Source organism: Eutrigla gurnardus (genome assembly GCF_963514095.1).
Source record: "Eutrigla gurnardus genome assembly, chromosome: 20".
Lineage (NCBI taxonomy): Eukaryota > Metazoa > Chordata > Actinopteri > Perciformes > Triglidae > Eutrigla > Eutrigla gurnardus.
In genome coordinates this window covers 10,373,742-10,445,334 of record NC_139931.1, presented here as the reverse complement: position 1 = coordinate 10,445,334, position 71,593 = coordinate 10,373,742, and the positions used below count along the sequence as shown (strand labels likewise).

The 71,593-nt window shown below is 44.3% G+C and overlaps 3 protein-coding genes and 1 long non-coding RNA gene across 9 annotated transcripts in view; 2 read left to right on the top strand and 2 right to left on the bottom strand.

Annotated features, from left to right (window-relative positions):
• arhgap44a (Rho GTPase activating protein 44a) overlaps positions 1-19,695 on the bottom strand; it is a 21,203-nt gene extending 1,508 nt beyond the window's left edge. Inside the window, exons 1-21 of one of the 6 annotated variants that reach the window (XM_084037621.1) lie at positions 19,426-19,695; positions 10,628-10,667; positions 9,995-10,114; positions 9,784-9,860; positions 9,435-9,546; positions 9,271-9,347; positions 9,039-9,153; positions 8,811-8,879; positions 8,558-8,639; positions 7,977-8,104; positions 7,378-7,489; positions 6,819-6,900; positions 6,552-6,632; positions 5,907-6,020; positions 5,724-5,815; positions 5,141-5,336; positions 4,292-4,309; positions 3,999-4,187; positions 2,325-2,837; positions 1,098-1,243; positions 604-1,005 (exon numbers count right to left, since the gene is read on the bottom strand). In XM_084037621.1, coding sequence (XP_083893747.1) covers positions 604-1,005; positions 1,098-1,243; positions 2,325-2,837; positions 3,999-4,187; positions 4,292-4,309; positions 5,141-5,336; positions 5,724-5,815; positions 5,907-6,020; positions 6,552-6,632; positions 6,819-6,900; positions 7,378-7,489; positions 7,977-8,104; positions 8,558-8,639; positions 8,811-8,879; positions 9,039-9,153; positions 9,271-9,347; positions 9,435-9,546; positions 9,784-9,860; positions 9,995-10,114; positions 10,628-10,667; positions 19,426-19,478 — 2,818 coding nt within the window. In that variant the 5' untranslated portion in view covers positions 19,479-19,695. The remainder of the gene's footprint in view (positions 1-603; positions 1,006-1,097; positions 1,244-2,324; positions 2,838-3,998; positions 4,188-4,291; positions 4,310-5,140; positions 5,337-5,723; positions 5,816-5,906; positions 6,021-6,551; positions 6,633-6,818; positions 6,901-7,377; positions 7,490-7,976; positions 8,105-8,557; positions 8,640-8,810; positions 8,880-9,038; positions 9,154-9,270; positions 9,348-9,434; positions 9,547-9,783; positions 9,861-9,994; positions 10,115-10,627; positions 10,668-19,425) is intronic. The other 5 variants (XM_084037622.1, XM_084037623.1, XM_084037624.1 and 2 more) reach the window with 5 other exon arrangements.
• Positions 19,696-30,779: 11,084 nt separating this feature from the next.
• Positions 30,780-41,701, top strand: hs3st3b1a (heparan sulfate (glucosamine) 3-O-sulfotransferase 3B1a). Its single transcript, XM_084037333.1, has 2 exons — positions 30,780-31,577; positions 39,903-41,701. Exons 1-2 carry the CDS (start codon positions 31,084-31,086, stop codon positions 40,519-40,521), a joined length of 1,113 nt encoding a protein of 370 aa, XP_083893459.1. The 5' UTR covers positions 30,780-31,083; the 3' UTR covers positions 40,522-41,701.
• Positions 41,702-59,708: 18,007 nt separating this feature from the next.
• Positions 59,709-61,149, top strand: LOC311031046. The gene is made up of 2 exons (XR_014599033.1): positions 59,709-60,764; positions 60,795-61,149. It is a non-coding gene; the product is annotated as an uncharacterized lncRNA (long non-coding RNA).
• pmp22a (peripheral myelin protein 22a) lies at positions 60,172-63,023 on the bottom strand. The gene is made up of 5 exons (XM_084037150.1): positions 62,909-63,023; positions 61,984-62,084; positions 61,688-61,781; positions 61,438-61,578; positions 60,172-61,318 (listed from the first exon to the last, which is right to left on the bottom strand). The coding sequence occupies exons 2-5, from the start codon at positions 62,059-62,061 to the stop codon at positions 61,161-61,163; spliced, it is 471 nt and encodes a 156-aa protein (XP_083893276.1). The 5' UTR covers positions 62,062-62,084; positions 62,909-63,023; the 3' UTR covers positions 60,172-61,160.
• Between the last annotated feature and the right edge of the window lie 8,570 nt (positions 63,024-71,593).

The window sequence follows — 71,593 nt, the reverse complement described above, 5'->3', positions numbered from 1 at the left end:
GACAAGAGAATGATAAATATAGCAAAGTGACAGAATGACTGGTATAAAATGACAGAACACCTCATCATCAGAACATCATACTGCAGATATAATGTGGGGTTTGTCCGGCTAGGTTTTCCACGCCTGCTACGCGGTTAGAGAGGCTGGACTGGTGTGTAAGCCTCTGACCTACCTCTGCCGAGTGAGGGCCTGGGCAACACAGATAAACAGAGAGCACATGATGAATCTAATGGCAACTTCCATACAAGCAGGACGAGCTATGCTTCTCTGATGTTTCCGCACATTAACCGAGAAACATCATCACATAACACAAGCGATGGGTACATTAGGTCAAGGGAGATTTTGCTCACTACGGTCGCACAAAAATGCTAATATTTACATTATTTTCAGGCATCTGTGTCTAAAAGGCAACTTTTATTTGTTCAGACATTCGTTTTGGGGACAGTTTTTTTTTTTTTTTTAGATCTACACTGACGAGTCCTACTGAGTCCTAAACTCGTCCAGCGTCTCCGTTGGACAGAGCCACAGCGAGTCTGAGAGAGGGACGCTGCAGCCCCACCTGTGGTGGTGGAGGGGGTGTTGCTGCCAAAGGTTGAGTTTTACCTGTAGACATGCTCTCCCCGGGAGACAGTCCATCCAGGAGGCCCTGCTCCAGGGGCTGAGGAACTGGGGCCATGACCGGGCCAGTGTACCCCAGGGGGGCTGTGGGCGGCTGAGGAGGGGGCAGACTGGGTCTCTGCCTGGGCTTAGGGGCGGGCCGCGACTTGGTGAGCGTTCCGGTCAGGGACGGCGGGGACGAAAGGGAGTGGGGCGCCCCAAATGGGGTCTGACCAGGGGAGGATGGGGGCGCTTGCCCTGGAGGGCAGGCCAGTCCATAAGGGGAGGGGGTGCTAGGGGGTGTAGGGGACAGGCTGACCGGTGACGGCTGACCTGTGGACTGGTCGGACATCCCGCAAGACTGGCTGTAAGGGACCTTGGGAGGCACAGGGGCCAGCTTCTTGGAACCTGGAAACACACAACACAGCCACATTAGTCTCCTGTTAAAACTGAAAATACATCCTTAAACTGAAGAAAGCCGGCTCAGATTGCCTACTGACCTTTGCGCAGGGTGTGTGGACTGTGCTCTGTGGAGTGGGGGGACTGGCTACTGCCTTGAGGACTACAGCTGGGGGGGACAGTCGGACCTGCCACTTGGATGCCTTTGTGTCCAATTACAGGGGAGAGCTCTTTACTCTTCAATGAACTGAAAGAGACAGGAAGACATTAGCGTGCGAACAGTACCGGACACAGTATGTGAGCAGTGTTTTGAAGGTCAGTATACCTCGAGTCTGTGCCACAACAGCTTTTATTACCACCACCACCACCAGCACCACCACCCTCATCATCATCATCATCATCATCATCATCATCATCATCACCAATTAAAACCAATTTTTTTTCCCAAGACCAATTCCTTTTAGCTTAAAAAGCCCAGCCAGGAAGTCAACTGGACTCACATGATTTCACACTTGATTCCTGACCGAATCAAAAATGAAAAGTAGAAACAAAAAAACATTATTATTATTAATTTAATTTAATGGTCATAATAGTGAGAATGCACAAAATGAAGTAAAATTGCAAATTTATCGATTAATCAACACCCACAAAGAGCACAGATACATTCACATGTCGGATTATATGACAACCATTTAATTTAAGCTGTCTTTCCCAAAAAATAGTCCCTCTGAATAGGGAGTCATGGAGCTACCAAATCACAAGGGGGGGCGTTATCGAGCGAGCTTGTTCTTATTCCTGACAAAGATTTGCTGTAGTGTAGTCACTGTCCTGTGTGGTTTAATACCACAGACATATGAGTCAGGAATCGGCCAGAGTCAAACTCAGCATTTACTCCATGAGGATATTCTATACTGTAGCTTACCAGGACTTAAATGGAAACATGGTACTAAATGACTAACCTTTAAATATGTTTTCTCCCTGTTTTCCTTCTGCTGGTTAGTAAAAAAAAATGCTGCAAACTGTAGAATAAATACACTCACATGCTTTTTGATAGCCATACGCAGCATTGTCCATGTATTTATCGTCTACTCAATACCAGCATGAGACCGAGCGCTATATAAGCCAGTAACATCCCCTTGTTGCTAGGCGACCCCCATGAGAGGCATCCCTGGACAACCTGGATGTTACAGAATCTGAGGTATATGATTTGAAGGGGGAGGGGGGGAAAAAAGCAAAAACAAATATGAGCCAGCGAGCTGGAGGGAGAGGAGAGATACAGATGCCACTCTGTGATGCCTCCATAGTGGCCATGGGTGTGTTGTATTTACCTAGTCAGCCTGGGGGGTCCTCTCTCTCGGACACATGGACAGGCAGCCCACGGCGGGGGTGGGGGCGCGGACGAAGGGAGGCTAGGGGGGTTGCCAAAGGACTGGTCATGGCGGGATAGTACCAAGGAAGTTTTGATGTAGAGTGGTGAAGCGTTAGCGTCTGGTGGGGGAGCATGCGACAAGTCACCAGGCGGACTGTGCTTGGGGAAATGCAGACAGCTGGGTTTGGGGTTCGAATTGATGTCGAGGGACGAGGAGGAGGAGGAAGAGGAGGAGGAAGGGGGCGGGGCGGGGGGAGTGAAGCCAGACCAGCGCAGTGGGGGCGGGGGAGAGGCAGGGGGCTGGGACTCTGGACCCGGTGCCACGGGGCGAGCGCAGGGCGGGGGTTTGGGATAGAAGAGGTGGGGGGCAGTGTGGCATGAGGAGATGGGGTAAGGGGGGGGTGGACGGTCCTCCCCCGGGGGTGGGTGGGCATGAGAGGTGTCCGGCCGATTGGGCGACACGTTGTCTGAGCTGTAGATATTAAGAGAATAGACAGCACAAAAGAAACAGCTCTAGTGATTGAACAGGGAGACGCATTGGAGCGATATAGGATAAAGCTGTTTTGATGAGCAGGGTGTTAGTGTGTGTTAGTCTGTCCGTATCCAAAAACATAAGAATAAAAAAAAGAAAAAAAATGCATTTTAGGGTGGGCGGTGGGCAACCAAGATTCGCACACAGTCAGCTTAGTGCAAATTACAAAGACAAGCACAAAGAAAACAGCAAAGGAAAAGAACGTTGTATTGCCAAAGGAAAAGAAGACATCGTGTAAGACTCCTTCTGTGATCACCTTGTGTCTGCACACTGCATGGAGCTGTCAGGATCTGTCTCTGGAGCCAAAGTGCCAGTCTGCAGCCCACAATATTATCACGCTGAGCCGACGACTGAATATCTCCTCTCTGCTGCATATGGAAACTCTATCTGCCCTCATCCTCCAGTATATGACTTGTTTGCATTGCAGGTCCTGCAGTCAGCCCAGGGCAGTGTGAAACAGACACAAAACCCTTTCATTGGCTGAAAGAGCCACAGGAGAGGAGGGCAATGCCAGCAAAGCCATATTATCTATTGTCTGCCACAAAGGCGGCGACCACGAGGTCATTATTGGTGTGTTTAGCTATGGTAATCATACCAACGAAAAAGGGTGAAATCATTCTGAGTGTCAACAGAAAAGGAAATCATTTGCGACCAAAGCTGAGAAAGCCAAGCCACAACAATGGGATACTGGAAATATAAGCATGCTTGCAAAGACTTGCAGATTGAAGCTTAGTGCCATGTGCAGGAACAAATGTTCCATACAGTTTTTTGACCAAAACCCTCAACAAAAAAAAAAATGTTATTATCATTTTTGTAAATTTTACCCACAATGACATGAACCCGACAAACCACGTTGAGAACTGAAGACATGTGGAGTTTGAGAAATCATAATAGACTGAGGCATGGAAGCGTTGACAGAGATGCACTAAAAAAAAAGAGCAAATGAGATGCAAATGAATGGGAGTAGGATTAAGAATAGTCAAGTCCTGGTCACACAGAGAAAGTTGAAGATGAGGATGGTGATGATGGTGACGACAACAGAAGTGAACAGGAGTGGGTTGCGTGAGGAAGATAGGCACAAGTGTCTCCACTATGACTTACCAAACCCTTTCTCCAGGTGGCGGTGTTGCGCACGGGGAGGTGGCGAGCTCTCCGGGCTGCTCGGGGATGAGAGTGTCCGCGGGAGAGCCCGGGCCTTGCATCCCTGGGGGGGTAGAAGAGGCCTTTCGCACCAGCGTTGATGAACCCTTACGGGACACCCAGGAGGTATCCATAACCCGGACGCCCATACTGGAAACACAAACACACACCCGGAGTGAATATATATGTTGACGAAGAAAGAGGTGAGCGGGGATGGTAAGGAATGAAGTGGGGGAAAAGGCATGATACGGTACCTTTGTATCTTCCTAATGCTGCGTTAGTAGGGGGAAGAGAGGCAAAAGGGATATGAGGTCAGAAGTGATGCAGACTTAACCACATAATACATGATATATGATGCGGGGGGGGGGGGGGGGATCCACATTGGCAGGGAGGAGCAAGTGACATTCCAGAGGTGAGAGGATGTCAGGCCTCAGTATCAGTGAACAGTATAACCTGTTTGGTCGTAGAGACGCACAAACAGACGGAGCAGCATTACTCAGAATAGATAAAAAAGCTATTTTCTATCCTCGCACGTTGATAGTCGTCGGTTATGGAACGCACAAGATTCAGATCAGTGCTTCTTAAAATCACGGCCATCTTCCTTTTATTTTGATGGAGGCACGGGTTCAAAATTCTGCCAGTGATTTTCCACCAGCTGGATGAATGACTCAGGCCAGGTGACGTGCTAGACAGACTGTGAAGGAGGAGTGTGGGAGGATGGGAAGATAATAGTGGAGAAATATTTCCTGAGAAAAAAAAAAAAAAAAAAAGAGGTAACCAACAGCTCTTCATCAGAGACCTGTTGCCATAGAGACAATGCCACTCAAGGCAATTCAGCCCTATGTATTCAAATGAGACTAGGGCTTCTCCTCGTTTGATGAATCATGATTATAGGGGTTGTATGTGCTGGAAATATTGACAGGTGACATATATGGAACAATCCTTACTATCGGGGGTTTTAAAGTGAAAACTTTACGTGAGAGGATTTGTAAACAGATTTTTCAAGATGCATGTACTGCCTCAGACATGAGAATTAAAGATGGGATGAGAGGAGGCACGGGTGGAACAAGAGTGCGAGATGTGGGGGCGGCAGAAGGCAGCACCTGGCATCATACCCATCCTTCTTGTAGAACTCCAGCATCATGTTGTCGGTGGCGACGCTCAGTGGGCGTCGGCTCTGGTCGTGCTGCTGCTTGCGCTCAGATTGGTCCATGTCTGGCGAAGGCATCGAGCTGTAGTTGGAGTTGTGGTTGGTGTGGATGGGGCTGCCGTAGCTGCCTGTCAGGTTGAATTCAATCTCTGAGGGGAGGAGCAGACACACCATCAGCATACGGTATACTCACAATCGAGTAGTAAGAATAGCATTTTGGTTTAAAATGGTTTCCTCCATTACATATCTATTATTATATTGATCTATAATTGGATATTTATTTCAGAGAGAGTAACATTGCACTTTATTGCTGTTTACTCCACGGGGTGGCAAAATATATGAACAATTGCTGGTATACTGTCTGTAAATGAGACTTGAGCAAACTGGAAATGAGCCACAATAGCATGAACGGCTACCCTAATTATTTATAAATACTTTATCCACATCATCTAATTGCAATGCTTGAAGATCAATAGATCGATAGATTTGGTCCCCAGCCTGACTGCAATATTACATACATAGAATGTGATTCCCACCTCCAGGGAAGAACCAGTCAGCATGCTGGATGATGGGCTCAATGATGCCGACGATCTGAAGGGACAGGGTGGTCATCATCTCTGTCATGTTCCTGGAAAAGATGAGGTGGAGTTGAACTTCTATGATTCTTATGTCGTACGTTGAGGCAAGCTCTTCGTGTTAAAGAACTAATAAATACATACGGTTCAGTGTGTGTCCAAAGCAAGTTAGGGCCGAGAACAATCGCCATGTTCCCAGGAGTCATCTTGTTTGCGTCTTCGTAGTCGCTTAGCTTGGCTAAGAATTTGGTTAGATACCTGTGGGATATAAAGGAAGATTTCATACCTTATTTACTCCTTATTGTCAGAGATGTTCGATTGAATGATTGTCATGCTTAATTAATAATAATAATTATTATAATTATTATTATTACTAGGAATTCTTGTCACTTGCATTCAATGATAACTGCAGCTATAAAAGTAATTGCCTGCAGGTGTCACCATTGTCTAAGCAATTTGCTTGTAGGTGCTGCCACCTGAATGTCTGCATTGCTGCTGTGGTTACGTTTATTGCCTGTAGGTGTTGCCGGTTGGAATGAACCTGCAGGGTGCATCATTTTAGAGGTTGCGCTTTTTGGTTTAGATTAGTCTGTTTGCAAGGATTATGATAAAAACAAAATACTGGGCTGATTCTCATGAACCTAAGTGGAAAGATGTAGCATGGGCCAAGGAAGAGCCCGTTAAATGTTGGAACAGATACGTGTTATTTTTCACTCATGGAAAAGGCCTTAGCAGCTGGTCTGCACTCTCCTCACACAATAAGACAGAAAATGGGGGAAAGAGACTTACCTGAAATTGTTCAAGTTGTCCGTCGGGAGTTTTTCACACACTGCCATTAACGCTTGTAGCCTCTTGTCCATATCTTGAACGCTGCAGAAATAAAAAAATAAAAAAATCGCTATGGTTTCCTGTTGCTCCATTTCTTCATAAATGTCACCATTTTTCATGTTGGCAGTTAAGGGCCCCATTTATTAAGGCTGGACTATTTTCAGTGTTTCATCCAGGCCAATGGCATAATTGAAGAAAAATGCATTTAATAAGAAAACAGCAACTCACTTGGAGGCCTGAATCCATTCATCATAAAGTTCAGTGGTCATCAGTGGCTCAGGGAGCTCACGGAGATACGATTTCAGAGCCCCTTTGGGTGAGAAAAAATAGGGAGAGAGTAAAAACTGGTTCGCTCTTTTTAGAAGGGTGGGGGTGGGGGTGGGGGGGGATTCTCCCTTCAGAGTACTGGCGAGGTCATGGCCCATATTTCCACTCCCTCCAGCAGGCCCTTGCAGCTAGCTGCAGCTGCCAGATTCAGATCGCTCAACACAGATTTTCATGCTAATGTGTGAAATGCACAGCAATATCGGAACAGAAGCCTTCAGGAAAAAGAGCACAGAGCTGATGAAGACTGCACTATGCTCGCCCTATGAAGAAAAACATGCTCTGCCAACTAGGTCCAAAATCAATCTGGTAAACTTTTGTACAGTGGAGATAACCTTTTCCACATTATAAAAAAAACGTCTTTTCTGTAGATGTTTTACAGTTTCTTCCTGACTTACAACGAGTAGGGGTTGTTGTTAAGGATATGGGCTTTGAACAAGGCATTCGTGTGGGCGTAGTTCACCTGCGATGGCGTGCGGGTCGGAGGAGTACTCCTGCACATCCAACACTCCACAGTCCAGGGACGCTTTCAGCTTCTTCAGCTTGGAGGCTGACGGAGCCACTCTGAAGAGGCCCTGCAGCCACACACACAGTCAACACACATCATCATGTGTAATTATCACATCTGACGCGATGCAGGGGGAAAAGTAATAGCCTCTACTGTGTGCACTTGACATTGGTGGAAAAAAAAAAAAACTGTTGGCTTAACATTTTCCATAGCATGCTGTGAGATTTGAATTTCCCATAACCACAAACGATAAAGGTGATAACCCGAAAATAGTCATGTTTCCTGTTGCAAGGTAGCTGCTCCTTACTGTCAATGTCAAGAAGATAAGAGGCAAAAACAGCAGAGTCTGACAAGGTAAGGAAATATGGGAAGGGGGAGGTTTCTACTGAAATGAAATTGAAACATTTGCAATGTTGCAAAGGATTGATCAAGCGCCAGGTGTGTCTTTCATGGCATCCCTTCAAGTGTATCAAGATGCCCATAATATGCATATTAGCTCACACCCCAAATACCTAAGTGATGTCTCTTTGTGTGTGTGTGTGTGTGTCCTCTACCTCCTCTTGCATGCCACACTCCAGCAGCATTGTGACACAAGCTTCGATGGGGAAGGCAATCTCTCTCCCACTAATATTCAGGTGTTCCTCCAGAGACTTGCCAAACGACGGCTTCTCCACCCACGCCTCTGCAACACCAAACAGCAGCTTGAATCACACAAACAAACCTCCGCTGCACCCCCCCAATGACTTCAGACCAGTGAAAGAATAAAAACGTTTGCAGGCGTTCATTAAATAAATCCGATGTGACGTCCAAGATTAGACAACATTTGAATAGTTCACTCCATTTATTGTTTTTTACATGAAAACGTGATGTTTGGTTTAGCAACTGTAAACGAGCCGGTGGCATAAGTGTGAAGCAGGATAATTATAGCCTAATGAGATTGTAATGTGACATGTCAGGGCTATTAACTCTGTTCCCCATCTTGATATTGCTTCAGGTGCAGAATTGGAGCACACACACCGACACACACACCGACACACACACACACACACGCACACACACACACACACACACACACACACACACACACACACACACACACACACACACACACACACACACACGGTACAAGACTCACCTTGGTGAGCTTTAATCTGGGGCAGGATACTTTGGAGGATCTCCAGTGACTTCCTGTGATATTCTGCCTGTGTTTCTATCAGCTATAAAAGGAAAAGAGATTACAAACAATCCCTTTAAAGTGTAAATCATATAATGCAGCTATTAGTTAGAAGATTATCTACAATGTGTATGGTAACCTGTGCAAATGTGGGAAAAGCTCTTTATTTGCAGAAAAGAAAGAACGTGACATGATGACATGAGAATATACTTACTGTCTGGAAGTAATTTGCATAGTCTATTTCTTTGGCCACAAAACTGTACATATCTGCTGACAATTGATCCTGAAACAGAAAGTAGATCAACCATCCCATAAGAAATTATCTGACTAAAGTCCTTCATACAACTGTAATATCATCCTGGCATTGCGATCACTTTGTGTCTTAAAATCAAGGAGCTGGAGGAGGGAAGAACATCTGAGGGGGTTCTCATTGGTGGCTCACCCTACAAATCTCCATCCGATTGGCTGCCTCCTCCATCTCCTCTCTGAGGGACTCGGACTTGGCGCCGGGCTGCAGCGTGCTCGGGTGACTGGATGACTTGGACGACTGCTGGTATCTGTGGGCATGAGGTAAAAGAAACGGCCATTGGATATGTCCTGCTTCCTTCACGGACCATATCATTGTTTTTTTAAAGGAACATGAGCAGCCTGGCTGGCGTGGATGTGGACGTCACCTTGTTCGAGCGGAGTCCATGTCCAAGACAAGTTTAGCTAAGTGCTTCCTCTGTTTCTGGATGTTGGGAATGTCCACCTACAAAAGAAAAATTCTAAATGAACATCACATCCATAAGGAACTTCTTAATTGTCTAAAGTCGTAACTGTCTAAATTGGTGCTGACCTCAGCGAGCACGTAGAGAGGCTCCACCACATCTCTCTCTATCTGGAACTCAAACTGGATGAGCTCCTGGGCCAACTTCTCCTCCGTCTCTCCACACAGCTTCAGCATCTTCCTGTTTAGTGGCAGCCAGACACAAAGTCAGGGGCAAGCAAACGCTATTCAAATGCAGACAAGGGTAATGAGGGCCGAGAAGAATACAATAGGCAAATTAATTATTTAAGATGACCCTGTGTGTGTGTGTGTGTGTGTGTGTGTGTGTGTGTGTGTGTGTGTGTGTGTGTGTGTGTGTGTGTGTGTGTGTGTGTGTGTGTGTGTGTGTGTGCGAGGCCCGTTAACTACAGTGACTCACCCCAGGAGAGAGTCATCCCCCAACACTGCTGCCCCCTCTACCATACACTGTGCCAGCATCGTGAGCGGTAGCTTTTTCTGATAGCAGAGATGAAATAATAAATCATATTAGTGTATATAACTAGAGCTTACCGTGAGAATAATGTAGCCTCATCACACAGGCGTTCATCGGCATTCAAGTGGGGAAGGGAGTGATGGATGCAGATACTTACAGACGGAGACTTGACGGATCTCTTCTCCATATCAGTCCCCTGCTGACCCTGCAGGCAGGCAGTCAGCTTCTTGTGAGTGCTGTGTGTCACCTGTTTGACCAGATCCAGACGCTTCTCCACCTGGAAGAAACACATGCGCCCGTGTAATACACACTCTCACAATACATATTTCATCTCTGATGCAGCACCATCAATCTGGTACATGGCCGAGGTTATTACTCTCTAGAGCAGGTCTGTCAGGTCCTTGCATAGAACTTTAATTTAAAAACAGGCTTTTCATTTTTTATTTAAATGTATAACTCAAAGTTGAAATGGGTATTTAATATGTCAGACAAACTAACTTAATTGAATCATCAAACATACTGTTATGAAAATCATCTTTAGTCGCAGGCAAAGACTTCATGCAACCATGAGATATTGTGATGTAATCATATGAAAACCTTTCTCTGATACAAAACCTGTTCATAACAAAACCATCATAATCACATTATTCACACCTGATTACTTAACACAGCATGACGATGGCAGCACTAACTGCTATGGGGCCGTCATTTCATTATCACCTGTTTGCATGTGTTGTACCGCCCCTTCCTGCCACACACACACACACACACACACACACACACCACTCACCTGTAGAAGGTCATCGCTTAACACCTCCGTTTTCTCTGCCCTGTAACGATAAAAATGTAAAACAGTCAGGTTATCTAGTGAAGGACAAAAGGCTTTTTTATGACACATACACACACGGGAGGAAACTGAAATACTCTAATTGGAGAATATGCAAAGATGTGGCATGTCACATAATAAAACTCATAATTTGAGGCTGCATCCAAAATGTTTTCCTGTTAATAAAGTCCAAGCAGCACTGGAAGTTGAATTTTTGCACACCCTCAATGTGACAGTGCTCCAAAAGGGGGGTGGGCCACATCGATGCACCTGTCACTTTGGAGCACCCGTGGGAGCATCACCTCCCGATGTGAATCCAGCAGCATGGGGACTCAGCCAAAGAATGAAGGAAAGAGCAGAGCTGCACCGCCGCTGAAGCAGATAAAACTACTCATCCGGAGTACTGAATGAGCCATACGCTCAGAAAAGAGCAAACCACTGGATATCATAAATATATGGTGTCAGCTCAGTTCAGACAGCTTATATTTTAAGACGTTGGTACTTTTTGTGCGAGCAGATTTCCCAACAGAGCTCAATATGCCTTTTTATAATTCTTCAAGAAAAGATGAAATAGGCAAATCGGCTAATAGGATCACCTGTATATTATACATCCATTTGGGTTACCCAGAATTCCTTTAAACACATTTGGACACAACACATAACAATGCACACATCCAAAGCAACAATCCAGGACCTATCAGGACTACCTTATCGGAGCGGCGGATTACATGAACTTCCTGCTCAAAAGGGCTGTAGGCTCACAAGGGAGTGGACCTCCTCGAATGAGACAAAACCAGACCAGCAGACCCCCAGCAGCCACCCAGTGGTGCACACTTTCTCTCAGCGCTTCCCCTTCCTGCCTGCCCGACCTCTTCCTGCTATTGTGCCCGGACCATGCCCGTGCCCATTGCAAATAATAGCTTTTTTTTGGGTCCAAAACTAAATCTAAATGCATCTCCCTGTTGACCAAGAGAATGGGAAAGAGCTTGTATTGTGCCCCATTAAGTGCACAACTGAAAAAAAAAAGAAGTAAATCACTGTCTAAAAACGGCAGAAAAGAATCGGAGTGAAGAGGGTCTGTTTCATGTTGATATTTAGCTGTGTATACATATTCCATACGTCGCTGCCAACCACGGAAAGCTGAGTTTAACGATGTCAGTTAGTAGCATCACCGCGCTCAGTGCCAAGACGTGAGCATGGAACCATGGGAACTGGGTCAAATCATGTACCGATGGATGTAATCAGTCAGCCTGTTGGAAAAAACCGGCTCTGCCTCGCTGAGGTAGGAGGAAAAATACAGGAAGTGTGCGTGTGCAATGCCGAAGAATGAATAAAGGGAGAACGACAGCGGAGCGAGAAAGTTCCTGGCATGATTTGTAAGGATAAAGTGTGATCGCAGATTGGTGATTACATGACAAGGGGGGATAAAAATAACCCAAGCGCTCCGCTAAAAGTTTGGCTCAGTTTTGCTGCGACACTCCAACAGCCTTCTAAAAATCTCACGTTCCATTAAAAGACCGCGCAGGGAAGAAATGTCACACGTATACCACACTGAGTAGCACGGATGTCTGCAATGCAGCTGCCTATGTGGCCTCACGCTGGCTGGTCGGGGTGTCCCTTGGGAGACTCGGAGGGGACCTTAATCGTGGGCTCAGGAGCTCCGATGGGTCAGGAGCTCCGGCGGTGATGGGGGATGTGGAGAAGCGACTCTGACAGCGATGTTTGGCAGCGATACGTGGACAAACTGTGAAACCTGGCTGTCTGGAGCTCTCCTGATAAGCTAAAGCATCACATCCTCAACAATGCTATGCTAGAAAGTATTAATAGGGGGGTGGGGCGTCCTATTCCTATCCTACTATTCCTATATGACAGAGGGAATGCGTATACAGTGTACTGAAGGGGTAAAAACCCAAATTTGTTTGCTGTTTAGAACATTCCAAGTTTAAATGCAGGCATTATGTTCTCGCTGACCACAACTGATGTGGCCGTTATGACCCAGACTTCAACCGCATTCGAGCCTCTCATCAAAGACAGCTGACTGTCTTGTTCTTTGAGCCGGTTTGTTTTTCAGACAGTGGTATTTCCTCTTAGGGAAGCAGTATTCTACATTAATGGCCCGTATATGGCAGTGTTGCATAGGCTGCAATACTGTACACAGGGAGTATTGGAGTTGCTGTACAAACTCGATGTAAAGCTAACTTGGGAGGAGATCTTTGGAGGCGAGGAGTGAAATTCCTCTCAGCAAATAGTGTGCAGAACGAGCACCGGGAGGAAAGTAAACACGTGGGAGAGTTGGCAGCCGTGTGGGCGGCGCGCTCGTGGAGGGAGAGGAAGACTTTGCCAGGGTTATGCCAACCATCTGCCACTTAGCAGGCATGCCTTCACCTGGAGCTACTGATGACTCAATACAGAGACACACACACACACACACACACACACACACACACACACACACACACACACACACACAAACCCAAGCACACTGAATTATCTCAAGTCAAATTCTGAAATGTAGAAACTTTCAGATTAACAGATTTTTTAATTAAAAAAAAGTAAATATGAGACAATATTCACATAGACTGTGTAATAGGCAGCATTTGAAGTTTGCTATTGTTAGTAACAGTAATAAAGTGCTGATAAGAGGAAGGAGGCTCTGAATCTGTTGAGCACATCTGGGCTTTCTGTATTCTCAGCAGGCCAAAGAGAAATGTAATTGTATTGTGCTGTGCATATTTACCCAGGGACCTTAGACATTCCTATGTAATTCCATTAAATTGGAAGTAAAAATGTGTGCACCAGCTGGTCATTCAGACATCGTATATGATAAATATTTCTATCTAGAGATATGGTAATGTTGGAAACCCTCCCTGCCCCCCTCCCAGCGGCGTCGTGCATGGTTTATGAAAGCATGAATAATCCATGTCCACATAATCAAAATGTGAATAAAATAACATCTGTAGTCTTGAACATACTGCCTTGGCAGCTAGCCACGTGCCGGCTGGAAGGATTTCCGTCCACAGGTCCAGAAAGTGGCCATGCTCTGGTGTGCTCACACTGCTAGCCTGGCTAACTAAAGCGCTGTCTCCGGGGCCTTGAAGAGCTGAGCTCGATGCTGGGTCCTTTGCTGCGAGGGTAAGGGTAGTGGAGCAGAACGGTGGCCCTGGGCCTCAGCAGGGCACCACGCCGCCTGGAGCACTGGCATGAGATCCACAGTCGGGCACACGCAGAAAACACACAGCCGTGTTTATGCTATGTGCTCTCTGAATATCTCTCCATTTTACTGCCTTCTCCAGACTTTTTCCCCCCCCTGTGCTAAAACGCATCTAGGGGCCCCGCTCGGTTTCCTCCCAAATGACAAGGCGGAGGGGCTGATGGGACACGAGGTTACTAAAACAGAAAAACCCACTTACTGTAGTTGTCCAGCAAACTAGGTCACAGTTCTGTTAAGTATGCAAGAATAACTGTGAGAGGGCTGTGCACACGAGCGTGCACGCGCACACACAACGCAAGCACATGTCCAGAGAGGGAGTGAACGGGCGAGAGACAGGCAGACAGAGAGAGAGAGAGAGAGGGACAGAGAGAGAGAGCCTGCAGCATTCAGCAACGTTTCACTGGAAACAAGCAGTGAGTTATCTCTTATAACTTCATTCATGGTGAATAATCTCCATAAGAGGCATTCTGTGACTTCACTGTGTTTTTACACTTGGCATCTGCCCAACATCACACATACGCACTGCACCTAAATGATGTCAAATGTCCGGTAGAGAGCATCAAACAGAATGAGGCAAATGAATGTGACAGAACAGCTACATATTCTACATCTCTGACATAGAAAATGAAGATGGAGGATCGTCTTCTATAATTAAAGAGCAAGATTTTGAATGAATTATAATAAACTGCCAATGAGAGGTAAACAAAGCAGGAAATTGTTATTAGTGGATTAGTGCTTCCTGTTTTTTTGACGTCTATTGGCATTCTTGAATGGAAGGAAGTGGGCATGTAGATCGGGAGTCGCCCATCTCCTTTCCAGAACTTGGTTATTTCACACAACAGCACCACTCTATTATAGCTACTCTCACTAACAGCTGTGTATTACTCATAATAATTAGGTTTAATAAGGCAGCACTAGAAATAAAACACTGCTTTTAAATAAAGTAAAAATATTGTATGTTGTATTACTTCCTTAATTATTTATTGCAAAGACAATTTAATTTAAATAAGCATAAATGTATTATGAGACATTGAAATGCTCCTTTTAACTTAATGAAATTGTGATATTACTTAATGTTACTTTAGCAAAAACATTTGTTGCATTTCAGTCAGGCCGTGAGGTCACTTCCTGTTGGACGTGAGATCATCAGACTGGGTCAACCCCGAACCCCACTTTTAATACGCAGCAGGTCGATAGGGTCAAGAAGAAAAATCAAAGCGCGGATCAGAGTCGTTTTTTTGGTTTTGTGTTTTGAAGTTTGTTGTGCTAAAACAACAATAGGGCTGAGTTTGTTTTTTGGTGAACCACCGGTACAGGGGCCCATTAAGTGGTTTGACTGAATCAGCGATATAGAAAGGGAGAAACAGTGCTTCTGTCCCATATTACATCATCTCTCTTTTGAAGGCCAAAATGGCCCCCTGACAAAGGCTCTTTATCACTAACTCTATCGTGTAGTATGCCGTCTCTGAGAGGCACTGATGGGGGTTATGGGAGGCTGATCAACACGGACCCCTGATGCTACAACTGAATGATACAGGTCCAATTACAGCAATGCTGCTTGTATATAGAAAGACACATGATCCTTAACACAAGTAATGACTAATTTCTTATTACTGGGCTTCAAATGAAAGGGCCTCGTCTTGAATAAAAGTCCAGATTCAATAACGTGATCAGAAATCTACACAAAAGTGAGCCCAGACGAGCGGTGAATCACCTGCGCCAGTGAAGGCCACACGAGTGAATCAAGGTGACGAGGTGGAGGAGGAAGACACAGAAGAGAGGAGGAGGCGCCGCATTGGTATTCAACAGGGTTGCCTCTTACATTTCATGTTATCTGTCAGCTGCATATGCTCGTTTAGAGTCCCACACACATTCTTGCCAAGAGGTGCAGATGTGCAAACCTCTACTCTGAATGTAAAAACAGCCGAAGGCGGTAATTTATTTATTTTACGCTGACAGAAATATGTTTACAAGATTAATATGTTATGGGATAAATTAATGACTCATGCACAACCTTCTCCTTTCAGTCGTTAAAGCCCTATTGTCTGCATTAATGCAGGGGAGTACTACAAGTACTCACATTAACATCCAAAAGTACACACACACACACGCACGGACACAAAACAGTCTTTGAGAGCGTCACATCGCCAGATGGAAGAGGAAGAGAGTAAAGAGTGAGACAATGCAGGAGGGAGAGAACGCATCTTCATCTGCCAGCCCACAGATGGCTGCCATTTTCTGATAATTGCATCACAGAGTGGTGAGCTGAAGCCTAAAGGCATGAGTAGGAAGGATGATATTACCACAACTAGTGGTGTTGGTGATCATCACACAGGTGAGTGATGCAGAGCGTGTAGATCGAGTTGGGAGGCAGTTTGTCAGCAGAGCTAGAGACAGTGGTGCCTTGTTCAAGTGTAAAAATGGGGGGCAATTTAAATTGGTTTTCCCTTTCTTTAAAGGGTGAAATTGACAGAAAGACATACATGCTATAACCAGGCTGTCCTCGACCTAGATAGGGCAGTGAGTTGGGAATAGAGAAATGGGTCAAGATCGATGGAGAGTGGGAGCTGCCTGCAACAAAGTTATCTTTCCCTGGCTTGTTCGACGTTTACGAAGGCATTGGAAAAAAGAAAATGCATCTTCAAAGCACCCCAAATATCTGTAATGTGGATTTCTATGTCATGGCGAACACTTAAGGCCTCTATTAGAGCTTATTAGGGCTAAACTAACAAAAGCATTTCAAACAGCCAACACGCTCTTTACAGAGATGTGACACCCTGCTCTCCCTCCCACTCTGCCACAACACATTTCTTTTAGCTGTACAGAGTATGCATGGCTGCACATCCTCCTGTACAAAGTCTTGCTCCAACAGATGCGATTGGTCCAGCTGGCGATCACATGACATGGATCTCACCCTGGCAAGCGGCAGCAGCAGCAGCAGCAGCAGCAGCTGCAGCAGCTTCGGAGAGCCAGAGAGATGCTGACACAGCACACCTGATCGCCAACCCCCACTGAAAAAGACCTTCAATCACCATCACATGTAAGACACACACTTAAAAAAAGACTCCCGGCTATACTGTCAATGCAGAAAGTCTTGCCATGACTTTACTTATAACACATGCCGAATTGAAAGGCCGCCATTATAGCAGCTTACTCATTGTCTCTCAATGAAGACACAGTCCTGCTAACACACTCACACAGATTCTTGTTATCCAAGTCATACCATGTTCTTCTTCTTCTGGTGGATTTGTTGAGTTGTTTTGAAAGGACTGTGGTCTGGTCAGCGGTATTAAACAGCTCCACTGAGACTAGGAAGGTCAAAAGCTTGAACCAACAGAGAAACCCCCCCATTCCACGCTGAAGATGGGTGAAGCCTGAGTCGGCAGAACAGCATTACCCATGAAGCTTCAGTGAGTACAAGACGGAGCGTAACTATGATCGGTGAAATTGCTATCGAACAGGGTAACATTTATGCCGGAGCCTTGGGAATTCAGTTCAAATGAAAGCAGTGGAGAGAAAATGAAAAGACAAGCTCGGGTTTTAAAACCCAAAGCATCTCCATTTCAGTCGGCAGAGCACATCATGATAAAGATTCTCCTCCTCGCAGAAAGGGAGCGCGAGACAGGAAGCCAAGTACAACATGACAGGAATGTTGGGTGAATGTTTACACGAAGACGCCTCATTAATCTGCACATACACATATTTGTCTGACCCCCCCCACCCCCCCACACCCCAAGGACAGAAGGATCCTAACACACTGTCACTACATAATATATGCACACACACGCTCACACATTTCACCTTAGCATATAGGTGGTACCATCAGGGGACATTATCACCCTTCATTGTTCAGGGTGCAAATATAAGGAAGATCAAACTCAGCAAAAAAAAAACTCTTTAGCTCTTTCAAATGATCAGTAGAGAAGAAGGAGACGAAGTCTTGAAATAGGTGAAAAATAAGATTGTAATAATAAACAAGAACAACATGCAGACCTTCAGGGAGCCTCCACATTGGTGTTGTCCTCATAAAAACACTTCCAAGCTTTTGATGGTCTTGCTTTATTCACAAACGTGCTGGCCCAGGTTTCTATATGGCTTTCTTTCCATCTACTTTCATGGCACGACCAATGGTTGACACCTCTCAAGGTCACCAGGGGGTCAAACCTGGTACTCCCTGCCCGGATTCAGAGCTCAGCGGAGGGTTTAAGAGTGGCCGGTCATGGCTTTGAACAGGTACAGTAAGGTACCATTTGCATGGCGAACGCTGTTGCTCATTAAAGCTTTGCTGTAGAGGAAGACCGCCTCAGCAGGTAGCTGTTGCTGACAGACGCTCCAGGAAACAGCAGAGGGAATATTACACTGATAACAGCACCGACAATGCACGACACATGGGGAGTGCATTCAAATTGGGCTGTGTAAGTGCACACACACACACACACACGCACACACACACACAGGAAAGGAATCAGGAGGCCCACAACCTGCATGCCCACACACATATCCAGAATCAAACCCACACACGAATGAGTCACACAGAAACGATTATAAAAAAGGACCGGAGCTGGAAAGCGCAGCCTGAATCAACTGACAATGAAGGCACCAACAGAGCATGCAAGGTGTGCCCCCCCCACCCCCCCATACCACTCACACAGCCTTGTAAATAATAAAGACCCACACCTCCTGGTCCTAATCCTCTAAACACCCTCTGGCCCAGTGCTGGGGGGGGGGGAAGTGATGAACCCATGAGACCTGTGTAAAAGGTCACAATGTATATCTGAAGGTGGGGATCAGGGGTTTTCAGAACCACCTGGATGTAAATCCTCCCACATTAACCTCTCAGTTGGATCTGAACTACAGTAACATGATAAGGCGTACTCTTTAAAGGGGTATTACCACGATCACATCAGTCCAACAAAAACAACAACAACAAAACATCTGTTAAATGCCAGATGCGGAATGCGACCTTCAGAAATTGGCGAACCTGATAACCCACGCCTAAGAGGTGCCCCCCCCCCCTCCCCCCCACTCACAGCTGACATTACTGCGTAATGAAAACATTGCGCCTTTTCCCTTTCTCCCCTCACGTCGCAGCCCACACCGCATCCGTCTGCATCACGTTCACCTATTGACAGCTTCTGTCACAGTGAGCTACATCTAATCACACCGTAACTTCACACATTGTTCTGCTTTTTGGGGGGGTGACACCTTTATTCTCTCAGAAAGAGGGGGGGTTGCTCCTGCGTGATGGGTCTGTGATGATGCTGCGATCGTCTATATTTCATGTATTTCCGTGGGCAGGTTGCACTGGGGCAATGCGCCTACACCAATGCGGTAGCCTCTTCCAATGGACACCGACATGAACACGGGGTGTTCTTTTGTTCCCCGGGATTGCACTGACCACATGTGTATTCCATATAGCCTGATAACATGTAATAACAATCATATTCTCATAATGTGATGCGTATGTTATCCGGAGCCATGCAGGGGGGGGGTTCTCTTCCCTTTCACTTGGCCCGGCGAGAAAAAGCGCACGGAGAAATTGTTCGCTTACCTTCCCACCGTTTGGTTGGCGAGCTGTCGCATCCGATTGAATTGCTTCTTCATCTTGTATTTTTTTCTGCGTTAACACCTACGGGGGGAAATATTCCGCATTATTTCTCTCAACAGAATGCTCCGTGCTCCACGGAGGCGCGACGCGAAATCCAACCTGCCGCGTTCCCCTTCCCTCATCGCACACCGCCAACGCCGACAACTTGCTCCGCGGTTACATATTTCTCAGGTTATTTATTCTTTAACGTCTACGTTCGCCGCGCTGCCTGCGTAGGGGATGCTGGACCACTTCACCGCGGGCACTCGCGCAGGCGGAGAGCGACGGCAGTGACAAGTAGCGGCTGCGCGGCAATGCAGTGTGGGAAATGTAGTAAATCAAAGCTGACGCTCGAGAAAGGAATCAAATCTAGCCGGTTCCCAGGGGGCTATGAGGCGTGATCAAATAGGCGTTTATCCTAATACGTGTTTAAATCCAATTTATTAGTCTTGATTACATCAGTTGATTACAGCAATGTAATTAGCTCCAGTATAATGCTGCTCAAATCCTGAAACAGTGGCTACAAGGAAATTCAAATTCAAGATTGTTTGCAATATGATATAATATAATATAATATAATGTAATATAATATAATATAATATAATATAACATAACATAACATAATATATGATATGATATAATAACATAATATAAATAATAATCAGGAACTAAATAGTCCTCCAATAATTCACAGGAATGATGTCTAATATTTATAAATCAAAATAGTGGAGACCTTATACAAATGGTGTCCACCTGGCTAATATCTCCATCTAGTGGCTTGTATGTGGTAATGCAGCTAAAAGGTAAAAAGTAGTACTAGCTCATTCTAAATTTCATCACAAAAAAAAGACATAAAGATAAAGATAAACGATTCTTCTATACTTGGGTTATAGTCATTATGCTCACAATGGGAAAGTTAATCATAGTAATAATAACGTATTAAATATGTTTCTGAAATGCATTTTTCATTCATATAACACTTTTACTTTATACAAAATATACATTTTTCTTTCTGAAATGTAAAAGTGATGATCAGTTCTGACTTTGTTGTGATTAATTTTTGGGACTCTGCACTGCTATCAACCGTCCAGAAGGGAGCAGTCTTGTGTTATAAAAACCTCAACATCTTCAGCACTACAATGTGAAGTACCATCAGCACCATGGGGCTGTTGACTCTGCACAGCTGTCACCATGTAAGTTATAACATAGGTGTATTCAGATGTCCTGTCTGAATATAGATTCATTAGTACTGGTGAGGTGTTCTTCTAATACTGGTAAAGGAACATGTGAATGCCGTCATCTTGTCAAGAGTAAAAAACTGACTCAAGACCAGCATTAGGATGCTGTTGGAGGCTTTTGGGGAGACTTCACAAGTTGCTCCTGTCTGTGCTGTGAACGAGACAGAGCAGTAACATCCCCTCATCAGGGCTGATGCCCACCGGCTCAGCGTAATAAGGCCCTAATAGGCCAACAGGTGGGCTGCACACCACGAAGCCTTAGGGAGTAAATGATACAGAGCAATGGCTGTCCTCTGCCCTCATTAATCTCCCACGTTGGAAAATTGAGAGGGGCGGAGGATCCCTCAGCCTTGATCTCAACCTTTTGACCTTGTCGGATCATTTGTTTTCATTAGTCCCCACTCAGACAAACGGGCCAGTCCCAGTCCAGACACCAACCCTGCCCCCCTAAAAACAGCGAGCATTTCTCAAAGCATCTCCTGGGGTCCTCTCGACTCTAACCCCAACCCAACCCCCCCCAAAAAAAAAAAAACCCTACTGCTCTAGAGTGTCTCTGGACACTTCTAAATCAGCACGAATGATTCTTCACATCCGCTAGCCTGTTTCCGAAACTCTCTCACCGGTGATTCCTCCACAATGAACACAGAACGAGCAAAGGGAAGAACATAAAGTCAAACTACAGGGGGGGAGAGTCAGAGGTGAATTTCACCCCCCCCAAAAATCATTAAAGAATTCCCAGGTTTCTAGCGTGCATCTCATGAGAGCACAACCAGAAAAACAATTTGAACGACAAGCCCGTCTCCTGCTGTTCCTCTCGGTGAGCGGGGATGACTGAGTGTTCTTTCCCTCGCTCTAATGCTCCTCTGCCGGGCAGCTGGGGACTAATTGAGTCCTAGTTCACCAAACGAGGCCTCCTCTCAGGTCATGACCTCTCCACCTGATGACCCGTTACTGCTACCGATATGTGGGCCGCGCTTTGACAGTGACCTGGTCGGACGACTTCCTGCATTTAGGCGTGGTATAAGAGAAACACTTACAAGACCTTTCCATGCACTCTAGCGGGGTTAGGGTCTGGCTGGAAACAAAATGTTGAGGCTCCAAGTGTCCGCTTTGCTCCAAACAAACAAAGGGCCGAGCATTAGGACGGACGCTAATGGCACGTTATGATCTCAGGTTAAAAGCTGCACGGTCGACGGAGGGGATGCAGGTCATGCTTTGTCTTCAGACACGTAGCGTTGTATTACCCAGATCAGTCGGTCTGGGGCGTGAGGGGTGGGTCGCGACAAGTCTTTGGTCTGTCATTAAAGAAAAGTGTGACATATTCATCATGGATGAGTGTGCTGGGCAGCAGGCTGGCACCGTAATATTCACTCCTATGTTAATTCCACGACTAACACATTCATCAATCACTGATATAACAATTTGAGACAGAAGAGGAAAAAAAGCAGAGAGGCGTGCTTCTCTTTGTAGTTGATGCAGTTTGTCTCCAGCAGACCTGGTGTGGAGAGACGGAGCTCACCATGGGCATTAACGCCGGCCCGTTCAGGTAGGCCTGAGCACTGAGGCCAGACTTCGTGGTGCGTCTTTGAAGGGATATAGGGACCATAATGAGCCCCGACAAGCCCAGTGCCAGGCCCTAATGAAAACGCTGTGACATCTGAGGGGAGAAGATATTACAGGTCCAAACTACGAGGGCTGTTTAAACATGCGTCGAATGACAGAAAATGATGGTGATCACAAACACCTTTCAGACACTAAATGCACGTTTGCTGGGGAGTCGGCCTGGAGATGAGAGACATGAGCTGAGCACTAAGCACCGATGGCACGGCGAACAGATAGATAGATATATAATAAAAGGAATGGAAAAATAAAAAGGTAAAGATGCTCATGGCTTCACCACTTTAACAAGATAACTCACAGGTTCTATTTAAAAGGTGTGGACGTGTAGTTGAGAAGATTTCGCACGAGCTACCGAGGTGTTACCAGTCACAGCACGCATCGCATCACATATGAGCTCGGATGCAAACATAGAATAACTGGATAACTGTTGCCTGGGTGTGGTGGGCTCCCAGCTGCAGTGTATTGTGAACGCATTGTGCTCAGAGGCAGCGTGTGCATACATGCAAGCACTTTCTCGTGATAAATGGTAGGCTTTGGTTGAAAGATAGCGTGAATAGAGGACCTTGCTTGTGAGAGAAGATGGCCTTTTCTGTTCCGGGGATTAATATGTGGCACTTCTTATCCACAGAGCTTAAAATGGATCATTTCAAACTCAGGCTGATACAGTCGTAAGTCTTGTAGTCATGAATTATCGATGAATGGCCATTTTTATTGTATCACTGTTTGTGTTTGGTGTAGAAGCAGAACTTTGCCTCTACAATGCATTCGTTGCAGTGCTCTTTATACAGAATGGAGTAGTTCAGAATAATGTCAAGTATTGAATTATAATCATTGATGTGTCACTTAAATACTGAAACTGGAAAAGGTGTAATATTAATCTTCTGATTAATATTACATTGTCATTTATGATGTGGTGGAGTAAAAGGAACATTTTCCTCTGGAGTAGTGGGGTATAAGTATAAAAAGAGCATTTCAAATACTTACGTAAGGTACAAGTACCTCAAAAGTACTTGAGCAAATGCATTTTTTACTTTCCACCACTGCAGACTGTAGCTGTTAACATCTTGATATTGTTGCAGGTGTAGACAGCACATACACACACACGCCACACACTTGATATGAAACCAACACTTAGTGGAAACCAAGGCCTTGAGGTAGCCTTGGCATTTCATGGATCTGAAAGACAGATTGAGCTCCGATGGTCCAGGATTTACAATGTGAGGCGAGCAAACCTGAGGGACGAGCCAACTCCTCTCTGGGCTGGCAGCCACTGGTGATGGAGAGATTTACAGGCAGGATATTACAGCTGATTGCTCATAGACCATGGGAAAAGTAAAATGTACGCCGAGCGCACAAATCTGAATTAGAGCGCTGGATCCCACAGCACTTATCTAAACCTGGAGCTGCAGGACGGGTAGAGAGCGGCTGCCAAATAGAACGCTGAAGGATCCATAAATCAAAACGGTCGGAGAGGTCTGCGTCCCGCGGTTAAGACCTGAGTGGTGTACATTTGGCGAACGCATCTTGATCATAACCTCTTGATTTATGTGGTTTACGGTATTTGCCCACCCTAGTGCTGCAGTGGGTGCTGTAAATCTGCAAGAAGTTTGACTTTTCATTGGACTGTCACACCCCTTATGAAATATGCATACACTAAACATGTTTTGAGCGGACCCGTGTGTTTATCCAATGCTAATGAGCCCGGCTAGTGCTACGGGAGACTTCATAATCATCAATGCGCTGTTTGGCTTGGCTTCCATACGGCTTTATTAATGTGGGAAATGATCATGAATGTTATTGTGGATGTACAGTAAGAACCCTCTCGGGATTTAAAAGGTCAAACTGAATGTTACCTCTTTTCCCGTTGACTTTGGCGTTGAGGAATGCGAGGAAGCCTCATGTCGGTGTAGGAGCTTCGATGACTGACTGGCCTCACTTCCCTCAACCCCGCGCTGAACTCCATTAAGGGTTGCCTGCAGTCTGTAATTTCACCAACAGCCTCTTATCATGTTTGTCTTGTCTCGTCCTCAGGGGCTTGACTGCTCGCACACAGACCAGCTTTACTTCATGTCAGCCGGTGATTGAAAATACAAGTGGAAGACCCCAAAAAAGTTGAGTGTAGTTCAGAGACAAACAGCATGTTTGAGCTATTTCTGATTTATCTAAAGTGGTCCGCCCGGAAATGTCTTGAGTTCGTTGCTCTTCAATCAGTGCGGTGCTCATATTCTCACTAAACTTTTGCAAGACCGAGGGCTCCACGGATCGTTTACTGTTCACAGAGTATAACAAACCGTACCCACTGCATGCATGTCTGCAGTTCAGCACATAGCTTACAGTTATGTTTGTTATTTATGGTGTCATGCAGAGAGGAAGAACCCAGCCCACATGGACTTTTTTACGAGACCAACAAATACTGTTGCAGTGGTGAAGCCTTTGTCAGACATAAACATAACATTACTGGAATAACTTTCGACAAATAAAATGTGCCCATATAAAACGATTCCCATCCAGAAAAACACGGCTCAATCCAGAAGAACTCATCGGAAATGACTTTTTACAAGCCCTTAAATCATCCTACAAGGGACAATAAAACATGAAATGGACTGCATCTTCAATTGTAACCTAAATCATGGAATGGGGGACCAGTCTGTTTCTATAGCTGATGATACCTGTCCTGGATCCTCGTCATTTAGGACCACTTTTCCTTAAATATGAAGATCAATTAGTGCCTCAGCTTGGGGCCCTTGCACCCACTCATACAGGTAGATTAGGGATCATGTGTGTGTGTTCCCTCTGCTCTCCCCTGAGTGGCCTGTCATATTCCGCCTGTGGCGACAGAGGCGGCCTGGAGGGCGCTGGCACCACACAGCCTTGTCATCTCGGCCCCGGATCAAAGGGGGGACCCTGCTCTGGTCTGACAGCAGCCGTGGCCCCGGATGAAGGCTGCAGCGAGGATGGAGCTACGCGGCTTGATCAGCACCATGGGTGGCAAAGTATATGTGTAGGTTAAACAGAGCAGGGGACGCTTTAGAGGTTTCTTCTAACTCCTCACTTCAAGATATCCGAGGAGGGAAGCGGGACTTGTGAATACTTGGTGAAATGAAAGGGAAGCGAGAGAAGATGGCATGTCAGGAATGTTGAAACAAAAGCACGAGGGAAAAGGAGAGGTGGTGGAAACGTGGAGCGTAACATGTCTTTAGAGGACCTCCACCCAGACAGAGCTTCAGCGAGAGATTGTTCTTGGCCACAGATCTGCTTTCTTGTGACCTCAGAGTATTTGCTGACATGCATGGGCTCTCTGCTGAACAATAAATACTGACTCAGAGTGAAGATCAAATAATTAAGTCAAAAACCAAGTAAATGGTTTACGATCCGCGCTGCAGCGTGCTCAGCTCTCTTTGTTTTGGGCTTCTAAGGAAAGTAACAAAAAAGAATGAGAAAGATTTAGGGCGCTAGAGAACTCCATTAGTATTTCAAATGTTATTTGTTTTTGTGATTAGCATTAGATGTAAAAATATGAAATAATTGCACCACATTTAAAGTGTCATCCAATGATACAAGATCATTAGGATAATGAAGGTGATCCATCATATGTGGCAGATTCCAAATAACTCCGAGACCAACTCATGATTTTCATGCGTGTGTCCAATTAACTTGCTGTATGCTGGTTGAGCAAACTCTCTTCCATTCCTGCTTAATGTCAAAGAAGTTTTCCTCATTTTCCATCTTTATCCCATAAATGGCTTCACTGGTTTGACTCACAGCCTCGGCATCTGATCCGCTTTGCTTTTCAAAAGGCCACATCGTAAATTCCTGGACCTTGATATTTTCCCCTCATTTCCCACAGGACCGTAATGATGCAGCGTTCTTTGTTGAAAGCACCTGTTCTCAGCTCCAATAATGGGCTACATTTTCATCTAGGATATACCCCCTAAGGGACACTCAGGCTGAGCCTTCAACTCCAGGGTCTCTAGTTGCCGCCGTTGCCAGTGAATGTTTTCGCTGCAACCTTTTGAACACAGTCTACATGTGGCCTTGGACTTGTGGGATCTGTTTTTAGAAACGGCCAAATGGCAAAGCTGCGTTTGTGCTTTGAAGTTATTATCTGTATGATAATGAAGTGGTGGAAGGTAGAAAAAAACACACTGACTGTGTGTGAATGATTGTGTTTCTGAATAAGCTTAAGAGAGGATAAATAAAAGCATTATATTTCTCTACATAATACAAATGTAATATCTAAACCAATGTTTTTCCACTGATAATTACACATTATCAGCTTCTCTGACGTGTGATCATGGCATCCTTCAGGAGAAGTAACACCAAAAGAAGCTGTAAAATCACCTGCATTTACATTAAATTAATTGACTTAAATAAGACAATATATAACTGCTGCTGCATATGTGCTCTTTTTTGAAAGCGGAAGAACAGAAACTAGATTGAAATAGACCTGAAAATTAAGTGTTGTGTCATACCTGATGCCGCAACTGTGGCGATAGAGTTGTGAACCATCTGGATGTTGTGAAAAAGATGCAGACAACTCATGTGATGAGAGGAATGCACAAGCTGGTAAAGACGAACTTTTGAGACAACTTCAACACTATAGTGTGTAACAAAAAAAACAACCTTATATCCTTATAGGGTAAAAGAAGGACATGAGGTAATTTTCTTAATCCAATACAATTACATGCATTTGAAAAAATACTCAGTGCATCTTTAGTTCTGTAAATGTAATGGAGCGACTGTGGGCTAACAGCATTACAGGATTTGTTTTTTTAGTTTGTGCAAGCCGTAGTGAGCCCTCCAACCTGCAGGGCTGCTTCCAGGTCCAGGAGGGATAAGTCCCCTTTTCTACAGGATCAAGTGAGGGAATCCGCTCAGGCATACGGCTATTCCTTAACCTAAGATAAGATGGTCTCTAGCACGGCTCCAGAGAATTTATAGACATTTTAAATGGCCTTAGCCGGAGTCGAAGACCTTGCAGGAGGACTTAAGGAGCCAGAGAAGTGTCTTGATCTCCCTCTTGGCTCACCTAATAACCCTGTCATTAGATTTCAAGCTTTGAGTGTAAGAGCTCGTCGGCCCTTCTGCCGTTTGCATTTGTTTGTTCTTTCTGGGTTCGAGCGGCGGATGAGATCATCCATCAGTCCACTTTACCCTCTAATGGGCTCAGATCTCTGACATCTGGAGGTTTGCTCCAACGATGACGTCAGTGCAACGTGATGTCTGCTCGTGTTTATGTGTTTAGACTATGTGCACATTGAACTACATTGTGATTATTTATCCAGCACGTGTGTATGGGCTCACATAGTGACCTGAATCCCACATTATGAACACAACTTTTGACTTTTGACTCTTTCTTCTCCGAGCAATGAGGCTACATCTTTCTTGAGAATACGAAAAAGGTCTCCATAATGGCAGACACAAAGGTTAGATCAGGTTGCATTTATTTATACGAAAGTACGATATATGATACTGTATCAGTGTCCTGATGCAGGACTCTTTTTTTTTTGATTGTCTGGTTTTCATGTATGAGCTGCGGTCATCTGTTTAGGCTGCACAAGAGGACTGTGTTAACATGGTTCAGTTAGTGTAATCGTATTGAGGATGTGTAGACCAAGTCAAGCATTCCCTTTAGTGTGTCCGGTTTACTTCTCCTGAGTCCTTGCAAGATGACACAGAGTGTGCGGTTTGTGTGTGTGTGTGTGTGTGTGTGTGTGTGTGTGTGTGTGTGTGTGTGTGTGTGTGTGTGTGTGTGTGTGAGGTGTTGTCACCACGCATCATGAAGCACAACAGATGGAACAAATCAGCTCAAACACTTTCATGGAACTCTGGAAAAACGGTGTCTGCTTGTGTGAGCAAGCAAGCTGCTGTTTTTACAGCACCTTCAAGAAATGATGAAGTGATAATAAAATATTAATATAATTAGGAACATAGCAAAATGTGAATAAATATAAATAAAAATACCTGGCCTGTTGGAACCACCAAACAAAAATCTACCTAGTACAAAAGTACACATATATATGCAGTATATTCACTTGATTATATAAGGAAATACATACCAAGATACTGTATCTCAATACAAATATTTAAATACATAAATTCCTTGTGTTAGGGAAATAGAGAGAGAGAGAGAGAGAGAGAGAGAGAGAGAGAGAGAGAGAGAGAGAGAGAGAGAGGTAACTATAATATAAATTTTAATGATATTGGACTAAATCAAGCTGTTTTCAGTAAAGAAGTTCTGATTATTGCAGCAGGTGAAGACAGTTCACTAAATAGTCAGGTGAATCACGACTGATAGGATGATAATTAATACGTACGTATTGTTACGCTGCAGGCGAGCATCTACTAAAGAGACATACCGTCACTCTGTTCGGGCTGTGCTGCGTAGAGCCTCCAGTGTGCTCACACTTGGCAAGAGCCGTTTGAATTTGTCATTGAAAAAAAAGGCAAGTTAGACAAACATATTTCAAAACAGGCGTATAGCGATTAGCATCCCTTGCGATAGGAATCAAGTCTTATGGAGGAGACATGAGGAGAAATTACCTCAATGTGTAGACAAGGGAACCAAAATGACGTCTTGCATTTTGCTAAATACAGGAGAGATTGTTTGGGACTTCAGTCACCATAAAGTTAATACTCTCACAACACTTGGACCATTCAACGCCCACCTGCAGGGAGTTACAAGTACACAGTGCAAAGACAAACACGGTGTGTACACAGAGCAGAAAAGGCGAAGCATGACGGCGTGGCTCCAATCAAACCCCTCGACGTACACTTTTTCCCAGGCAGGTTATCTTGCGCTCATGCCACGGTGGAAATGCAACTATAAGGATTAGAAGTCACACACACACACACCCCACATATATCATATATAGCAGTGTCTGGGAGATGAGATAAGGGGCTTAGATGAAGGGGGCAGGGTTGTCTCTGGTGAAACTCTGACTGACATGGCAGCTCTGGGGTAATCCTGCTAATCCTCTGCTAGCTCAGGGGTGCGGAGGGACTGAAGGCCTTTGACCCTGCATCAAGAGGAGGTGCCAACACACACACACACACACACACACACCCACACACACCGTACGTTTGGTGACATTTCAAAAGTCTTGGTCACACATCTTCAACACCACCACCACACCCCGAAAGAGAAGCGTATTAACTTTGATCGATCCCCCCGAAAATACACGGATAACATCTGTTTACTTAGAATGCCGTGTTGACATTGTTTGAAAAATGATAACAGGGCAATTAGGAAGGATTATGAGGCCAATTAACTGTGACTCACTGGACCGTTTCCTCCCACATTGCAAGGAAAAGTGTGAAGTTTGTGCGCCGGTATCTTAAGCTGACGTTTGGATGAAGTTCACGAGATAAGTGCACGTGAACAGGTGTTAAGATGCAAGTAAACTTGTGGTCATGGGATACTTTTGATTTCTATTCTCAACACAGAGGTTGGGTTTTTTTGTGTTTAATATTTGCTCGATGCGTGTCCACAAAAACATTAAAAGAGTTCATATTACTTGAAGGTTCTATTTTGTCCATTTAACCATATAAGGAGATTAATGTCATGGTCTTACTCCTCAGCTGTAGTTATGGTGTAATAATGCCTTGTTGTACCTGTCTAATGTTTATTCCATCATATTTGACAATAAAAAATGCCATATTTATCTCTGACGAGGACTTGGTTTGTCACGTCATCCAGTGTTTGACATTTAAAAGGCTATAATCATGCTCAGGTTGGAGGGAGTGCTCGGGTCCACTGGGAGTCATCCGCCCTCCTGTGCGTCTCAGACTGAGCGTCAAGACGCGGAGAAAGGCAGAACAGGACCGGAACCTTGATACATTTCAAAATAAAAGTGCTGTTGAGAAGTATGTCCAGAACAGTACTTCTCATGCAAATCACTAATTACTAATTAAAATAGCAATAATCCTAAAACAAAAGAGCTGTATGGAGTTCTTACACTAAATTTACTATTGGAACACATTAATATGTTACATATTTATACAGGTGGAAAATAGCAATTTGCTACAACCTGAGTCCTGAGATCAGATGCTACACCTACAATCTATAGGGATACAGTGATATCCATCCATCCATCCATCCATCCATTTTCTACCGCTTATCCTGTATTCAGGGTCACGGGGGGATTGGAGCCGATCCCAGCTGTCATTGGGCGAAGGCAGGGTACACCCTGGACAGGTCGCCAGTCTATCGCAGGGCCACAGTGATATCATGATAGTAAATATATAGAATGGATGCACACATAAAACACTGTAAAACAGACATATTTTTAAAGGACCAGATGCCCAAGATTCAAATCTAAATTTATTTTGCGTTTGCACTGTTCCATCCGAACTAGTTTACTTTGAAAGGCCCTACCGGAAGTAGGTCGTGTATTATTCTGGCACACTTGATGCTGTTTCCTAGATAACTTGGTGCTGCTGTGTGAGCGCTCACACACACTGAGAGCAAGTGATGGGAGACAAACGCAGTCCCTGACGCGCGTATCGCTCACCTGGCGGTATTGACTTTTTGCCTCCTTTGTGATTTTATTTATTCCTTTTTCCACATTTTTTTGTTTCTTTCAAGAATATTAATTAAAAACGAACGCCTGCCGTACATCTCAATACCAGTGTCCATGTTGGCTGTACTTCATGTTTTTTTTTATTGCGCACCGGTTGTCCGGGATCACAGTCATGGCACAGGAGTGAGGCGCCTCCGCCAAAATGCCTGCTAACTGGAATATAACTTTTTCACGGCGGTCCTATGGAATATAGTCCGATTTTACACAATCTACATGTTGTGCCATCATCCCACGTGAAAAACAAACTCTTCGTGTTCTGCATAATGCTGTCCCTTTGGGTGTATATGATTTATTGTTGTGTGGGCTACTGCTCGACGGTGCCGAACCTGGCGTACGCCTCGGCGGGCAGACACGAAAACGAGTCCGAGGTCGACGAGCGCGAGTCATCCCTCGGCGCGTCCAGGGACTTGCTGAATAACGAGAACGACTTGGACAGCAGAGGAGAGGACTGGGATGACGTGAGAGGCGAGGCGAAGCCGTTGGATGATAATGCCATGTCGGGTTTCCTCAACGAGTCGGAGAGTAAAAAGTTGCCCCAGGCGATCATCATCGGGGTGAAGAAAGGAGGGACCCGGGCGCTGCTGGAGTTCCTGCGGCTGCACCCGGACATCCGAGCGGTGGGAGCGGAGCCGCACTTCTTCGACCGCAACTACGACAAGGGACTGGAGTGGTACAGGTAGGTCTGCTGCGCCATGGTGCCTTGCTCAGAGGCATGTAGTTATTATGGATGCCCTCTGGAGGTTTAATACAACACAATCGTTATTGTGCTAATAATATAATCATGCAATTTAGGCTACTTTATTTGACTTAATCATATTCAAGTGGGCTGGAGTATATTGAATAGTCTTAAAAACAAACATCATTTCATTTAAATTACAGACAAAAACAGCTAAAATAAAGATTTCACTTTGAAAGATAATGTAACTTTTACTTTCTTACTTAGCAACAGTACTGCCTATTATCCTATTATCTGATTATCCTATTATATCATCATCTCATATTTCAGTAAGTCTCTGATGATATTAGGTCTGCGAGGTGATACAATAAGGAGAAAGTGATACAATTATATAATGTGCAATGCAATTAAAGCAAGGCGAGACCTAAAAGTATATGACGAATGAAATGAAAGCTCCTGTAAGGTTTTGAAATGACGTTTGCTGTGGTTTTATGGTTATATGACCTCATAATAGGATGCTAAACCTAAGTTAACTATAAACTCCACTGTATAACTGTTGTTGATTGAAATATTCATCTTGATTCACAAGTTAAATCTACGGTTTAGACCTGAACAGCACAACGTGAGTGAAGCATTATGTAATATTTAACAAAAGTTCAGAGTAAATAGTTACGTGGGTATGTTGTTATTGATAAAAAAATGAAACTGAAACTCAGCCAACAGAACAGGCTGATAAGATAAGTGTGACCTCAGCTGATAGCGTTCTGCATAGCTCCACAATCTGTCGATGTACGTTTTGAAGAGCAGGGCCAGGTACATTTCAACCTTACACTTTTCATACACAATACAGGTTTCTAGAAAGCCCAAAACTTCCCATCAACTGCCCTCAGCCTTGTTCATCTACAAAGTTGATTCTCTGCTTGTTTGCATGACCTTCGCCCAGAGTTCCCGGAATGTTTGCTACATCCATGGATTTAGACTTTCGGACAGGAAGGGGGCAAACAAAACAAAACAGGTAGACAAAAAAAAAAAAAAGAACTTCCATTTCGATTTGACATGCATTCTGAAAGCAGTTGAAAGAAGGAAGCAATAAGTTTATGGTTCGAAGGCACAGAGATACATCTCGTCATCGTTCTTGAGCAGCCGGGAGCGCCATTCAAGATTATGAGTTCTGGGGTATTGATTCAGCAGCAGCAATTTGTTTTGATCTTCTATTCAAACAGACATCAATGTCATAGGCAGAGATCCAGGACCCGAGGCTGCTCACTCACTTCAACATTGTGCAACGTAACATTTTCATTGTACTCCCTGCCATGGCAACTGGTTGTCCTTATACCATCGCTCTCGTTATAATATGCAAGCTCTTTACTGTTGATTCAGCTGCACAGTTACACAATTTGCCACTCTTAAATCCCAAACACGCCACACTCGTGAAAATTTCACCCACACCCAAAAAATGCCCCCCAGAAAACGGCTCGACATTGAACGCTGTACATCGGTGGCAACCGCGTTGTTAATAAGAGATAATAAGGGACGCTGCTCTTTCAAGTGCTCATCTGAGCCGAGGGATTAACGGGCAATGTCAAAGGGAGACACTGTCTCAAAGCTGCCTCCGTAAAGCTACAATAGGGGAAGTGAGGCATTGTTCAAAGGACTTCTCGCTTAAGCTCCTTTAAGAAATTTCCGGACAGGTTTAGGACGTTTCTAGCTGATCAGTGTGTGGAGAGCCTTTTGTCCATCTCTACCGACTGAGCAACATGAACTTATTGTGCCGAGTCCTCATGCTGTTTGTGTCCGATTGAGAAATGCATGTTAAAAAAACATGCGGGGAAGCTATGGTTAAAGATGGATATCGTGAAATGCTAATATTCAAAGTTGTATATAATAAAGACGCAGCTTGTGGACATGAGTAATGCTTCTTTTCCCAGAGAGGTCATCGGGCTAATTAAAACAGCTTGGCTTGAGTTGTCACAGTGAGAGCTCTGTGCCACAGGTTGACCCCATACAGCAAAGCGCCGTGACATCGAGTCTGCTCTTAATGATCATTTAGCGGAGCTCAGGAAACCCCTCACCTGACTTCACGTCGAAGCCCACCGTAGTCGGGTGAATTCTTAAAGTTTGTTTCGCCACTTCCAAGCCTGTCAAAATGTTTCTTCATGCCGCCTTATGTCCTATCTCTTCTCAAAGATAAGCTGAGAGCGTAAAGCTAGGAAGAGGCGTGCGAGTGTGTGGATTTGTTTTCCCATATGTTTCACATCATTGCCCCCCAGACTAATGGCGTTCAGTAGCTTGGGGGAGAGGAGCAGTCCGCTGGGTGGGCTTATCAGCTCCTGCGGTGGCATTGAGTTGTGCTCACGCCATTTATCAGCTGTGATTGGTGTGTCCATCCTGCTGGAGGATCCGCTGTCCATCCTGCTGGAGGCCCCACATAGCGGAGCCTCCTCCCCCCCCCGCCGCCCAGCGGGGCACCAACCACAATGCAGTGCGTTGTCACCCATCGGCAGAAACAGAGACGCTGGCAGACAATCGTGCATGCTCCCACAGAAACACCCCTCCTTTCTTTAATAACAGCAGCGACTTCCTCCGTCTTATTCTGGCAGGTTCCCACTCATCTGCTGAATGCATGCGCAAACCAAGGCCTCCTGTGCGATAAACCATAGATTTGACTTAAGTGCTGAGATTGTGTTTTTTTTTTTCCTCTCGAGGCTCCACATATAGAACAATGAGCGGCCTTCTTAACTAACTCACTGAGGGTGTCAGAGAAGACGGCCTAATCCTCCCCAGAGCCCCCAGGGAAACTCACTGTAGCCCAGTGGCAGATAGAGGGCAGTAAATTTAAAGGGAGTCTTTAGAAAAGCGCAACAGTATTATGGAGCTCCATGAAAGGGGATGCTGGAGAACCCCCGAGGTCTGCATTAACCCTGACAATAAAAGAGCAGACAATTAGTGTGAAACATGTTTTCTCTGCCTTCACTTTGTATGCAAATGTGTTCAGAAGGGTGAAAGTGGCCTTTGACGAAGCCCCAGCAGGGGTTCATCAGAAAGAGCATTCACTGGAACCTGACCAAGAAAGGACTCAAACGCTACACTTTAAGCTTCTCAGGCCGAAAAGTTGACTTTCGGAGAATCGCGTGTGGAAAAAGTTGTGTTTTTTTTTTTCCCCAAGAGAGGGTTCATTTGAGTCCGCTCGTGGAATTTTGCTTGCTCGACACTTTTAGCTATTTGCAAGGACACGAGGGGGATCGGCATAAGTTAGAGAACTCTCAATATAGGTATATCCCAGCTTAAAGTAACGTGTCAGCACGCTGATGGGAAAAGAGGGGAAAGCTGCATCGATACTGAGAAGCCTCGAAGAAAGAAATCACATATGGTATTGTTTCAACCATTCCTAACATATTTGAAGAAACCATAAAAAAACTTGCACTCTTAAACTTATCAAACTGTTTCTTCCAATTGACTAAAATGATGCCAGCGCTCCTATAATAAGTCTACGAGATTGTCTGACACCATGCACCCCCCCCCCCCCCCCCCCCCCTCCCTATTGTAGAGATTGAAGGTATAATTTACTGCAACTACCCAATGGGTTTTTGCTTGAGGCAATTTGTCAAACCACAGCACTTATTACAGCACTTTGGAAACGCTGAAACAAAACATGTTCACTCTATTATATCCCCTTGAGTTGACTTCTTCATCTCTCTCTTTTGTAGTGTCTTCACAGAGACTGTGTTGTTTCCTGCTGCTGTCTTTCACTCCACTGCAGAGACTCCCTGACAGCAACTTTAGAAAGCACCAATCTGCCCCAGCCATCTCTGGTTTGCTTCTTTGAAGTCTTGTTTGCTTTTCGCTGATCCTCTCTCCGACCAGCATGCGGCCGTGGGGAATTACCACTATATACGTTACTTTATACGTGAAGAATTTCTTTTTTTACCCCATTAAGTAGGAGCTAACGTCATAAGAATGGATGTTTTGACAAAGTAATTAATAAATACTTAATTCTGACACTAGCTACCAATGCATTTTACTGATATATAAGCACAACATTATTGCCTGTATTAGTATCAGAATATAGCTGTATGATTTCCGACATGTACGTTTGTTTTGTTGTATAAAACCACCAACGCTTTGGTTAACACATGTTACATCCACCTGCTCTCTTGTCGCTCTTGGCTAAAGCTATTTATGTTTTCTTCTCAGAAGGCAGTTTCTGTTCCTTTTGTTCATTCAGATCTCGAACGAGTCTTTATTTAGTCGTTGATTTAGCTGCTGGCAGATCTCTTTCAGCTTGCATCTGAAGTCCCTTTGTCACACTCGTTCAGAATTTCCCTTTGCACTTTGTAGCATTCTTGCTGGATGGGTAATTGTAGGTTATTCTACATTATGGTTGATAGTGCTGCTTGTTAAAAATACTATGATTTAGCATTGCACTCGGATAACACTGTTCACGATGAACCAAAACTAAATAAAAAATTAATACGGCACAGCTGATCTTTTTTATTCTTCTTCTTTGCCAAAAGCTGGCACATACAGTGCCCACATTCAAACTTGTCCTCCGACAATTTGATTTGATTTCAACCCGTTGTCAAGCTGTCAAATACAGACGCTTTGTCACGCCTCTACTGACGGTTGCTACCCTGTGATTGACAGGTCGCTACGTCCGCTTCTACAGTCTGTGCTACAAACCAAAACATCAATACGTTCTGATATTGATTTTTCATCACGCATTACCGATTACTGATCACGTCCAAAGAGTATAAAACCATCTAGTGTGACTGATTTTGCATTGCTGGTTCGTGTTTTTCCAGCACCAGCGCCCTGAAAAGTGCCCGCTGGTTTCGAGAAAACATCTGTCAGAATTGTTATGTGTAGGCTGACAGTTGTGTGAGGGAAGCCAGAATGTCTCAGACACTGTTTCTCCTCCTCCTCCTCCTCCTCCAGGTGGCCTTGAGTTCTGTATACTGACAGTAATAATGGAGGGCGGTAAAAAAAAAAAAAAAAAAAAGGCAAGCTCTGCACTATCATTGTTGCTCAGGAATGCTGTTGCGATCCTAAATGATGAAGGTCCAGAGTGTAAAGTGACTTTCACACGCACGATAAGATGGGCTGCGATGACCAAAGATGTTTCCCTCTCTGACGTTTTGCCTGGAAACCTTCTCACGGTGCATAGGTCTGATTATGAGAAGTGGCTGCATACCACCACCTCTCATCCTGAGAACGATTCCCACAGCAGCTCCACCGCTCTCAGCTGCAGCGCGAGATTAGGACTCATCATGACATTAGATAATGGAGACGTTTTTTTTTTTCTGCAACAGCCCCTTGTCACGGTGGCCTGAAATGCTGAAATATAGATGCCAATTAGAGTCAGTCGAGCAGAATACTGTCTTGTCCGAGTTTTCCTGCGCTGCACTTGTTCATTAATTTGGTGAACTCGTCGCCGGGGGCAATCATCCAGCAGCCGCGTGCAGCGATGTTGTAAATTCCTACCTTTGAACCGGCTTCCTGATAGCAGCGAATGTAAACAAGGCAGCAGCTTTCAAACTCACCCAGCAGCCAGTTTTAATGGACACACCTGACTGCCCGGCAGACAAAACACGGGCAAATTACGCAACCCACCGCTCCTGGATTAATATCTGCCTGTAGGCTGCTGTAGGGGTGATTTATCTTGTGCTAGAAAAATGCGGACGCAGCATCTAAAGTGGCCAGTGACTTAAAACTTTAGGCTTTTGGGTCGGGGGGGGGGGGGGGGATTGACTCCTCCGACGGTGCTCCATCTAATCCTCTCTTTCCACTCCTTCCTCTCTTGCTTTATCTCATTCTCTTAACGGCCTTCCTCTCCGTTATCTCCTCGGCTCCTGCTGTTCTCCTGCGAGTTTAAGAGGACAGGTTAGAGGGCAGAGGATGTTTATATGTATGCCCAAAGCATCAATATCTATTCATTTTTAGTGCACCAATTATAGGTAAAAACTCCCCCAAAGCGCAGACTCCTTGCTTTATGAATTTACAGCCCACTTAGATAGGATGGAAGATGGAAGTTACAGGGGAAAGCAGTGTTTTTAGGTTTATGAAGTCAAATAGAAACATGCAAAATTCATGAAGGGGCCAACAAGTCAGCATGCCGTGGCTCAATTCGAGAGTGAAGGGAGCTGAATGATGATGCCTTTGCCTGGCTGATTGATAAATGAGGACGCATTGTAACCTATTGGTTGCAGGCGACATTGTTTATTAAGCAGAACAAATTGAGAAAGCTTGCTACATCTGCCCCCCTAAGGCGACTCTCTCACTCCTCGCTCAGTCGGAGAGGTTCTCCCCCTCGCTTTATCTCTGCTAAGATGAATAATGCATGCACTCCTCACACAGATTGTTTTGCTCGGGGACTAAGTGGAAAGTTTGATTGGTACAGTGGTACGTTTTTGTGTCCCTCGAGGACCCAGGAGAGGCCTACAGCACTCCCCCTTGTGTGTGGGGGGGTTCTGACCTTTATTATCTTGATTAGGTTTGTGATTTTTCCACCACACACAGGTGACTCAGACACTCAGGGAGAGAGAGAAGTGGAATAAACATCTAAGACGGAGGGCCACAGGTAGGAGAGAGCAGGTGACATTAGTTGATGCAACACATGAGAAAGAGAACCCCTTGTGTGTGTTTGTTTGTATGGCTCTAATGAGCTACAGGTGATGCCTACTTTTCCCATAATCCCTAAACTGCTCCCCCAGTGCTCTGCATGGCAAAATCTCACAGAGCATTTTTCTACCACATCCATTTGTAAGAGGGGAAGCTGCTAAGCTTTGGGGAGAGGAACGTGGAGGCTCCGTGTGCGTGTACCAACAGATGGTTGGAAATTATTGTAATCACTTTAACGACGTGGCTTCTCCGCTCTGCCGTTTGTTCGGTGCAGATCAACCGCTCACAATGAAAACATGAGCATATTACCCAACGCTGTAATTAAAGATTTAAATTCAGACTGACGTTGGGGGGGGGGGGTGGGGGGGAGATGCTTGAACACACGACATCACATCACATCAGCTTATATTCATTCCTATCCTCACATATAGCAGGAAACAAGATACCTGCAAGCTGCGCTTACTTTCTAAAGCTGTAGAATATACTCTGATGCAGTTTATAACTAATCTCTAGAGGGTTTGATTCTCATGTCCTGCTACTATATGAGAGCAGAAATCATATAGGAGTGATACACCGACAGAAAATTATTCTTATTATTGTATTTCTACACATATAACAAGTGTTTAGTGTGGTGTTTATACTTATAATTTATATTTAACTGTGTGTCATCTCAGATCGATCAAATGCAAAAGTACCCCTGAAATAAATGCTCCTAGCTCTCGCAAAATGTCACTAGATACAGCTGCTTCCAGCTCTACGGGAGTTGTGTGTTATTGTGTCCATCACTTCTATCTATTTCTTCTTGGCTTATCTGTTTTACCATTGAGTCTCATCGTCATGGCTACATATCTCCCTCCCTCTCTCCTTCCCTCTCTCCTTCCCTCTCCAGAGACGAGGCAGTCAACCAGCCTCTAATGCTCCAGCGTGTTTGGCTTAGTCCTAATCCCCCTTGGCTCACTTTAGCCATTATCCAGTCAGGACCGCAGTTAACAGGCTATATTATGATCAACCAGAGCCATCCGGGGTCAAGAAGAATATGCAGTTATGGGAATAGACAGCTCCCAAGCTTTGCATTTCCTCCCGAGGAATGCGGTGGCAAGGCTCTCCCAAATCTTCGAATTTTAACACAAAATTACAGACAAATATGTGAAAAAAATAAAAAAGGGGTGCAGTCACAGTCATCTGCCTTGGCATGAAGGATAATGCTGCCTATTCACGGCTAAACCGTCCTTTGTATAATGTAATGAAGGTGTGGAATATTTCAATGAGAGGATTGTGGGGTTTGAAAGAGGATTGAGGTCTCATGGTAGATTAAAGGCAGCAGCAGGAGACGAATATTTTTCCTTTGGGGTTTGTATTTAGAAGATGTCGTGAACTGTTCATTGTGTTGACAAGCAATCATAGAAGATTGATAGGAGTCCTGCCATTTTATCTTACCATTTCCTGTCACTTTAGGTACACTTAGAGACGCTGTTAATGCCGCCCCGGTGTCTACGATTGTCTTTTTGATGGTGATTGACTTGCTCCTGCCTGACAGTGCTTTAAACCTGCCATGTAGCTACTGTGTCAATGTTAATGTCATCTTCCTGTGCGGGGGCTTTTCTCATTTGTTATCTTTAAAAAGGTGGTGGAAAGAAGAATCAAATAGAATGGTAGAGAGTTGTTTCTATGTGCAGTGCAAATGTAAATGTGTGTGTCTTTTTGCAGGGAATTGATGCCCAAGTCCTCAGAGGGCCAGCTGACCATGGAGAAGACCCCCAGCTACTACGTCACCAAGGAGGTCCCTGAACGAATCTACGCCATGTCTCAAGACACAAAGCTGATTGTAGTCGTCCGGGATCCCGTCACCCGGGCCATCTCAGACTACACCCAGACTCGCTCCAAGAAGCCGGACATCCCGTCCTTCGAGAGCCTGACCTTCAAGAACACGTCGGCGGGTCTGATCGACACAGCGTGGAGCGCCGTGCAAATCGGCATGTATGCCAAGCACCTCGAGCGCTGGCTCCAGTACTTCCCCGCGGAGCAGCTGCTGTTCGTGAGCGGCGAGCGTCTGATCAGCGACCCCGCGGGTGAGATGGCTCGCGTCCAGGACTTCCTTGGGCTCAGGAGGGTGGTCACGGAGAAGCATTTCCACTTTAACCCGGCGAAGGGCTTCCCCTGCCTTAAGAGACCCGAGGGGAACAGCAAGCCACACTGCCTGGGCAAAACCAAAGGAAGGACCCATCCGAATATTGACCCCGGGGTGGTGCAGAGGCTAAGGGACTTTTATAAACCGTTTAATCGAAGGTTTTACCAGATGACTGGTCATGACTTTGGCTGGGACTGACAGGATAACTACATGCTGGCCCCTTTGTCCGTGTTTTCCCTTTGGGTATATTGTTATAGAGTGTATGTACAGTATTTGGTCGATGTGTAAAAAATACAGAAGTCTATTTTATGATAATTTATTGTTATGATATTAACTCACTAAGCTGCCTAACCAGGTTTATTCATGATCCACAACCAACTTCATGTTCTAGTTTTTTTTTTTTTTTTACAAAAGCACAATATTTTTACGGGTATTATGAGCAGGGTCAGTATCCTTTTTTTAAATTATCTGGAGTTTTTTTTTTTTAGCTTTGTGTGGATAACCACTTCTTCCAAGTGTTGCTTTTTCTTCACCTTAAGCCGAAAGTGGTCCAACTTGGAAAGCAACTAGTAATGTCCCCTTAACATTTGCCTGACCCTCAGAGGTCCGTGGACCCACTTAGTCAGGTCGATACAAGCCTCAGCTGATCCAGTGCCACTCGCCAGGTGGATCAATACAGTAATAGCTCCTCATCATGTCAATTAGACCTGAGTGATGGCACTGCCTCGATCTCTCGGGCACTGCAATAAAAGAGAGATCCATTAATGGTTGTAAGTTTATGGTTGACCCTTGAGCCAACTTCAAATGAATATAATAAAAAGACATTTCCGCTGCAATGTTTGGACTTCAACCACTATTCATACCATTTTTACAAAGCAATGTTGAATAGGGTCTAATAGAAGGTCCCGCCACGATACTTTCAGGATGTTTTTATCCAAAAACCTGCTGCACAGGCTTCATAATGCCGAATCATGTATTGCTCTCTCCAGAAAGAAAATGATTCACATGACTCAATCACATTCATTGATCTGTTCTGAAATTGCTCTCATGGATCATCCTGTACAGCTTTTTTTTTTTAATCACAGGTAACACTATACGTGAATGCTGTCTTCATAATTTGGTGATAGCTGAGGAGGATCAAAATAAACCTACCTTGGGCCGACATTCCTCATTTTAATTTTGTGTATATGGTTGAGTTTTATTCAACCTTCATAGACATTTGTCAGCTTTTTTCAAAAGACGTCATTCCATAATGATGTACTGCAACCCCCTTGTTGTAGAGGCACTATTTTTGCTGTATGGATTGCTTTACAAACATGGAACTGAAGCAAGACGGTGCAGTCGTGACATTTTCATGAAGTAAGTAATAAATATGTTTTACCAAAAAGCATTAACAGTCTCTCATCTTTCCCCCATCTTTGTTAATATCATTGGTTTACTTTCTTAAAACACCCAACTTGCCTCTTTTATGCGCTGCACCCGCCTTACCTGTATACCTGGATGCCTGCAGGCAGCGGTGCACCGCTGCGTCTAATTCACCATCAGCTGGCTCGTTAGCACAGCAGCGCTAACTACTTTTAGCCGTCTCAGCCTCCCCTGCTGCCACCGTGAGTGGGCTTCTTGTTGCCATGACCCCAGAAACGCACAACAGAGTGTCAGGTTTCTCATCTTGAGAGACTTGACATATCATGAAAAAAAACACCGGCATTCCTTCATGTCCCCGGGTGACACTTAGCACTCCACACCTGACGACGTGAAGCAAGGCCCGCTTTCAAGCTGCTGTTTAAATGTCATTATGGGTGTAAACAGGAGGTACTGTGACTCAAAGTACCAGCAAGAATTGCGGGATAACTCTATCCGCTGCATATTTGTTTTTACTCCCAAATCATTTGCTCCTCCGTCAACATGTTCGCTCATATTTTAAAGGCGGCACCGCATGTTGCACTTGCCTCCAGCGAACTGTCCCATCCATCACGCAGCACTGCTAACCGCAGAGGGGCAAAAGGTTACGGTTGAAGCGAGATCTGAATCACCCCGCTCTATTAACGAACAACCCTTATTTAACTCTCTGGCAAGACAAAAAAAAATACACCCTCATTTACCTGAGGCCGCCAGAGGTGATGAAGCCGGTCCCTGGTGGCAGGCCGGCTAGTCTGATCACTCAGGAAGCAGCTCCCTTTGCAATTACAGGGATAGAGGAGGGGTGCTGTAATTGCTAGGCTGCCAACTGGGGGTTTGCTGTTAGCGCACATCCCTCCAGGCTGTTGTAAGGGAGGACGCTGTTGTTTGAAGGTTGGGGAAAATAAGACACCTGGCAGCCGCGAGCATCAAGCGACTTCACACGTCCACTTGGCAGCTTCCAGCGGGGAATAGAATCAGAGCGGAGAAAAACAGAGCATCAACATCAGACTGTTTACAGATGTACAGAAAAGGATTCGGGTGCCGGCAGCAGGACGAACTCACCTCATTGTGATGTCAATGAAAAGAAGTGAGTTCAACATGTCCTTGCGGAGAATATGACATCAGACTTTTTTTTTTTATTCAATCCACCTTGAAGGGATTCAATTTGTTTTTTGGTACTTTTATCTGAATTTCTGACCTTTTCACTAACATGAAAAGAGCGAGCTCTTGTAGAAGGTTAGCCAACATACAAGAGCCAAAGTTGTTAAGTCTATTTTGTTCAGATTTGTTTTTCTTTTCATGGAAGTGGGAAAAGGTTATGGAACAGCAAATGTTCGTGGATTTGGCTGAATAACAGGAAGTAGCCTTACTGTTCTGCTGCAGCTGAAGTGTCTTTAAATACTGGTATTTATCTTCAAGTACTGTGAAGCAGCATCTCTGAACTCTGCAGAGATCCCAAAACAGGAAGAAGAGAACGGGGAGGTGATCGTTCTTTCTGTGGTTAAACTTTGTTTCACAAGTTAATAAGACAATTGCCTTCCTCTCTGGCCCTTAATCTCTTATTCTGCATTGTCCAGACCTTAAAGCCTAATCCGATGGGAAGGGCAAGCATTAATCTGAGACAGTAGACTTGGAGTGGACATATATGCGCTGACATAGCTAATCCCAATCTAATCCCTTTTACAAAATGGCAGCCTTGCTGTAGTGGAGGACCAACTCGATTTACAGCGTAACCCCAAATACAACACGGGTGAGAATTCATGTTTGAAGACGAGGCAGATGTTTTTTCCCCTTCTAAATTACAGATTTGTGAACAACGCAGCCACACCTCGATCTCGGGCTTGTCAGGTCGGATCTAGCTGTGCTGCTAATGTACATCGGCTCCTTCGCTGGCGGACCCAGCGCTGCCAATGCTCGCTTGCATCTGCAAACGTGTCAACACGTCGCGTAACTGAACATTTCCCAACACGTTGTCCCTAAAATAACAAGGCAGGTTTCCTCAGGCATCTGTTCAAATGCAAAAGAGCTGTGGTTCAGTAGCAACAATTCATTTTCTTGAGCAGCATTGCTTTAAAAGAAAGGACAATGCAGGGTGAAAATGTGTAAATTAATTGTGTTTATTCAACATCTGGGAATTTGATTGAGCAAAGAGGGAAGGTTATTTGCCTGCTGTTACACGCTGAGTTGTGAACGTTATCGAGTCTCTCTAACATGTTTCCATACTACACTTTCACTTATTTTTAGCGCACGGTGGGCTAAAACAGATGCGTAAAGAGCCGTCAAACCTCTCATTAGTCACTTTTCTAGTATTTGCACTGACGCTAATTAGCTTCCAAGCATTAGCATACCTTTACTTTGTGTGCTGTTGTCATCATAATAACACTGCCACTCATTAACCTTAGAAAACAGTCTTATACAAAACAGCTGATCTCATACATCAGGGCTTCAGGCTTTTGTTCAATTAGATTATTAGACTTCATATGGTGCTCAACATTTTTTATTTGCTTAATTTAGATCAGATGTTTATGAAAAGCTCGAAAGATCTCGTTGTTCGGAGTACAGAGTGATGTTGCGAAGACTGAACATTTCATTACCGCCAGTAAAAGAAAATCCACGTGTTGTAACTAGAGATTCCCTGGAGGAAAGGGATTAGGGGGGAAGTGCCCTCCGACCAAGATGGGCAGTTTGGCCTTTAATGTTCATCCTGTGGTCTCCCGGCGCTATTTGTTGCAGTCGCCCGCCTGCCTGGTACCACTTTGGGCTCCCCATTAGGCCAGACTGGTCCTCTCCAAATCCCAGTGGCATGCCTTTGTAATGGCTTTATCGCTCTACTTCGTTCACCGAGCCCCTGATCGCAAAAAACACTGAATTGTGGCACAAAGCTCAATATCTGACAAACTCTGCTCAAAACACATTAAAAAGCATGAGCAGCTTTCTTGCCTCAACTAATGTGCCACAACTGACATTTTGATATTCTTATCATAACTTTCCCGTCCTTCTTTTTAGATTCAGGAAACACTCCTAACTTTCACGATGTAAATGAGCAGTGGAAACTTGATGAATGCCTAACTGAGCATTCATGAGAATTAACGGTCCCAATAATACCATATAAGGCTGCCTGCCCCATATTCCCTATATTGATGTCCTTCTTTCAGAGATCCATAAAGGAGAGTCTGCCATTTTCTTCCAGCGTCAGCAGCAGAATTACGGGACGTGCTGAAGCCAAGGAGCGGGGAACATAATGACTGCTGTTAATGTCGTGTCACCTGAGGGTCGTACTGTCACCGAAATAAATAACATGTGGTTTGAAAAAAGGTCTTTCCTCCAGATCGATGGCTGCAGCGGGAGAGAAGGAAATGAGATGTTTTGCAGTTTGAGATGTTCGTATTGATATCGTACTGTTATACAATAGCATGAAAAGCCAATTTAAATGAATGGTGATATTGTTCGGCAATATGAATGCATTTACAATTATATTTTAATTGTAGAGTCAAATGGTAAAATATAAATATAATTATGAAGGGTGATAAAAAACGGTTTTAAAACTAGAAATGTGTTCAAAGTAAATCCATTACTGAAAAACTTAACAGCAGGCTAATTGCACATGACTTGTATGACAGGTCCGGACCACCTGTATATTGTGTTAGAAGAAATTCAAATACAAGAAAATGGGTGTTCTCATAAATCACTCGCCACTTAAGAATCTGTTTGTATGAGGTATTGTCTCCAAAGCTTTTTGTAATTTCCTTTAATTAGCATTGATCACACGGGGGCCAAGACAGAAAATCAGCATTAGCTGCTCAGACTCCACCACCTGTGACCCCACCCAGCTCAGACAACTCTGAGCTTTTCCAGTCTTATCCTGCTTTCTCCGTAATGAGGTGTCTACAGCCCCTCTGTTCTCTACGGACCAATGTCACCTTCATATTCCAAGATTTGGACCTTGAGGGGGAGGGGGGGGGGGGTCTGCAGAGGCCAAGCAGCAGGATCCTCGCCCTTTAGTTGGTGCTAATCTGGAGTGGAAGCATCGCACTGTCTGAGCTGGCCTCAGGACCAGACAGTTCCATTTATCTCTACATATGCGTGTTGTAGATAAGGATATTTTTAAAATAGTGTTTCTGATTACTGGACATGGCAGAGACAGGCCCTTATGGCACTATACTTTCTAGTTATGTTGTGGAATAGATTTTATTAAAACTGTGGACGAGGATAAAAGGGCAGAGTGGGAGTTCATGACTCAAGGACTTCTAACCGAGATCTTACAATAAAAATGAACTCGGGACTGTAATATGTGTGCCTTGAGCATGGGAGAAACAGCTCACACAGATCATTTTAAGGCTTTCGGGGATTTATTCAGATTTCGCAATTAATTGGTTAGTTAAACTCCTGCTCCTGGGATTAAACGGAAATTAACGCCAACATAGAGCAAGGCATGTCCCGAGACAGCCCCTGTTTATCACCCATCCATACAAACATATCGCTTATCTCCTCAATGAGGATTTTTTGATTCATGCTTAATTCCGGTGGTCGAGAGAGAGAGTTAATGAAGAGCAGGGCCGTCGTGAGTCAGAACAAAAGTTGTGACTCAGCGTTATTTTTTGATCGTTACAGTGGTTACGTGCTAAAGCGCAAATAATCACATCCATAACTCCGTATGGAACACAGCCCAGCACATTACAAACCCAAAGGGCATCAAATTCTAACAACCAAATAAGGGAAACATTTGCTGAAATTATATAAAGGCATTCACATTTATTAGCACATTTCATTTCTTATATAAATAAAGCTTGTGAAAGAATCCTGATCTGAATAAGTCCTGTCCTTGATCTCCCTCCCCCTGCTGTCCTCAGTTGAAAAGCAGCGAACATCAAGGTCCCGCTCCGTCGTGGGCTCTATAGAGGAGAATTCCTTGTGCTTTCTTTTCGTCGCTACAGTAATTTTTTTGTTCTTTGGAGACTGCTCAAACTGGAAACACGTCTGATGATATGAGAGAAACGCAGGCATACGACCAAACAAACTCCAATCATTAATTTAGCCAACCAGTGGAGCTGCCAAAGAATGCATCCCCAAGTCAAGCTCTCCTCTCACCAGGAATCCTGCCACTCCCCCCCCCATATCCAAGCCACTGCTGCATCATACCACATCTAAAAGCCTCAGCAATTATCCTGTAATTCATTCAAAACCTTACTCTCAACTGCTTTTCCCTTTGATGACTTCCATTAAGTCACATTGTGAGACAACATGCTGAACCCCAAATTCCAGTTTGGTTTGTGCCCCCCCACCCCCCACCCCCATTCTGTGGGTGTACACCAGCTGGGCCAAGTTATGTGGAGGACCTATTATAGCTCCAAACCTCCTCTGATCTTCTCTCGTTCCTTCTTCGCGGCACAATGAGGCTGACACAACACAGCCACTGGCGCGCGACATGTAGAAACTGTGTAATATCACATGTGGGTGCCGCTGGCGGCTGTTCCCGGCATCATTAACATCTCCAGAAGTGCTTCGTGGTGTAACAAGGTGCACAATCAAGATGCTCCCATTCTCAGCCGCCCTGCCTTTCAGCCTGACGATTTGGGGACGGGAAGCCGGTCGCAGTATGGAATTAATTTCAGCTTTTACCACAACAGAGATCTTTATTTAGGCCATGCTTCTCATCTATAACGCCAAAAAACGGCCTTTTGTTCTGTTGTTTTCCTTCACGTGTCACGTCCCATTTAACTGCTCAGCGAGTGAGTGTTGGATTTGGTGTTGAGTGCCGCTGTGCTAGTCTGAGAAGGTGAGGCTCCAGACCTATCAAGGTTTGTTTCAATCAAATGCCTCCGATCTTTTATACACAACCTTAAGAATCTCTTCTCACCTGTCAGAGCCTGTATGAGGAGTGTAAACGCGCCGTTCAAGAAGAAAGTATCCCATCAAAGGGAGGAATTTGGGGGTTGGCATCGCTTTGAGTCAAATAACACATAGTGAGAGGAGATGAATTTCAGCTTCTTTCTTCAACCCTCTGGACACAAGCTGCATAAAAATAAACACAGAACGGGCAGAGGGCAAGCAATAATGATGGCATTTCTGCTTAGCCATCATAATCAGAAAATAATATGATTTGTCTGCTTCAGACATCTTCATCTTGATCTGCTTCATCTTGGGTTATGTTCAACGGCAAACCTTTTTTTTCTTGCGATATCCGTGCATGGAAACTGTGGTTTAAGGCGGGGAAATAATCTATGGCCAAGGCATAGTTGGAAAAAACGACTTTGTTAAGGTTAGGGGAAGGATTGTTGCGGCTGAAGGGTACATCAACGTGGATTGTATTTCATGTGACATTATTATTCCGACCCTTTCCTGAAATAGCTTCTCCGCTTAATTTAGAGCTTGAGGTGGTGAAACAGTGTTCCTGTGTCAGACGTGCAAATAAATGCATAAAAATAAGTATATATACATTAGATTAATCCACTTGTTAACAGAGTAAAAGGATGGCGAAGAAAAGTAGATTTAATGGGAAATCTTTAAGCACAAGGCCAAGTATGTTTCCAAGCGTCGTGTGCAGAGATGTTTTATGGAGTGGGCTTCCAGGCGACCACCCGCTCGATCCTGCTTTCTGCCCAGCGCCGGCTCTCCTGACTTGGCCGCTGCAGCAACCTTCAACAAGGGTGGGCGGGAAATAATGTGGGTGGGTGGTTCGGCCTTGCAATTAATGTCCTCGTTGCTTAAGAACACACACACACACACACACACACACTTTCTACTTGATGTCATCCCACGTTAACGGTGTTGTGACTTAATCGCTGCTACATCCAGTTATTAACTTAAACAGTTTGCGTTCCCTCGCTGGTCACTCGCTAAAGCATTTCAACTAACCAGTGACCCGTGGCTCAGAGGACTGGGAGTAGCTCTATATTCGGAGAGACAGGGCAGACTAATTCAATGATTTCTCCAGCTATACAGTTGTTATCGTTGTGATGATATTATATTCTGGGAATAGGCTGTGTGGCTCATTAGTCTGACTCATTACTCAGCATTATTATGATTTGGTTTTGTGTGCGTAACCTAACTTTGACATCAATTCTCTCAACTCATTCCCATTGCTATTGAGATCATGCCTGCTGCTTACTTTGAAACGCATTGTCATCAGAAAGAAAAGGTTCCCACTCATATATATATATATATATATATATATATATACACAACAGAGACAGACAGGAGCATGAGGTTCAAACGTCTGCTGAGGTTAAAGAGACGTGAGGAGTTTACAGAAGTGTTTTTTTTTTAATTTTATCTTGGCCAGTTATGCATGTATTTGACGTCTAAAAGGCAAATAAAAACATTCTCTTGTTTCACCTGGAACATCCTCAGTTTACTGTGGCCTGGCTTCAACTGCAACAAGCGCTTTCCAGGATACTTACTAATCCATATTTCTGCAAATTCTTTCAGTTTTTTTTTTTTTTTTTCTTACATTTTGGCTGCGGGGTGACATTTTTCTTCCCTTGTTCTCCAACCAGCCGAAAACTGCGATGAGCTCCCCGCAGCGCTGGGATGCAGTATTTTTCAGGGGGGGGGGGGATTCAGCTGTGTTTTGGCATCTCTTGCATTTGGTTTGTCAGTGCTGTGTGACTGTGTTTAAGGGGCTAAGGACGATGTGTCTGTGCGTGCATGTGTGTTAACAGGGTGGGGGCGTATCCATGTGAATAAAAAAAAAAAGACCAAATTCCACATTAATCAAAAACAAATCATGGCAAACCGCAGGATCAAAGCCCTGTCAGCTTTAAAGATGGCTTCATGCCCTACAAACTTTGAAAACTGGCTTTTAGCTCATCAGGAACTCAACTTCCACCCAGAGACAGCAAGAGTACGGCTCAGAGGAAGGTTCAGAGGCTTCTTTCAAAGGGCTCTCCCTCCCTCTCTCTCTCTCTCTCTCTCCTTCCTCCTGCAAATAATGAACCGACGAAAATAAAAGCTCAATATCTGACCTACATTGTGAGAGCCTGGTCTGAAGCAATTAATCTTTTCGAAAAGCTTCTTAAGACAGGAGGCAAGTGCACACCACCAATTTCTTAATTTAAATTGAAGGCAGTATAATAGCTGACACGGCTGCTCTGCACTCGCCCTCGTCTTCGTTGCTCACTTGTTATTCCGGCGCCTAACACGGATCCATGTCAGAGTTCAGCAACAGCCCGGGGTTCACATAGTGCTTCATGTCAGATAATTTATGGGGCGTGAATTAAGAATTTATGCCATGTATTAGCATGACAAGTTGTCTGATTTTGTACAGCTACCGACATTTTTAAATTATTTCCGATGAGAACGGATGGACGTTGATTTGTTAACTTCCTCCATTTATGCACTAAGATAAATAATAATTTGTGTCGGATGCAAGTTATGTATATGTTTCTTATACACAAATAAGTTCAATTTCCTTGTTACCATGTCTAGAAAAAAATTGGGCAATTAATTTAATTTTGAAAAAACTTTTGAAAATGTAAACATTGTTTTGACTGCTAACAAAAAAAGGATACACAAAAACAAAAAAACCCAGTGAGAACACTCCTGCAGCATCATGTGTCAGCATGTCACTGGTTGTCAAAGTGTTGCCCACAACAGACATCATGCAGCCTGATGGTGTTTTCTCATGCTGCATCGAGAGCAAACAGACTCGGGTGAGCCGCAGCCTCCAGGATCGGTCAGCTCATGTCTTCGGCAGCGGTTAAGTGTGGGACACGGGCTAAGCGTGAGGCTGCTGTGGTCTGGAAACATCTGGCTGTGCAGCAAGCTACACACAACCGGCGCTAAAAAAAAAACAACACGTTTTTTGACAGGTTTTAAGATAAGGTTTTAAAGCGGTCTGTGTGCAAAGGAATGTGGGAGTGAGTGTGTTTACCTCTAAGTGTTTATCGCAGCTGAGGGCAGAGTTTTATGGGCAGATCAGATTTATGTTTCTTGTGCTCGTGGGAAATGGGGTGGGGGCTGGTGGAGGTAGGAGCATGTGACATACAGCCCTGTCTTTGGATGGTCCTATCACACATTGGCAATCAATGGCCCCTCCATGTATTTATGCATTTATGCATGTTATTTTCCTGTCCCATCATATTTTAAAGATCCCGTACGGTGATTTCTTCTGCGTCACATGACCCACGACGACTTATTAACTGCTCACCAGTCGTCGTGCTTGGCTGCGATGATGTACAGCTTTGAGGCCGTGGCGAGGCAGTGCTTGACCGCCGTGCTTCAAATCGTCATCTTATCCCCTGGCTAACCCAGAGCTTCCTCCCATGAATCCTAGCGTTTTATGACCCAGACGTTAAGTGTTGACAAAACGAACATGGGGTGAAGCTTTAAAAAAAAAAGGCTTCCTGACACTTCTACACCCACAGATGGAAAAGTCTTATCACAGTGCGTATGCAGGCTCGAGGAGCCGACGGAGCTGTAAAAACACTTGTCACCTCTGTCAAAGATCTTATTTCTGCTCTGATAGGTCACACGTAACAATGGTCAACGGTGGGCATCAATGCCGCAGTGTATATATATATTTTTTTTTTTTTAAATCTCGGATGAATGGGTGTAAGTTATGCAGGTTATGCTTCTTTCAAACGCAAGGAGAAAAGGGTCAAGGCTCTGACAGCCATCAGTTTCTTTGACAAGGAGGAAGTAATTAAAAAGTTTTCCTCCAGCCAAGTTTACAGACTTCTTAAAAAATGAAATGCTTATAACCGTGCTGAGAGTTCAGGGAGCAGAGGATGAAAGATGGATTTCAAAAGGGTGTCTGTCCGTGATTTAATGTCCTCTTCTTTACATCACACTACTCGCTATTGGCCAGATGTATCTATTGTCATTTTTTTTTTTCATGCCTTAATTAAATGCAGGCTCTGGAACGGGAAAAATAGATAAAAACAGATGACAGATGATTGTCCACAAAGCTTCGCTATCTTGGTTTGATGGAAGTGACACAAGACTTCATGCTCGACTTCACTGGCCAATCAGGAGCCCTCGTGTCTGCAGGTTGAAAGGTTAACTGGCTCATTAGTCGATGCTCTTTTCGATATGGCTAATGATCGCCATTGTTTGCCGTTGTCACTGGAGGCGTTTGAAGGTATTCAAAGAATGCAGATTCTGTTGTTGAAGAAAGAACAATGAATCTGCTTTTTTGTTTTGTTTAGGATATTTATGATTACTTCATTTCCTCTATGTCTCCTCGAAATGTTATTTATAAGCTATATTCCAGTAGCCCGAGATATAGTTGACAGTATAATGTGGAGGGTGCACCGAGGTTTAAGTGTTTTCTTGTAATGAAAAATTCACTCACCAGTTCAGACATTTCCAAATCTTATTTATAGGGTTTACAGTTTTGTGTGGGCCTGGGGCGGTTCCTCTGACACCGTCAGTCAATGAGGTATTAAATAAGAGGCTTTCAGAGATGTCTGAATTTAACATGGCATCTCTCAGTTCACTTTTTATTTAGATATAAGCGGCATAATAGAAAACGTGTTGTTGCAGACAGACACTTCTCCCGGGCAAAGGAGTGGTTTTCAACACATTTCTCTGAAGTGCTCCACGCGAACGCTGGCTAATAAACTCTCTCGGCTTTTAATTGCTTCAATCAGATGCTAATTGATACATGGAACGCAAAACTGACGGAGTTACACTATAGCCTCACCAATTATTGTCTTGGTCTTATATTTCATGTTAACTCGAAAATTAGACTTGTTTCCTAATAATATAGTAATTGAATTGGGATTCAGATAATGATAATAACGCCCATCCCCAGAAATAATAATATTGTATTGAAGGTAATGTTACACACTTCTCGTTAATTCAAGTCAGATTGTTCTCGAGTGCTTCATGATAATTTAATGTGCATTCCAATTACCCTAAATCTCCCATCTCTGGGTAATCGTTAGCGATGTAGGTGTTGGTACACCCAGACCGGTCTGGATTTGCTCAGGACAGAAGTGGAGTGATCCCAGAGCAGCCGTAGGATGACCGGAGGAGAGATCAGATGTGGTCCGGGTCATTAGATGAGACGACGGAGCCACTGTCAATATTTGCACAATGCAGACGTTCAGTGGGAACCTATTAACCCCATCTGAACCCATAAGTGAGTATCCGAGCAGACGTTTTCCCCCTTTTTCTCTCTCTGTCTTAATATTTAGGTGTCTGACCATTGTCACCGACAGGGTTAACTACGGGATAACAAGATTTAGACCGCTTACAGCTGGGGTTCCTTAGTGTTTACAGGTTGATGCCAAAAGCTTTAAAAAGGTTTTCTGGCGTCCGTGTTGCTTACATTGTCTAGTCTCTATCGTCAACACTCTTTAAAGCCCTAATTGGGAATTCTCACTCATACATTCCTGCACTTGGATTTTTGCAGATAGGATTGAATTGCTTTGCTTCAAATCTCCTCAAAAATAACAGCATTTTGTTTGAATAACAGTGTTTACACCCTTTAAACTTTATCAAAATGCTATTAAGAGTAGATTAAAACACACAGAAGCTAAAAAAGGTTATAGCTTGTGGGATGATCCGAATGCAGCTGCAGCACAGCAACGACAGAGCGGATCTCCTGCCTACGGAGATATTTTGGCCCCATTCATTCTTCAATTGATGACAAATGAGAATGAATTGGTGTAAACTTAACTTGTAGTGAATCTCGAGATGAAGATCCAGTCAGAGGATGCAGATCATCTGTGGGATTTTACTGCTGACGAATCACATAGATAGGAAAAGTATCCTGACTGTGTGTGTGTGTGTGTGTGTGTAGGTCTTAGTATGTGAAGCTTTCAGTTGATCCAAGCAATCTGCCTTTCTTCCCTGAACTTTGGGCAGTGGAGTGTTTGCTGAAGGTGTAACTCTAGCTTTCCATATTCCAGTATTGAGGCAGCCACCAGGACTCTGATCATCAGTCACCAGAGACAAACAAAAGACACCCACTACAAACACCCATTGCTGGGCTTGGTCTCAACTCCCCATCCACTCTGAAAGCCACTGGGGAGACTGGGGCCCACCGGCCGGGGTCACTGGGGTTGAAATAACACAGCTACTTCAGTTTGACCCCTCATTTAGGGCACGACCGCCATCCTTCATTTGATCTGCCAGCAGATATCACATCCGCCTCTCGGGCTTATTTAGCCCGCTGACAGATGAATGGCTGTAATTGGATCTATAATACGCGTGTATTTGTGTATCCATCTATATCAGGGGTCCACTGTATGATAAATCCAATAATGATGCAATAAAAACACGATAGTAAAAGAAGAACTACACAAAACAAAATGCTAATATTCACAAGCTAGCTGAATTTACAAGAAATGCTGCAGTTTCAGTCAAACACACGGAGACACTAATTCTGGGAGTACTGTATAGTGGGATTTATTTCTGTACTGTCACCCTCTGACTCTGCAAGCGGTCTCCTGGCACTCAATAAGAGACTTAAGTCTTTGCTAAGACACAATTTCATAGACAAAAATGATCAAATACGTTTAATATCTTCCTTTTTTGGGGGGTGATCGCCTCTTCGTTTACGCGTGAAGAGAGGATAATCTCCTTTGCCGTCGTCTACATCTATGATTTCAAATCATTTTTCTGCCACTTTGTGTGCGTAATCATCCTCACGTGCCTGGATGTGAAAGCTCTCACAAGCTCTCTCAAATTATCTGCATATTTTCATCTCCAGCTCCAATGTGGGAAGCCAAGTTGAATCCCATAAATGGATCAGCAGTTGCGCAACCGCCGCTCCATGTTTCCCAACAGTGATGCGCCGCCACATTGCTCTCTAATTTGGAGGAGCTGTGCTCACGGATGAAACACCAGAGAGCGGAAAAGACACCCTCAGACTCACTGTTGTATAATTACAGGAGAAATGTTTGCCTCAGTAGCCTCATGGTGCCAGTATGGAAACCCTTGTTGCTGGCTAGTGGCCACGCAGCTTTTGAGAGTTTCGATGTCACTCTCAAAATGTTTTTTACGGAACGCTAAAGTCTAGAAACATATTTTAAATCATCTCCGCTAGGATAGTGTTGTAGCTTTCCAACAAAAGGTTAATAAAGTGTCTCCACACTCGGATAGTATTGTAAGGGGGCTTCCAGACGCGGACATGGGCAGGAAGAAAAGGAGCCTCAAGGCCCCCGTCATGAATACTTAGGGCCTCCTATGGATGCAGATCCTGTGTCCACTGCAGGCAGTCTAAGCAGGTGAAACAGCAGCGAGGGTCACATGACCCTCTGTGTCATAGGAACTGCTTTCAGGAACTTTTTAGACAAAAAAATGAATGGGGACTTTACTGAAAAAAATAAAATAGTTTTTTTTTATTTATCCATGTTGGCTACTATTTCCCCATCTGATCGCCAAGAAGAACAAATATCTGAAACCAAAGTCTTTCTATTGTGATTAGAATAACTATTTATGAAATCCAATCTTAGTTTTTAATTTTTCGTCATAATACGACTACATTCATGTAACATCACTGATACATATTCTGATAGTGAAAAAAAAAACATATTGAAGCACCAAATGTTCACACCACATCCCAAATCCCTCCCCGATATTTATAGAACCACATCTATAAACTAGTGCATAAAATAGCAGTAAAGTTTCCTCTCTCTTCTTTCCCCCTCCCCATGTGACCACCTCTCTTCTCATTCAATGGTTGTGACTGGTAGAGTCTCGCTGCCGGCACTAAATTATTAACAACACACTGTTTTAATTAAGTCTGAAGTTACAGAAGCTGTGTTTTGAATCAAATAGTATTCAGGGTCACTTGGGATGAGTGGATGCACACTGTGGTGCTGAAACTTTATTTAAAACTTTACTGAAAATGGGCCATATTCTCTTCCTTTTGAAGTCCATACTGTATGTAGTTGAGGTTTTGTCGCTCCTGACAGCTGACTGTGAAACAAAGCTGTACACAGGATGAGGGATGGGTGATTTAATGTTCATAATTAAGATATATTTTGAATATATTTATTTTGTGTTTGTGGTCGTACTAACCCGATGAGGAAAAACAAATCCCCTTCTCATCCCCTTCTCATCTTTATCCCATCTGCCTTCATGGCTCCCTGTGAGTTTGAGGCCGCTTCGAGCAGGAAGTGGAGCTGGGAGATTCTTCCACATGGCGGGGGTCTAAGGCGGAGGCCAGTGGCAAGATTTAACGGCAGGGGTCATGGGTCAAAGGTGCCTCCAGGTTCCAAATTTGCAACTTTGCCCAGATCCTGTCCAGGCAGCCGTCAAAGTGGGCAGCCAGCTGCACTCTAATGTGTATTAGCAAGACAAAGGGAGAGGAGAGGGCTGGGGATAAGATGGGCTTTGATTTCTCAGAGATTTATGGGCGTGATGAAATCAGCTTTGAATAAACTGGGCTTGCCCATTTTCTCTATGGTTTGGCCAACATCTGAAGGACTCCGGGGTTTGTTCCAGGAGACAGACACCGCGGATAAAAAGGCAACAAATCTAAAGAGAAAGACGAGAGGAGGGCCGCAGCCTCCTCTGAAGTTCACACATGTCCCATTCAAGGGCCCATCAGCTAGCTGCGGCCCCATTGTGTGCGCTGCTTCACGACCATTACTTCCTCACCAGAGAAATTCCCAACCGTAGACTTATGGAAATGATCCTGGCGCGTTCCTGGGATACCGAGGAAAACACTTGACCGCCTAAATATAAATGTCGGTTGTTAAAAAAAGTGGGGAAATCCTGGTCTTTATCAAGTAGTTAAACTGTGTTGATGTATGTGTACAGCCACTAAAGTAAGCACCCAGTGGATGGTGAGGAAGGTGGCTTCCCCTCGATCCCCTCACCCCCATCCTGCATGTCCTGCAGTAAATACTAAGTGCCCCTCGGTGACCCTCCCAGTGATAAATAACCCTTAAGGTTAACCACGTTTGAAATGGAGCTGTGAAGCCATTATAAGCCTCCGGAGTTTTCTTGACATCTTCAATATGTTATCTGTGTGCCGGGGGACTTTAACCAGAGCAACATTAACTGGCCTCTCTTTTGTGTCAGGACTAACACAAACAAAGTTAGGAAAAGCACTTTTAACCCACGGACCCGACAATGTGACTTAAATCCTCCATCTGATTGTTCAGTAGCCATAAGGAATAAATTATACATAAAAAAAAAAGATGGAACATGTTTTTGTGTGTGTTCTGTTTGCCTGCATGACGTAATGCGACATGTGCACATGTGCGTACCAGTGTGTGCACAGATGGCGTTGGGTAGTATGCGACTCGTTGGTAATTGCACCTTGGCGTCTGGTAGGCTGCTGAAAAAAGGTTGGTGTTTATCCTTCGCGGCTGCTGGTGTCACCTCTGAACATGTCTGGAGTCTGAAGATGCTCTGGTTTAGGCAACGGTTACATGGGCCTGGATAGTGACATCATTTGGATCTTTTTAATGAAGGTGGACTTTTTCAAACTAACAACTGTGAAAGTTGTGAGAGGATGTCACAGACGCACGAGAGGCAGTTTAATGTCAATATGTTTACAAATGAGTAAAATGTGTATAATTCATGAAATATTATATATATATATATATATATATATATATATATATATATATATATATATATATATATATATATATTTATTACAAACGGAGGTGTAAAATAGTAAAGGGCTGTCACTCTGTATAAAGGCAGTGGTTTGAGATTCCTATGATGAGCGACAGGCGCAGTTAACGGTTAATGCATGAGATCCACGAATTCACTTCTCTATGACAACATCATGTCTGGATAATTATAATGGGGGGGGGGAGTATGTGCAATGTAACACTACTACTGCAATACTATATACAAAAACGTTTTAAATTAAAAAAAAAAATTTAAATAATGAGAAATAAATAAATACAAATATATATTAATACGAAACTACACAGATAATAAAAATACAGTAAGATTGAAGTGCTTATAGAACTGGTAAAATAAGTAGTTAAAGTGCAATCAAGAAGGCTACTATCACGCATTGCCTCATTGTTTTCGGGTTGTAAACAAAGCCACTCCTTTTCAAGACACTTGCAGCCGTAACCATCGCTCCCGGTAACGTAGAGTATGACGGACAGCAGCGTTGTGACCGGCGTCCCATTCAAGCCCAAAGAGCGCTTTCTTACCGCTGATGATTGACGTAGCTTCCTGGAGGCCGCCGTGCAGAAACAAGCGCCCGGCCTCTTCAGGTCGTGGGAAAACTGCCAAACGGCTTCCGGTCTCGACCACTTTCTTCTATCTATGCCATGTTTCTAAGTCATTTCTCAACCATTACATCATCATCATCATCATCATCATCACCGGGTTTCATGAACTGTTATCCATTTTGAGCCGAGCATAACATGCTAACATGACATCGCTAGCTACACTTACGGGGTAGCCAAGACCCGCCCTACTCCGCTTCTGATTGGCTAGTAACGTTTGTTACTCGCCTATCATTGGTAGGTAAACTCCATTGAGTCCGCAGGTAAAAAAAGAAAGAAGAAGCTTTATCATATCACGTTTGGACGTTTTGTATTTCCCAGATGGCCTAATGGTCAGAACTGCTGGTTTATATCCAGGTGGTCTGTCTAACTCCCGGTGTGGGATCATCTTTTACAATATTCCAACATTAATTACATAAAAACGTTGCATGTTAATTAAAACTTAAATTTGTTCAGTGTCATTTTTTTCAATTAATATTTAAAAAAATTATATTAATATAAATTAATTTAAAAATATTTGCCTGTCAAGCTAGCTAGCTTACCAAGCTAGCTAGCTCAACCCCTTAGGCACTTGGACTTACCTGTTGACTGTTTCTTGCTTGTTTGTTGATGGTGGAAATTCGGAAATTCGAAGTTGAAATTGACGCTAAATCGCAACGAACGACGCATGAGAACGCAAGGTTTGAAGTTTTTGGTTGTTGTTTTTGATTTGAGCTCACATTCATCACATTCACTCCCATGTGGCATACCTCAGGCGGGGTTCGAACCCACATGCCGACGGTGGAAGTCAGTCTCTATAACCACTGGTCCACCGGTGGTGTGGATAAACATAAGGAAGCAGAAACACCAAGAAGAGGAGGCTGAAGCTGCAGAAAATTCACCTTCATCAAGCTGCAGAGAAACAAAAATTATGGATTGTTTGTTTGTTCATTTTTTTTTGGGGGGGGGGCATACAAGCTAGAACCACATTGTAGACTATGGGCACACTGTAATTTTCTACATGTAAGTGCTGGCAGCCATAAACTTTGTTTCTGATGTTAAGTTTAAGACATCTATAAACTGCTTTTGATCAAAGAGCATTCCAATAATCCAGTGTGGTGCCAACTTCTGAGGGGGAGCACGAGAGAAGATTAGTGTCATGTTCCCCCAGTATTGCATGTTTTACATCTCAAAGAGCAGTGGAAAAAATGTATCCTCTTCATTATGGGAGAAACAGCAATACATTTTATACTGTATGAGTTCAACGATGACCTTCAGAGTTTTTATTGTTGTTTCAACTGATTATAAAAACTTGAAAAAAAGAGCTGTTGTATTGTAAAATGTATGAAAAGAAAAGTGTTTTGCAGTCACCATCTAGTGGAGTTATAAGGAGGGATCCTCAACGTATTTTCTTTTTGAGATGATTCTCAAATGGACTGTTCCTTATAATGACTTATATTTCTTTTGGTATTTTAAGTACATTTTGATTCATGTGTACTTTTACTTACTTACTACAATTTGGAATGCAGTTACACCGTGATATTGCAAAGGTCTGAATACTTCTCCCACCACTGACTAAAAACCTTTCTACACTTGAATAAAATCCTCTACTGACATCTAATGGTGATCCTCGCAGTTTATTCAGCATCCAATTGTTTTAAAGGAACATAATAGTATAGCGCTATTTAATACAGATTGCTATTATGACATCACTGTGCAGCTGATGAGTAAAAACAGATATGCTGCCATGCATGTAACCTGCAAAATAAATATTGTATTATGGGATGAATGTGGGATTAGGGAAACTTGTCAGGCATGGAGACAGATAGATAACTGTGATGATCTAATAATGTCTATTTTTTGTCATTTATTTTCATGTTCGTCTGTTTACAGTCTGGACAAATGTACATAGAGTCACTGTGTACAAAATTGTGATATTTAACCTTTCAAAAGCTTTGACGTTCTTCAGTATTCTGTATTTAACCTCAATGCATTTATCTTCTCTAAATATGATTATGCAGTGTTCAGATATTTTACAGCATTCTGGAGGAGGAGGGGGAATGTTCTGGGAGGGTTTTTAGTGTCAGAGCTCCATCAAGTGGTACAATGAAGCTACTACAAGGAGCTGTGTGAACTGAAATCACTTCTGTTATTTGCTCATTCTACCATAATGATATGCAGTTAATAAATCAGCTGGTATGAGTTCATAGTTTTACCTCTGAACAGGAACTAGGTGAAAACGCTCACTGTGTGTTAAATGCCGTAAATTCTGCATTTAGCTTGACCTTTCCACAGTAACGATGATTAATTCAAACGGTTTATTTAGAAGAATACTGACAAAAAAAAATGCAAACTGGGGTTTGTACAAAGCAAATTAATCACAGAACATGACACACTTGCAACACAAAGTAGGCTATACATTTCAAGAATAGTAGATAAAAAAGCACCATTTCTTTTCAAAACTAGATTACAAAAATGCAAAAAGAAATATTTTTTATTTGGCATATCAATACAATGATAATTCAGAAATATTTCATGGGGCTTATTAAGGCTTCTTATTTTAATTTTTTATTTTGAGGAGTTTCTCATTTCCTTCATGAACACAGATATTCTAAGTAAGGCACGTGGGTCCAAGCTACAATTTGAAAAAAAAGAAAGCTTGATACTCTGGCAGGTTAAAGGACATCTCTTTGGCACAGCTGCATGATTTGTGAGAGACAAAAAATAACTCTATCACGTAAATGAGCATGACAATGTTAACTTGACAACACTATGTACAAAATGTATGTAAAAATGTTATAAATATGTCTAAAAACCACAGACACTATGTACATCTTTGTACTGAAGCAAAGCAGGATGACTCATCTTTGTTATTACGCGCGATGGAGTTGTAGAAGTTGGGTGGGGTGTGGGGTGTGGGGTGGGGGTGAGGGGGTGCCGGCATGCAACAAAAGTCAATCTGTCGCCAACACATTTATAAACGCATATCGGAGACAACATGTCACCGCAGGAAACATCTGTACTGTGTGACGCTTAAAATCCACAAAGCCAACAAGTGTGACATTTTTTCAGCATGTGATGGGAATATAGTGGATTCTGTAATACAGCAAAAAGAAGGAGAAAAAAAAAAAAGATCCCCAGCAGTGATAAATGTCTCCATTTTGTGTTTAAAATTATTAGTGACACATGCACTTTTGTTGTATTGTTGGGATGTCAGTCTATGGTCTGTGGGCAGTAGGCACAGTGCGATGTCGTTGTAAGGGGTATCCTAGCTACCCCTCCTCTTTTCTCCTCCGCTCATTCCTTCTTCCTCAGGACGATGTAAATGAGGCCACTGATGAGACAGAGCGGGAAAGCCACCCAGGCCAGCACGTAGGCGTAGCCGAACTGCGCTCCGGACCCGTCGTCCGGTCTCATCACGGTGTAGATGATCGCCCCGCACATCACAAACACACCTAGGGGAGAGGAGAGAAACAGGGGTGAGGGGGATCTGAAGGTGGACTCGTGATGACCTCGCGACTCCACCCAGGCGTCGGGGTGTGTACCCGTCAGTGTGCGATGAGGTCATACTCACTTGCCAAGATCTGGAAGATGGCGGTGAAGAAGAAGCGTCCGCCCTTGACTAGCTTGAACAGCTGGAACACGAATGCGATGAGGGAGAAGAAGCAGAAGAGGAGGGACAGGATCATGAGGGCTTGCACCGCCTGGATCCAGTCTAGAGGACAGATGGAGAGCAGGCATTCAAACACATTCACAACTTTTGCAAAAGCAATGAAGGCACAATATGTAATTTTGTCATTTTTTTTTCAGGAATGCTGACAAACCGTCGCTGCTGGCCGGCATGCAGTGGTAGCCTCCATTGGTTGTCTTGCAACTGTACCATAGATCTTTGCTCTCTTCCCCACCTACAGACCAGGCCTGGTAAACACAACAACACAGACACATTTAAATACACTGCAGCATCCACAGCACAGCCGAGAGCAATGACACCGTTCGTGAGCACATCAATACGGCTTCTAGAGTCGAGCTCATTCACACAAGGGCCCTGCTCCATTCTGCTTTGTGTTTTGTTATTTCTCACACGATTTCAAAGTGAATAAAGTAGAACAGGAGAACTTACACTGGCCGCTGTCGACACGATGAGAAGGATGAGGGTGATTATGTGCATAACGAGCACTCCGAGCAGGATGAGCAGCATTTTGTTTTGTTTTTCAAGTAGATCTAGAGAGGATACATGAGACAAAAAAAAGAAGTCAATCCACAGGAGTTCACCATCCCTCCAAAAAAAAACAAAAAAAAACAACCCGTTAGACGTGCAGTTCAATATCAGCTCATCTTGACGCCAGATGGCGCTGTTTCCTCTCTTCTGCAACCAACCGCAATGTTTACCTCAATGTGAAAGTATCGCCTTACACTCAAGCGTAGAAAGGGAGAAGGAAGGAACTCCACTTTCTTCTTCATGGCGCTAAAATACGAGGTGTTAAGTCTAACATGCAGTTATGAAACTAAATCGACTCTCCCAATTGTTTTCACGATGTTGAACTTTTGATGCATTTCCTTTTTCCATTTTTTTCCCCAAGTCCAAATGATTTAATTAGCCTACAAATCAGAATTCGTGTTTGCATAATGAGCGAAAACGCTCATTAGAAAATAACGTCGATGTGTGAGAGAAGGAGGCTGATTCCCGATTTATCGATACACGCTGCTGGAAAACGAACTCAAGCCATCTGCGTGAGAAACATTCCAGCGTAGTGCCGCCATGCGTGAGCCTCGAACAGCCTCGAACAGCCTCCAACTCTCCGCTACGAGCGTCTAAAAGGGAAACATGGAGACACACGAACGAGCCTGTCCGGTAAAAACCGCCTCATATGACACCGAGATGCCCCTTTTTCGCCACGCAGAAGTAAATCCAAAGTCCATTTAAAGTCCGGGAGTGACGTCCTGTTGTGTGAGTGAAGGTAGGGGAGGGGGGAGTAGGAAAAAGTGAATGAAAAAAATGAATCAGTTCGTAAAGCAAAAACTGCAAATACACGAATCCAACTTACAAATAAGGCGAAGAAAAGAGGTTTTTCCGTGGAGGAGAAGGGGGGAAAAGCTGGAGTGCTGGAGTGAAGAGTGTGAGCGAGGATCTGCTTCTCTCGACTTCTTTTCTCTGTAGCTACTATTCCAGATGTGGCGCACGCACACACCCAGTCGGGCTCTTACTCCGCCTGAGAAACGCCGCCCTGCAGGCCCCTGCGCGTCACCGGAGGCACGTCCCCAAAAACGTTTTTTTCCTCATTTTCCCTCCTTCTTCTTCTTCTTCTTCTTCTTCTTCTTCTTCTTCTTCTTCTTCTTCTTCTTCTTCTTCTTCTTCTTCTTTCCTTGGTAGCCTATCATCTGGATTGTTCTGCAGTCCGCAGGATTGTGTGGAGAATCTTAAACTGTTATTGTGCAAACCTCAATGCCTTTCAAATTTAAAAAAATAATAATGAATTTCACTCCAAATAATCAAAATACAATCAGTCAAATTACAATTTGACATTTTTCTTTTGTACTATTATTTATTATTATTATATTTAATTAATGAATTCATTTATTTTCCAGGGAAACACGTTTCTCTCTGAATCTTCATTCTGTATCATATGTTCGTGGCCTACACCTGCAATCCTAACAACCTGCTGTCAGGACAGTCAGGATGGCCTCTTGAAGATCATGGTTCCAGATGGGTGAAGGTGGTCGGACAGCCCTATAGACCCCCTCCCCACTGAACGTGCACACCGAGCACCATAAACCACACACGTCCAGCAGTGTTCTGTCCAGATGGTGCATCTGTGTGCTTGCATGTGAACAGACCAGCCCTCTTGAGGCCCCGCGGTATGCCCAGAATGCCTCTGTGTGTGTGTGTGTGTGTGTGTGTGTGTCAGGCCTCCTGTTTACTCCTGCGTCCGCGAAGAGAGAAGGGAGAGTCTGTCCAGTGCCAAAGGGAGTTAACGCGCCGCAGGCTAAAGTGATGGAGTGGCTTGGATCTCACACGATTCCGAGGATGAGTGTGACGTTTCATGCATCCCTCGTTACACTTTGGTCTCGGCCCATTTCCTCACAAGTGACAACAACAACAAAAAACCAGAATGCAAATGGTAACAATGACATTTGCTGTTTCTTGAAACCACCCGAGTCCCAAACTCGATAGTGATCAGCTGCTCTCTCTTTTTCTCTCCTCCCTCGCAGTTTTTTTGGCTCGTCGGTTGGATTCCTGTGGTCTTGTGTTAGTAAACACGCGAGGGGAGGAACTGTACGCTGCCGCCGCTGCTGCCCAGCTCGCTGCAGGACGCCGGGTGAGGCAGTGCTGCTGCTGAGCACTGGCAGAACAGGTGGGGGCAGAGAGAGAGAGAGAGAGAGAGAGAGAGAGAGAGAGAGAGAGAGAGAGAGAGAGAGAGAGAGAGAGCTCTTTGACAATCAGCTGACCACTCAGCTGGACATGATGCTGTTTATGAAGATGTAATTGGTGCAGTGGCGGGCTGGAAGTCAGACCTGGAGCTCCCCAGCTGGAGCAGGTGTGTGAGGGGAGACTGTACATGTCACAGTGGAGGCTTCTGGTATGTTTTTGTTTTTTTGTGCAATGGGACTACAAACTGTTACACACAAAGTGGATCTACACAGAGCTAAATAGTAAAAGGACAGATCTATTTCTTTCTGTGTTGAAATCCATTTTTAAGAACATCAACAAAGTTCATGTTCTAATATGAAATCTGTGATTCATTTCCTCGGTAAAATGAAGCAGGGCAGTGAACAACAGAGTGCCCCACCCTTTCTTTGCTGCAGCTTGATTTTATAATGAACTGGGAGATTGCGCTCATCGTATCATCATACAATGTTTGGGTATGTAATCATATTTAAAACACGCCACCTTTTAAATAAACCCCTTTCCCAAAAATAAAATGGTGAAGACACTGTAAAAGATATGCGTGTATGGTTTCTCACACTCTACCCCACATATTCATTAGTGCCAATCTCTTCGGCTGATCTGTCAGTGAAGAGTTATGATCTTTCTGACATGGTTGATAGCACTGGAAACCATCCAAAACCAATGACCCCCCCCTTAACCCATGAAATGAAAACACACAGCTCCTCTTCTCTTCTTCTTTCCAAAGTGTGGGGTTACAAACCCAAACGGGCGGGAGCGGCTCACAACCAGCAACTCTATAGCCACGGTCATTGTGGAGCTGAAATTTAAAACCGACACACCCCACTTCATTGAGGGATTCGTCAGGTGAGGTGTTTCGAAAGTAAAACCTTTTTTTTTTTTTTTGTGTGCATATAAACTGGAGTGTTTTCCGTTCCCCTAAATGAAGCTCTGTTTTGCAAAACAGTTCCAGTGCTGTTTGAAAACTACCTAAAGCTAAACAGCTGACTCGAAACAAAACCACAGAGGGAGCGTCATGGCGACCGTTTAATGAAAATACAAATTATTGGGCTATGAGTCAGTTTTAATAGGAAATCATACCCAAGAGAATAAATCTAATTGTTAACATGAATCCTATGCTTAAAATGATATTTTATTATGTTACTCTCTTCATGGCTACTACAAGTTTAATCTGTGTGATGAGGATTTGAAGGTTGGACTTCAGATTGAGTGCTTTTACTTTCAGTTTTCCTTTCGGCATCAGTTCCCACCACGTTCAGGCTTGTTGATAAAAACCACAATGGGCTGGTGGTGCCCATATCAAAAAAAGGTCAAGACATGTTTGTGCCGGAGTGAGTCAGCCTAAGCTTCAAGCCCAGCCCTGTTAAACAGGCTGCAGGAGGGGCCAAATGACTCCTTTGGCTCCAGGTCCAATAGCAAACGTGGGACGGAGGGAGGGGTGAGATAATTAGGAATTAGATCTGGGTTTTGGACACGACCCCGGCTTGGCTGCTTGGAGGGCGTCCTCAGTGGGACAGCTGGACAGGCAATCTGACAAGTGGGAATATTAAGGAATGGCGGAACGCCTCGGTGCTCCTTCACCTATGGAAGTCGCTGCCAAAACAAGAGGAAACACTAAAGCTCTGAAGTCAGTCAGGTCAAATGTCATTATGAGTAGCTGACAACGCCTGTCCATAAAAAAAAAGGAAAGAAAAAATCCTTAGGATGTCTCATCGGAAATCTCTGACTCATCACAGCTGAACGTTGGGATCTACTTTGTGCGCAGCTGCAGAGAGAACGTTTTTGCTCTAGTTTCTATCACTTTGGCCCTTTAGTGTTGTGTCCCACTTCGATCAAATGCATCACACGTTTCTTTTTGAAACCCACAGACAGCGACAATCTTATCGCGGATGCAATTCTCCGATTTCCAGGATGCATGCATCTCTTCCCTTGCGTTTCCCCCGGACCCTCAGTGCCGGACTGGCCCCTCTCCTCTGATGCTCTTTGTGTTTGTGTTTCACCACTTAGCGACTATCAGATAACATCACACAGACCACGCAGGAGGAGCCGGACAGAAGCCCTCCTGACCCAGACTCTTGGCCGTCTGGGTCTGTTCACACACTGGTCACACTGATGCTAGATGAGGGAGAACATTAGAAAGGATTCTGAATTAGGACCAGGCTTAAACCTGTAACACCCCATGTCTACCACTTATGTTTGAGGGGCTGCACGGTGAAAAAAGCAGGATCCCATTAGAGCGTCCGTGCCGTGCGTGCCCCGTCTCACCTCTCCCGCTTTAAAACTCTGATGTTCTGAAATGAACCGTGACCGAGCTGCAGGTCTCCATTGGCTGGAGCTGGCTCGGTTAAAGCGGGCCAAGATGTTATAGAGGGGACGGGCTTTTTGTTTCTTTCCCTTGCAGAAATTGGCCTGTCCCTCCTCTGCGGAGAAGGAACAACAACCAAATAAATCAGAGACACACACTGCATGACGAACTCCATATTGTGGCACCCTAGTGATCCTCCACATGTGCTAATCATTAGCCGCTGGCTTCCTGTTGGAGTCAATGTCATCAGCACGCACATCCCGAAAGGCAAGGCCGGCATACAAAAACTGTTGGTTCAACTCTGAGCGATACTGGCCTCAGGGGTTTGGAATGAAGCAATAAAAAGCTATGAAGGAATCCAATTGGAATCGCCTCGCTCTCATTCCTGCGCCGTTCTTTCTGTTATCTACGGATACATATCTAAGCTGCATCAGACACACTTTATGTCGGTTATTTTTAATTCCAATCAAACACACCAACACTCGCGGTCATATGATTCAGTGTGTGAGCCGCAGCTAAAATCCCCCCTCGACTCCCAGTGATTCTCCATAGCAGCGGTTCCCTCTTCCCCGCCGCTGCGATATCTTATTCAAGCAGCGTGTCTGTGCGCCTTTGACAACCAACAGTGCGGCACTTCCTTTACAAGCTGCCAATTTCTGACATTATGTAAAGAAAGGTGCATGCCAGCGAATATCTTGTTTCCTTAAGTTGTTGCCAACTCTTTGCTTGGCGCCTCTAACTATTAAGTGCATTATCATTTACTTGTCGCAGATGTACGGAAGTCATACACGATGCAGCTTCAAGGGGTCAAAGGTCACGATAGGCCAAAAACAAACACCTAGCATTGAGCTCATTTACTGTGTGTTTACATGATCCCCCGAGGTCATCGCAAGGTTTTTACATCAAATGTTCACTCTGTGTAGAGTTTTATCTCTGTCTACATCTCACTGCCTTAGTCATGAGTCACCTGCTGCTACGTGACACTAAACTCGATAATGGAATCCAATACCCGCGGTGTTTTGGTTTCCTGTCTGCATTTGAAGGAGAAGGCTGGTCAAACTTAGCTGCTGCTGGGGAATGTGGTGACATAAACGGCAACGGCTAGCCCTGCGACTGGCCAAAGGAAACTGTGGCCGTGCCGTAAAGCCCGGCTCAAAAGCCGAGGATCTGTGTTGTGTGTGCACGCATCCGTCGGCATCGGTCTGGACCGCAGCCCGAGCAGCCGCTCGCACACGATTCTGCACAGAACCCACTGACAGCTCCTCTCGGGCGGAGGAGGGGGGGGGGGCTGAAGACGGCTCGTTGAATTCTGGCAGACGCAGAGATGCACCAGCATGTGCCACAAATCCACACATGCATAATGAAAGCATTCACAACCATATTGATGCTACAGCTCTGATTTATTTGATTTATTTTTATTTTATTGGTTTATTTCAGGGACATTGCACACTGATCAACAGCCAAACTGTAAGTGAGCCAGAGTTAGCCAAAGAGGCTAGTTTTCATCTGTAGTCCCTGGCCAGATTTTCAAAAGGCAACCTAAAATTACAGAGATAAAAAGCATGTATAAGCATTAAAAAACAACATAGTGAGAACAAATTGACAAACAGAGGCAATAGATAATACAAAAAACACCCAGCATACATATGATATTATACCCTGTAGACATTATGTCATTATGCAGCAGGCTAAAAACAGGACAAACACACCTACATAAATGATGATAGATGATTTCCGAACCCCAAAATAAACCCAAAAACTACTAAATATATATGGTATATATATATACACTGTCACCCATAAAGTTGAAATATTTGGTTTTCAGACACAATCCTTTGTTTATTCCTATTTAAATGCATCAGTAATCACTTTTGACCAGGTGCAATGATTACATGATTATGTTATTATGTGTCCCAATTACCTGGGTGAAATGAATGAATTCATAAAATTTGTTTGGTGCTATAAAAGACAAGACATTTTCAAATTATTCCAGCTTCATGGGCGACACTATGTATCAATTGTCTAGTTGCTGCAAGCAGTGATAACCGCCATAACTGAGCATAGACAACAACAAAAAACCCGTCTGTAGCCACAGAAACCTTCATCAAAGAAATATGTCAGGAACTAACATATCACATTGTTGATTGTGAGGTGATATATTAAAAGCGTAGAGCGTAAACAAAACCGTAGGCAGCGCTTATCATGAAAGATGTGTCCAAAATCCCCATAAAACATAGATCTGACAGATCATCCCTAAGTATCTGCAAGACGAATGAAAAAGAAGTGTCCTCCCCAGAAACACATCTATGAAGGAGGGCACAGGAAGAACAGCTGGATCTACATGGACTACAGCGTTAGCCTTTACTTTCAAACATAGCGGATCCCACCCACTCCTATCCCAGCCTAACCTCCCTCCTGAGCCGGGCCGATGAGAGACGTTGGGTTGTATTGTTATGTTTTATGCATTCCAGATGAGACCTTAGGCCGTACTACCCCCCCACCCCCGCCCATGCGAGTGTTTCAAAACATGTGTTCTGCCGAGTTCCTTCACATAATGAATTTCACCATTCATGACAAAAGGAACGTTGGGTGTGGTCAGAAACAACACGCAGTGTTACAGACAGAAAATGGTATGCATTTTCAATATTTCACTTTTTTTTTTTTTTTTTTGTAGCATTGAATGATTATAAACAAGGAATCAGCCGGACCAAAATCTGTGCGAGCGGAAAAATTACATTAAAATCTCATTCTTGGCCATATGGTGTATGCAACTATTCCACTCAGAGAAGAAAATATAGCATGGCAGCTCGGATTGAACTTTTTCAGACTTGTGGGGGGATGGGATGGAAAGACTTAATTGAAAACAGGGGTTGTTTTTATATTTTCCATTATAAACTTACCCATTCAAAACAATTACCTGGGCTCTCGTTACAGTACAGCTTCATCCTTGTTAAAAAAACAGAACTGGGCTGCTGTGAGACCCTAATGCCACTCTTTTGGGCTTAATAATGAATGTGCAGACGGAATACCTCAAGAAAAAACAAGCACACGCAACAGCAAGGACAAGTCGGAGATGCACGCTCATGGAAAACAGTGAAACCACAAGCTAAATCTGTGTTCTGCTCTCTCTCTCTTACACACACACACACAGAAAACTACACCATCACAATGCAGCTGACGACTTAAAGTGCCACTCTGGGGATGTGGGGGTTTTCCGAGGAGAATATTTAATTCTCTGAGGTCATGGTTGGGTTTGTAGATCTCCAGTCTGTATAGAAAAAACTACACACATGGTTGTGGGGAGGGAGGGAGGGAGTGGGACGCCGGCCAAGTGCTGAGAATCAGCAGACTTAACTACGGTGCAATTGTTGCACAATGGATGGCTGGAAAACCGGGAGAGTGTGTGGTGAAGTTTTTTTTTCAGCACCTCACCATTCTACCCGGACGTCTCCGTGACTAACGACAGGTGGCAACGTGCCGAGCGCTCTTTCGGTTTCGTTATTGAGTTTGACTTTCTGTGGTTCACCCGTTTTGAATCCTAATAAGCGGTGTGCGAGATTATCGGTGACACGGTGAAGGCCTGAAAAACCGACCAGCGCTTCATTCCCAATGAAACTTAGTGACCAGGAAATTCCAAATCCTATCAGCAGGTTTTTCCATTGAGTAGCCTTTCCTTAGTGTGTGTGTGTGTGTGTGTGTGTGTGTGTGTCTGGCTCTCAGGCTGCAGACGACAGGCAGCCAGAGTGACCATACACACACACACACACACGTTAGGCCACCCCGGTCACACCCAAGGCATCCCAGGCACGCAGGGCTCACACAGTGGTCTCCAAACATGACCGCGCTCCGTGAGTGAGTCACTCTCACTGTGCACGTCGGCGTATTCGTGGAAGAGGGGGGGGTCAGTGTTCGATAGCGTTTGAAAAATGGCCGCACTGTTCCAGATGTGGTGCCGGGGGGAAAATATATCATATGTTGCCCGGCGGAAAAGGGGGCTCGGTTAACAATGCGAGTGAGAGTGAACAGATAGAGCTGTGACAGTGGGGCCGAGTGTCTCTCTTTCTCTCCTCTCTCTCTCTCTCTCCTCCCATCCCAGGGGCCCGGCAGCACGGTGACCTCACCCTGCCTCCGCCCCAACACTCCCCTTCCAAAACTTCCTGACTTGCCCAAAAGCAGCAGCACAGCTGGAGCATGCAGCAGGAGAATAGAGAAAGAGAAAGAGAGAAGAAAAAAAAAACTGATTACTTAACCATTCCCTCTCTATTTGTTCCATCCTGCTCTGATTCACATTTTGTCCAACCTCGCTGTTGCTCACCAAGTCGGTCAAACACCCACGTCAGCACACACATTCTTGAACACACACACACACACGCAGTCCCGTACAGCTCGAGGTTTTCGCCGTCAACACAATGTTTTTTTTCTGGGTTTGTGGTGTGAAGGGGGGGGGCTTCGCCTTGAAATGAATCTAGTACAACTTTTCTTTTGCCGCTTTACGCAACCCCGGGTGAGCTGTCAATCAAAGTAAACACCTACAGATGGAAAGGGAGTCGAGAGGGCTTTGCCCAGGCTTTGCCATGCTAGTCACAACCGACCGAGAGGCAGTTGTTTGATACAGGAAAGCCGGGGAGATGGCCTCGTGCTGGCCGGCGTCTCCTGAGCTCGGAGACGCGCCCTCGACATCACATGCGAAGCGTCACACCGGGTGTTTACGTTTAAAATAAACACCGCAGACAGATCTCGATTTCAAGCCTAAATACACCCAGAAAGAAAAGAAGGGGGGGAAAAAAAAAACGTCTCATGGCAGATGTGAGAGCGTTAAGGTTGTTTGTGAGATCAAATAATTGCTATTTTTCAACGTGGGTTTTAATCCAGCCTTTGAGTGAACATTTTGCACTTATAGCATGCATGCCTGCAGGATGGTGACTGTATAAGTGAAGCTGCACGCTCTTCTTTTCTGACTTCAGTTGCTCAACATCAGACAAAATGCAGAAAAAATCATATTTTGCACATTACTGCAGC

Coding starts and splice junctions, on each gene's coding strand:
- hs3st3b1a (XM_084037333.1), top strand. CDS start 31,084: ATGGAATATAGTCCGATTTTACACAATCTACATGTTGTGCCATCATCC. Junction 31,578..39,902: donor AAGGGACTGGAGTGGTACAG/GTAGGTCTGCTG, acceptor GTCTTTTTGCAG/GGAATTGATGCCCAAGTCCT.
- pmp22a (XM_084037150.1), bottom strand. CDS start 62,061: ATGCTGCTCATCCTGCTCGGAGTGCTCGTTATGCACATAATCACCCTC. Junction 61,782..61,983: donor TCGTGTCGACAGCGGCCAGT/GTAAGTTCTCCT, acceptor TGTGTTTACCAG/GCCTGGTCTGTAGGTGGGGA. Junction 61,319..61,437: donor CATCTTCCAGATCTTGGCAA/GTGAGTATGACC, acceptor CCTCTCCCCTAG/GTGTGTTTGTGATGTGCGGG.